This window comes from Primulina tabacum, chromosome 11 (genome assembly GCF_025594145.1).
Source record: "Primulina tabacum isolate GXHZ01 chromosome 11, ASM2559414v2, whole genome shotgun sequence".
Taxonomy (NCBI): domain Eukaryota; kingdom Viridiplantae; phylum Streptophyta; class Magnoliopsida; order Lamiales; family Gesneriaceae; genus Primulina; species Primulina tabacum.
This window is the reverse complement of record NC_134560.1, coordinates 8,150,927-8,223,015: the sequence shown is the minus strand read 5'-3', so window position 1 is coordinate 8,223,015 and position 72,089 is coordinate 8,150,927. Positions and strand designations below refer to the sequence as shown.

Below are 72,089 nucleotides of genomic sequence, written 5' to 3'. Positions count from 1 at the left end.
CACCATGTAGCTTCAACATTAACTTCCGTTGTATTTCACTTCTGCAACTATGAGATGTAATTTTATGTTATCGATGTAAAGACAATATTTATGTATGAAAGAGAATGATTTTAGCTATTTGTTTTGCTACGAGGCTAATTATTATCAAATAATGAACATGAATATTTATACGCTTTGATCTCGGAGCATGCCAATATTGATTATTACCCAACAAAAGATTTTTAGGGTACCCTAATATTATCGAATATAATGTTCTACATGGTATTTTAATGTAATATTTCTTATGTTTATATGATCAATTATATATTCTATGGATGTACATGAATACGTATATTTAATTCAGAGATTTGAAATAAGACGTTTCTACTTCCTTGTATCCTTGAAAGATATTGGTAAATGCATGAATGAATTTTTCCTTTAATAAAAATCCAATTTTAACAATATATCTCCTTGATGACCCTCTCAATGTAATGAATTATATTGGAGATGGTTAGTGTTTTTTAAAAAAAATTGATCAGAGTTAGTTTTTTTAACTATCCATATGTCTAAAATTTTGGCCCGTTATGTCATTAAAATTGAATTTTGGCTATGTATCTTCTTTTCTTTTTTGGCAATTTTATCTTTCTTTGGTTGTTTTAGCTACTTTTTTGTGTGTGGATGGGAAGTTTACTCGATGTCATTTGGAAAAATGATAAAATTGTCAAAAAGGAAAGATAACATAAAGTATTGAAATTTGACAATGTAAATAACCAAAATCATAAATAGACAAATGTAAAATAGCAAAATTAAATTCTCCCTTTATTTTACAACACATATGTATGTTTTCATGATTTTTTTTCACTTTGTCAATATATAATGTTGAAAAATTTCATTGTCCGTATATTATCTAATACAGTGATTGCCACTCGATATCTATATTTCTATATAATTTATAATATTTAAATTTCGTTTTTACTATCATTTATTCATTTTTAACATTTGATATAATTACAAATGTTCGATTATACACTTATTATACAGATACGCACTCGATGAGTGAACACAATCACGTTTAAAAATTATAGGTCCTTACTAAAACTGGATTATCGTTACAAGTAGAGTTGGAAAGGGAGCGGATGAAACGAGTGGAAAAAACTATCAATCCTTCCTTTAGAACTAGGGATTGTAAAATATATCTATATCTTCCATCCGCTTCCTGAAATAGGAGGCTTACTCAGGATAATAGGCAAAAACATGATAAAATATGACAACATGAAGTGTAAAATACCGTAAAAAAGCAAAAGAAGTGTAATTAAGCTGAAGATTTTTAGATAAAATTGTAAGTTAATTCTAAAATTTTATTTGAAATATTTTATAATGTAAAATTTTTAAACAAAAATATTCTAAAAGCACCAAAATTTCTAATGAATGTAGATAATCTTATGTCAAACGAGGCTATGTCACGCCCCGAGATCGGGGTTAGTCGACATCGACGTTGTTTATTAATCACACAATTAAAAACAATCAGCCTCGTAGCACAGTATAAACCGAAAACCAGTTTATTCCATAATTCTCAAACAAATACCAATGTCCTTACATCTGAAAAGAATAAAATGCGGAAACGTCTTACAACTGAAATTACGAAAATTCGAAATTTAAATACTACAATTCTCGAAATTTTAAGCAATTCACCAGCCCAGAATTGTTCAAATTCCTCCTCTTCGACCTGTTCTTCGGATTTATCTGGGAGGGTAGAGTAAGGGGTGAGTATTTTGAGAAATACTCAGCAAGCGGTGGCCGTTCGAGTACAAAATAACAATATGCATAATATTTCGAAAACACATAACTTGTACAATATTCACATCACATGCATAACATTTTCCAGACACTGAGATTCCTCAACTTTCTATGGTTTACTGATATCAATCCCTAATTTTTACTTCTCTAAGGGGACGAGGCCGAATCGGTTATATCCCCAACGTATGAGGGTCATATCATGGTTGGAATTCCTACTCATATCGGGTTGAATCCTCACAGTGTCAAAACATAACTCATGCCAAAACTCGTAACCAGAAGGTGGTAGAAGAAGGACTGTACTCGACCGAATCTTTTAAAAACCGAAAATACATGCACCAAAAATTCAAAATTTAAAAGAAGTCCACTTACCTTAGACGTTGTAGAAAAAGACGTGAGAAAGAGAGGTCCCCTTGCACTGAAATTTTCGAACCCTAGCTTCGGGTTTGGACTGCAGCAGCGCTTCGCTTCTTCGCACACTGAGAGAGCAAGCCCTCGAAAATCCTAAGAAAACTAGGAGAGAAACTCAAAAATTTGGAGTAGAGAATGGTGTGATTTTCGAGATACTAGGCCCTCCTATTTATAGGGGTTGGCTGCTATCCGATCGTGTATCATCCTGCGTTTGAATTCTGAATCAAATCTGAATCTAAGATACTTATAAATTTTTTATCCTTGATCCTGGATAATATTTCGGTAGACTTTTTATTTCCCAACATAATAAAATTATCTTTCTTAAATCCCAAAAACTTCCCTACCTAAATCCGAAATTTAGTGGTATTTTCCACAAATAAGATTTTGATTCCCCCCCTAAAATCCTGGTAGTTAAACTTTTACATTTTTCTCAAGCCTGTATTTTATATCGTGCAGACTCTTCCCTATATCTACTATTTTCGAAAATCCTATGATATATTCTTCAAGATTTTGAGATCCAAGATTAAGTTATCTTCTTGCTTAAATCTTTATCCAGGTATAATTTTGTATATCTCAAATATTCTGTATATCTCCAACCTTGATAAGAAAATATTTCATCTTAATTAATGGGATGAGCATCCAAGATGGTACAATCCTAGTACAATTTAAATCACTAACCTAGTACAATTTAAATCACTAAAATATGATCACGGTCATATAAAATTATGGGTTTTACATCCCTCCCTCCTTAAGGGAAGTTTCGTCCTCGAAACTCGGGTCGGCTTGGTCTATGAAGAGGTACGGGTACTGGTCCTCATCCTTTCTTCTAGCTCCCACGTGGCTTCTCTTTCCGTGTGGTTAGACCATTGCACCTTGACGTAGGGAATGACTCGTCGCCTTAGTACTTGGTCCTTGGTGTCCATGATTCTGATGGGAACTTATTCGTACTTCAGCTCTTCTCCCAAGTTACTCTCGATCATGAGCGGTTCTACTTCTAACACATGGCTTGGATCTGAGATGTATTTCCACAGTTGGGACACGTGGAAAACATTATGAATGCTAGACATGTTTGGCGGCAGTGCCAGTCTGTATGCCAGTGTGCCCACTTTTTCCAAAATTTCAAAGGGTCCCACGTAGCGGGGGTTTAGTTTCCCAGCTTTACTGAACCGAAAAAATCCTTTCATAGGCGAGACTTTTACGTAGGCTTTCTCGCCAATGTTGAATTATACTGGCCTTCTTTTCAGGTCTGTCCAACTCTTTTGTCGGTCTTGAGCTGCCTTGAGTTTCTCTCGGACAACGGTAACTTTGTCTACTGTTATCTGCACGAGCTCGGACCCTATTACTGCCTTTTCACCCACTTCATCCCAATATAAGGGTGACCGACATTTCCTTCCATACAGAGCTTCATATGGAGCCATCCCAATACTTCTGTGATAGCTGTTATTATAAGCGAACTCGATCAATGATAGATGATTGCTCCAATTGCTACTGAATTCTAGGGCGCATGCCCGCAGCATGTCTTCCAGGGTTTGAATTGTTCTCTCGTTTTGGCCATCGGTTTGAGGGTGATAGGCCGTGCTAAGAGTAAGTTTTGTTCCCATGACCCCTTGGAAGCTCTTCCAAAAACGTGAGACGAACCTTGGGTCTCTGTCGGACAGGATGCTCACTGGTACTCCATGAAGTCGTACGACATTGTCCATGTACAGTGTAGCCAACTTGTCCAGATTGTAATTCATACGAACGGGTAAGAAGTGTGCAGATTTGTAAGTCTATCCACAATTACCCATATTCCGTCCTGACCTTGTCTCGACTTCGGCAACCCTACCACAAAGTCCATGGAGATATATTTCCATTCAGGTATCTCCAAAGGTTGCAACAGTCCTCCAGGTCGCTGGTGCTCTGCTTTGACCTGCTGACAAACTTGGCATTTAGCGACAAATTCTGCCACGTCTCTTTTCATTCCGTTCCACCAAAAATTTCCCTTATGGTCCCTTGTCATCAACTTGTAGATCTTGAGACTTCCCGATTTCGACTTGCTCCTTAAGTTTCTTTAGCTCGGGATCTCGGTCCTGATTTAACTTGACGGTCTCTTGCAGACATGTCCGAGCGGAGAGTGAAGCTAGAGTGATCTTGCCTCCATTTTTACGACTCAGAGCATCGGCCACCTTGTTCGCTTTACCTGTATGGTAACTTATAGTCAAGTCGTAATCTTTCAGTAGTTCGATCCACCGCCTTTGCCTCATGTTTAGTTCTTTTTGGGTGAACAAGTACTTGAGGCTCTGGTGATCTGTGAAAATTTCACACTTGGCGCCATAGAGATAGTGCCTCCAAATTTTCAAAGCAAAGACAACTGCTGCTAGTTCAAGATCATGCGTAGGGTAGTTCTGCTCGTGCGGTTTCAACTGCCTTGATGCGTAGGCGATCACTCTTCCCTCTTGCATGAGTACGCATCCCAGACCTTCCTTAGAAGCGTCACTATAGATGGTGAATTCCTTATCTTCAGTGGGTAAGATTAGTACTGGAGTGGATGCGAGCTTTTCTTTTAATGTCCGAAAACTTTTCTCGCAACCTTCGTCCCAAATGAACTTGGAATTCTTCTGAGTGAGTTTAGTCAGTGGTATGGCAATTGAAGAAAAACCCTCGACGAACTTTCTGTAATAACCTGCCAGTCCAAGAAAGCTCCTGATGTCTGTGGCGTTCTTCGGCTATGGCCATTCTGTAATTGCCTCGACTTTCTTAGGGTCCACTGATACTCCTGCTTCGGAGATCACATGTCCTAAAAAGAATACACTCTTCAGCCAGAACTCACATTTCTTAAACTTAGCATAGAGTTCCTTTTCTCTCAGAGTCTGTAGTGTAAGGCGGAGGTGTTCTTCATGCTCTTTCTCGTTGGAAGAATAGACGAGGATGTCGTCAATAAACACTACTATGAATCGGTCCAGGAATGGTTTGAACACTCTGTTCATAAGGTCCATGAAGGCTGCAGGCGCATTGGTCAGCCCAAAAGGCATCACTGTGAACTCATAATGCCCATATCTTGTTCGAAAAGCTGTTTTGGGGATATCTTCAGCCCTGACCTTCAGTTGGTGGTATCCAGTCCTCAGATCCAGTTTAGAAAAGACCGCAGCTCCCTTAAGCTGATCAAATAGGTCGTCTATTCTCGGGAGAGGGTACCTGTTCTTGATAGTGATCTTGTTCAGTTCTCTATAGTCGATGCACAATCTCATACTCCCATCTTTCTTCTTTACAAAGAGTACTGGTGCTCCCCATTGGGACACACTTGGTCGAACTTGCTTTTTGTCCATCAATTCTTGGAGTTGTTCCTTTAACTCTTTGAGTTCAGCTGGCGCCATCCTGTAAGGTGCTTTCGAAATCGGTGCTGCACCAGGGACCAGATTAATTTCGAACTCAACTTCGCAGTCCGGGACTATCCCTGGGAGTTCTTCTGGAAAAACATCCGGGAACTCACATACTATTGGGATGTCTTCTATCTTCAGTTCTACTTCTCCTTGCACTTCGCTAACCATTGCTAGGTAGATATCTTCTCCGGACTTCATGGATTTCCATGCTTGGGAATCGGAAAGGAGTGATTTTCGTTTCTTGGATTTACCATGAAACACGACTTCTTCCTGACATGGGGTTCGGAGTTTGACTCCCTTTCCTTTACAATCTACTATCGCAATGTTTCTTGCTAACCAATCCATCCCTAGGATGATGTCAAAATCGACCATGATCAACTGTATCAAATCGGCGCAAAAAGGCTGATTGTTGATACTAATTTTACAATCTCTGTAAATTTCGTGGGTTTCAATGGCCCTATTTGTAGGTGTGTCTATTCGAAAGGGCTCATTTAGTTTCTCGGGCTTACATCCTAACTTCTTAGAAAATCTCTTAGACATAAAAGAATGCGTAGCACCACAGTCAAATAACACATAAGCAGGTACTTGCTGAATAAATATGGTACCTGACACGACGTCGCTTGCGTCGTCTGCCTCCTCTTGCGTGCAAACACCCTGGCATTGGGCTTATTCTCCTTTGGTTTGTTGGGGTTATCTCCTGCATTCGACCCAGTTCCTTTGTTGGGCCCTGCTGGTTGGTTGGCGGAAGTAGGACATTCAGAAATTCGGTGCCCTGGTTTCCCACATCCGAAGCACGCGCCACTGGCCCTTCGACATTCCCCGGTGTGTCTGAAACCGCATTTTGGGCACGGTTTGGGTCCTTGGTAGTTAGTGGCTGCTGAGGGTTGCCCTGAAGAAGGTCCGCCTGATTGGTTGGGTTTCCTGAACTTTTGACCACTCTGAGAAGACTGACCGATATGTGGACGCTTGTTCTTATTCTCTCCCTCTCTTCTACGGATATTTTCAGCTCGGATAGCTGCGCCCATAAGATCTGAAAAATTAGCGGGCTGATAAACTGCTAAGGCCGACTAGATTTGGCTGTTCAATCCCTTCTTGAAACGGTGCAGCTTCAAAACTTCGTCCGCCATGATTGCCGGAGCATACGATCTAAGGGCATTAAACTGAGATGTGTACTACAGTACTGACATGTCTGGAGTTTGAGTGAGATTTTCAAACTCACTTAACTTCTGCAATCTGACTTCTGTCGGATAGTACTGTTTTTGAAATGTTTCTCGGAAGTTTCGCCATGTGATTGGTCCAGCAGCGATCATAGCTGGCGAGACTGCTTCCCACCATTTAGCTGCTCTGTATTCCAGGAAAGGCACAATCACATCCACTTTGAGTGCCTCGGGAACTTCCAAAGCCTTAACTGAGTCTCGACACTCTTTAGCCAACTTTGGCCAACTTCGGGATCAGCGTCCCCTCTGAATATCGGACATTTGTTCTTTCGGAGGGACTCATAATGAAATTTGATTCCGTTCGGTGGTGGTGGTGGAGGTGGTTGATTGGCGTTCGGGTTTCCCAATCCTTGCAGTGTTGTGGCCACTATGGTGGCTATGGCCATAAGGTCAACTTGGCTTAAGCCCACTCTGGGAGGTGGATTTCCGCCAGTATTGGGATCTTCGTTATTGTTGTTGCGGTGGTTGGCGTACTGTGGGTTTCGATTGTTTCGTGGAGGTCTTTCGGCCATTTCCTACAAATGTAGAAGTTCTAAGAATTTGTTGTACGAGTAGGATTCATGCAGTAGATCGTGCAGAAGTAAATTGAAATCAATGGAACAAATAAAATATTTTATTGATTTCTCAAGCAGAAAAAATAAATGAACATGACCAATCTAAATGAAATAAATAACTGTACTGAAGAAAACGTAGCAACAATGGGAATAAATTACTAAGAATGGTTCACTAAAACGCTCTAATCCGCAATCTCTCCGTTCCCCACGGCCACGTCGGGTGGGGCTTCTTCCTCCTCGGGATCCTCCTCCGGCACCTCCGGGTCTAACAAGTCTGCAAGCTACAACTGGAGACTTTGATTATCTGATTTCAACTCAGCAATCTCTTCACGGTGGAACAAAATCTTTCCTATAGCGTCATTCAACTCGTTTCTTGCATGTATACATTTTGCTTTATTTTTCTCGATGAGCTCTTTCTTCTTCACTTTACCTTTGTCTACCTCCTTGGACAACCTTTGATTACCCTTAGACAACTGCATAATCATATTCCATGATTCTTCAATTTTCTTCTTGTCCTTTGGTCGTGCTTCAGACAATTCCCTGGTGCGTCGATCCATTTCCTCCGTAGCCCGCTTGGCTTGACCCACTGCTATGACTAACGAGTCTCGAAGCTCGGAATTATGCTCCTTAGTGAGCTCGAACATTTGAAAGATCTCGTCGAACCTCTTCTCTGTCGCCTCCAGTTTGGTAGTCAAGTTTTCCACTTGTTGCCTTCGCTCGAAATTATTAGCTCTCAGCCTTCTGATAGTCTTATCCTGGTTTTCTAGGGCCAATTCCTTTAAACGTATAGCCGCCTGAGTGCGCGTGCGAGGTCGGTGATTGTCCAACTGGATCATCTCCTATGAGTAATCGGGGCTACTTTCTTACGGGCAGTGACACGCATACCAGCCATTTCCTGGAAACAATAAAAAGGAAATGCTCAGAATATCATAAATAGGACATAATAAAAATATCAGGGTCATATAGAGTCAAGTATATAAAAATAATTAAAATTTTCGAAAATTTTCAAACATGGAAAGTTTTGAGATAGACATATGGATTCGAAACATATGTCGAGAGGATTCCAGAACAGTTGATAGAATCGAATTCGGAGTTTTCTTTGAAAAGTTATAGGGATTACGAAACTTTCCTAAAACGGCAAAAACGAGGTTTCGGAGGCCTAAACGAAGGATTTTCGCGATTTTGACCCCTACCTCACGACTTTAGGGTGGTGAGTATCGTTCGTTGGGCCGTTTTGGAGGGGATAGCGTCGGCCTCGAGTAAAAATTCCACAGAAGATTTTTTTTTTCGAAATTCGATTTTTCCCACTCGGATTATGAACCTGGCGGCTCTGATACCACTTAAATGTCACGCCCCGAGATCGGGGTTAGTCGACATCGACGTTGTTTATTAATCACACAATTAAAAACAACCAGCCTCGTAGCACAGTATAAACCGAAAACCAGCTTATTCCATAATTCTCAAACAAATACCAATGTCCTTACATCTGAAAAGAATAAAATGCGGAAACGTCTTACAACTGAAATTACGAAAATTCGAAATTTAAATACTACAATTCTCGAAATTTTAAGCAATTCACCAGCCCAGAATTGTTCAGATTCCTCCTCTTCGACCTGTTCTTCGGATTTATCTGGAAGGGTAGAGTAAGGGGTGAGTATTTTGAGAAATACTCAGCAAGCGGGGGCCGTTCGAGTACAAAATAACAATATGCATAATATTTCGAAAACACATAACTTGTACAACATTCACATCACATGCATAACATTTTCCAGACACTGAGATTCCTCAACTTTCTATGGTTTAATGATATCAGTCCCTAATTTTTACTTCTCTAAGGGGGCGAGGCCTCGGTTATATCCCCAACGTATGAGGGTCATATCATGGTTGGAATTCCTACCCATATCGGGTTGAATCCTCACAGTGTCAAAACATAACTCATGCCAAAACTCGTAACCAGAAGGTGGTAGAAGAAGGACTGTACTCGACCGAATCTTTTAAAAACCGAAAATACATGCACCGAAAATTCAAAATTTAAAAGAAGCCCACTTACCTTAGATGTTGTAGAAAAAGACGTGAGAAAGAGAGGTCCCCTTGCACTGAAATTTTCGAACCCTAGCTTCGGGTTTGGACTGCAGCAGCGCTTCGCTTCTTCGCACACTGAGAGAGCAAGCCCTCGAAAATCCTAAGAAAACTAGGAGAGAAACTCGAAAATTTGGAGTAGAGAATGGTGTGATTTTCGAGATACTAGGCCCTCCTATTTATAGGGGTTGGCTGCTATCCGATCGTGTATCATCCTGCGTTTGAATTCTGAATCAAATCTGAATCTACGATACTTATAAATCTTTTATCCTTGATAATATTTCGAAACCTAGATATCCCTCCCTTGGATAATTTCGAAATATGCCTTGTCCAGCCTGAAAAATTTCGACTTTTGTGTCTAATTTCCAATATTCGGTAGACTTTTTATTTCCCAATATAATAAAATTATCTTTCTTAAATCCCAAAAACTTCCCTACCTAATTCCGAAATTTAGTGGTATTTTCCAAAAATAAGATTTTCCAAAACTCGTAACCAGAAGGTGGTAGAAGAAGGACTGTACTCGACCGAATCTTTTAAAAACCGAAAATACATGCACCGAAAATTCAAAATTTAAAAGAAGCCCACTTACCTTAGATGTTGTAGAAAAAGACGTGAGAAAGAGAGGTCCCCTTGCACTGAAATTTTCGAACCCTAGCTTCGGGTTTGGAATGCAGCAGCGCTTCGCTTCTTCGCACACTGAGAGAGCAAGCCCTCGAAAATCCTAAGAAAACTAGGAGAGAAACTCGAAAATTTGGAGTAGAGAATGGTGTGATTTTCGAGATACTAGGCCCTCCTATTTATAGGGGTTGGCTGCTATCCGATCGTGTATCATCCTGCGTTTGAATTCTGAATCAAATCTGAATCTACGATACTTATAAATCTTTTATCCTTGATAATATTTCGAAACCTAGATATCCCTCCCTTGGATAATTTCGAAATATGCCTTGTCCAGCCTGAAAAATTTCGACTTTTGTGTCTAATTTCCAATATTCGGTAGACTTTTTATTTCCCAATATAATAAAATTATCTTTCTTAAATCCCAAAAACTTCCCTACCTAATTCCGAAATTTAGTGGTATTTTCCAAAAATAAGATTTTGATCCCCCCCCCCCCCCCAAAATCCTGGTAGTTAAACTTTTACATTTTTCCCAAGCTTGTATTTTATATCGTGCAGACTCTTTTCTATATCTACTATTTTCAATAATCCTATGATATATTCTTCAAGATTTTGAGATTCAAGATTAAGTTATCTTCTTGCTTAAATCTTTATCCAGGTATAATTTTGTATATCTCAAATATTCTGTATATCTCCAACCTTGATAAGAAAATATTTCATCTTAATTAATGGGATGAGCATCCAAGATGGTACAATCCTAGTACAATTTAAATCACTAATCTAGTACAATTTAAATCACTAAAATATGATCACGGTCATATAAAGTTATGGGTTTTACAGGCTATAGGGAAATCGTGAAAGTAATATTAAAAATAGGCAAAAATTTGTGTGAGACGGTCTCACAGGTCGTATTTTGTGAGACAGATCTCTTATTTGGATCATCCATGAAAAAGTATTACTCTATGCTAAGAGTATTATTTTTATTGTGAATATCGGTAGGGTTGACCCGTCTAACAGATAAAGATTCGTGAGACAGTCTCACAATAGACCTACTCTTAAAAATAATAATGATAAAGAGATAAACTTATAAGCCAAAAGTTAATCATTGTTATCATTTTGTTACTAAGTTAATTTAATTTAAAAACTTCCAGAATATTCTCAAATTATTTTGGATATAGTAAACGCCCTTTTGCGTTGAAATTCTTTCATTACCCCAACTACTAAACAAATCATTTGATTCTTCGGAGGGAATCATCGGAATAAAATAAATGACAAAACTTTTCGTTATCCGCGCGTGATTTTCTCACACATATTTTTATATCATTTTTGATGTTTGACTTAAAATCAGTTTAGCGTTTTGCGTTCATTTCAGCTTAATTTTATTGAAATTCGGTGGGATGTTAATTTTATTTATATAAAAATGATTTCGATAAAAAAAAATAGTAATAGATAGTTAACATTTAAGAAAATACTATTACTGTAAATGTCAATGTTAGAGCTGCCAGGCGGGTCGGACCACCCTGGTCAGACGTCAAACGAGGATCGACAAGCCCGCCCGCCCGCCAACTCGGCGTGTCGGGAAACCCCGAAATCAACCCGCCAAAAAATTGGTAAAAATTGGGAAAAAAAATAATAAATATACCATTATAAATAATATACAAATTAATTTAAAAATTCGTCAATTATATATAAATCATTATAATTAATGTAATTTTTTCAAAACTTATCAATCATATATATATATATTATTCAAATAATATAAATCTTTCAAAATTATTAACCATGCCTAAACTATAAGAAATAATAATTATAATATAATTTTAAAAAAATTGGCAGGCCGGCTTTCCTTGATCTGCGGTCCAAACGGGCCAGCCTATTTCGACCCGTCTCCAAACCGACCGCTGAAATCACAACCGAACCCGTTTTTTTAGCGACGGAGTGATTTGGTCCGACGGGTTAAACCTGAACTGATGACATCGTCGACACCTCCGATTTCATGTTTTAAATTACCTTAAAATAAATATTTTATAATAATTAAAATCATTCTTGTTTTTGTTATTTATTATTGTTTGCTGCGCCAACTCCAAAACAATTAAAAAAAATTTAAAGATTGATTAATAGAATAAGTTATGTGGTCGTAAAGTCATAACCGACAATCACAATAATGCATCTTTCTCGCAGTCCGAACAGTGACAAATTTGTCAACACTAAATGTTCCACAAACCAAAGGTTATATTAATCGTACAATTAATAAATGATTGACTAAATTTTAAATTGGCTGAATTGGAATCTTTATCCACCATTTGATTATTTTATATGCAAGGAAAAAAACATATGCAATAATGGACGTATACGACTTATTTTTAATCGTTTGATAGATAGGTGGTGATTAAAAATTGTTAGATATCCACGTTGGTCTTATTAAGTGTTTAAGAGTCGTATATATAAATTTGAACAATACTCTCTTCTTGAGCTAGATTTTAGGGTACGATCTTAACATGATCTGAGAGCCTAAATTCATCGTTATATGTTAGACTGTCTTTATGAGATATCCATTAATATCTTGGAAAATTAATATTCCAAATGTTTCGTTCCTGTAGTGAGGGGGTGTGTTTGTAGGGCCAAATACTTGTGTTTTACCAAAACCTATAACTGATAATAATAGTTTTGTAAGGTCCAAAAATACGATAACGTAACCTAACTGTATGCAAATCTAGGGAAAATGAAAAATGACTAATTAAATAGTTTTAATTGCATAAATTTAATGTGGTGTGCATGTTTAAAATGTACATTTCTACATGAATGCATAAAACTGTATTTTAAAGAATATTCGAGACCAGATCGAGGAACGGAGACCGTAGTCCATATGAGAGAAAATATTTTTTTAAAATAATTATTTTTAATTGTTTAATATGTGATGTATTTTAAATGGAATTTTCGAAAATGAGGTGTTTTACACGCCGAGTCATATTTTAAACCAGTATTTGATTCCCGACAAAAATATGAACTTTTCGAGAAATCGACTAATATTTTCACAAACTTTCCTAAAAAAATATTTTAATGATCCTTTAATGAGATTAAAGGACCAAATATACTAGGTTAATGGGCCTAAGCTTGCACCTTATGTTTTAATTAAAATAAAAACCCTAAAACCCTACCCTCAAACCCCATAACCCACAGTTTTTGAAGGAAATTCAGCATAGGGTTTTCTCTACATCGACGTCCTCGCATCGCAAGCCGTTTTTCGTGCGTAATAAAAACAAAGGCACGCCTTAATCTTCTTTTTTCTCATCTATCACATCATATTAAAAACCAAGGTACGGAGCCTTGGGTCGGGGATCATGTCCGGGATTTGGGAATGGTCGAGATGTGGTGTCCCGAGTCAGGGTGGAGAGCCCTGGGCTTATTAATAACCAAGGTATGGAGCCTTGGGCCTAAGATTATGTCCCGAAACTTGGGAATGGTCGAGGTGTGGTGCCCGAGCCAGGGTGGAGAGCCCTGGGCTTATTGTAGGACCGATTGCTTACCGCTTTACCAAAAGCTATAGCTTGTAGTAATGGTGCAACTCAAATATTTTAAACCGCACAGCAGCTCAAGCATCACGATTCGATCGCTCTACCAAGCAGAGATTATTATTGCACCCAACAATCTCCCTCCCAATAATTGCACTCCTTGCAATCAATGGGAATAGAACCCATGACCTTGGCTCTGATACCAATTGTAGGACCGAGTGCTTACCGCTTTACCAAAATCTATAATTAGTAGTAATGGTGCAACTCAAATCTTTTAAACCGCACAGCAGCTCAAGCACCACGATTCGATCGCTCTACCGAGCAGGGACAATTATTGCACCCAACACTTATAAATAACCAAGGTACGGAGCCTTGGGCATGGATTCATGTCCCGGGACTTGGGAATGGTCGATGTGTGGTATCCCGAGCCAGGGTGGAGAGCCCTGACCTTATTAATAACCAAGGTATGGAACATTGGGCTAGGGATCATGTCCCGGGACTTGGGAATGGTCGAGGTGTGGTGCCCCGAGCCAGGGTGGAGAGCCCTGTGCTTATTAATAACCAAGGTACGGAGCCTTGGGCCGGGGATCATGTGCTGGGACTTAGGAATGGTCGAGGTGTAGTGCCCTGAGCTAGGGTGGAGAGCCCTGAGCTTATTAATAACCAAGGTACGGGGCCTTGGGCTGAAAATCATGTCCCGGGACTTACAAATTAATAGGGGCTTTGTATCTCTCGGGTTTAGATATAATATTCCTACACTTTCTGAGAAGAAAAGAACTTTCATTATATCTTCAATCAATAAGTACATCTTTCAAACAAAATACTTCTTTAAATGAAATACATTCCATGGTCGCTTGAGAGAGCGTCATTGAGCATCCTCTAGATAAAAAGCTGAGCTAACTTTCCGAGTTATTTTAAAAGAACCTTCCCACCGAGCTTCCAATTTTACAACATCTCTGACTGGATTGACTTTTTTCATCACCAGATCCCCTATTTGAAAGTCTCGGATTCGGACTCGCTTGTTGTATGATTTCATAACCCGGCCTCGGTAAGCTTCCATTCGAATCAGAGCATGCTCTCTCTTATTTTCTACTAGATCCAATTTCATTGCCCGGCTTTGATCATTGTCATCTGAGTAAGATTCTACCTGGGGAGAAGATTGCCCGATTTCAACCGGAAGAACTGCTTCAGAACCATATATCAGATTAAAAGGAGTCTCTTGCGTAGGTGCTCGAGAAGTAGTTTTGTATGCCCAGAGAACACTAGGCAATTCTTCCACCCAGTCTTTTTCTTTGCCCTGTATCCTAGTTTTCAAGGCTTGAACAATAATTCTGTCACCACCTCTGTTTGACCATCTGCTTGAGGATAGGCAATTGAAGTGAAAGAATGAGGGACTTTTCATTTCCTGGCACCAGGCTGTGATCTCTTTTCCGTGGAACTGCCTCCCATCATCCGAAATTAGTCTCCTAGGAACTCCGAATTGGCATACAATATTCTTCCACAGAAACCTAAAAACTTCATGCCCAGTAATCCTTGCCAAGGGCTCGGCTTCTACCTACTTAGAAAAATAATCAACTGCTACCAAAAAAATTTCTTCTGGGCCCGGGCAACTGGAAAGGGACCAACAATATCTATACCCCACTGGTCAAAGGGGCAAGATGCCTAGATGGGCTTCATGATAGTTGTCGGACTGTGCTGAAAATTTGAATGATGTTGACAACCCTCACAAGCCCGGACCACTCGAGCGGAATCTTGGCTAATAGTTGGCCACAAAAATTCGGCAAGCATTGCGTTCCAGACTAATGCTATTCCTCCGAGATGATCTCCACAACACCCTTCACCACATATAAGCACTTTATTAGAGGTCCCTGAAATGATCTCATGTACAAGATATTATTTAAGAGAACAAACCTGGGAGCTTATCTCTTGATCTTCTGAGCTTGAACTTTATCTTCAGGTAATTCATTGTGTACAATGAACTTAATCAGGGGTGTCATCCACGAATGCTCTGGTGCTGGAAATGTCTCTTTTTCAGTGGAGAGTATTAACTTGCAAACGTGAAATACTTCTCGGGTATTAATTTCTGATAAATAGCGATGCGGTAAGTAAAAAGTCACCAACAGTGTACACGTTTCACGACGTTGGTCGCACACGTCAACTTAAGGTATTACCATATGGTGACAATGTCCGGGCATCACGAAATGTATTTTTCCGTTCGATTTTGAATATTACTGTAATTATTTGGCGGTTCCCATCTATGGCTTCTTATTTGGTGCATCTTTATTTTGCAAACCATAGAGTTTCTTCCGGTGCTGCCTCCTCATCTTACATCTTCATCCTAGATATGATTTCACAATTAGCCGCTCAAAATCAGCCTTCACCACACTCATATTTGGATATATAAATTTGTTCTTCCAAAAAAAAAAAAAAAAACAAACTCATTAATACAATGATTCTTATTATTATACAAATAAAATAACATAAGGTAACTTTCCAAACTTACATAAAGAGGATGAAAGATGAGTTGTTTTTCAACCAAAATGACATCGTCCCAAGCCGAAATATGAGGAGATATTGTATCTCGAACTATTTGAGCTATCAAGTTATTAAATCATTTTTCAGTTTCTCCAACACCCACCCTTGCATACTCCTCAAATTTAGCCTAAAATTTATCATATTTTCACTTTCTCAATGCCTTCTCGAGAACTTTACTACAAGACTGTCCTCTCCATGTTGTTTGTCTGCATCCTCCATCTCTTCTGAATCCACCTCTCCAATACCAAAACCAATAGCATTCAAACTAGACATCCTTTAAAAAAAATTAGTAATATGAATAAATGAATGACGTTATAAACCATGGAATAAATGGACTATAGCATAAAGAAAAGATAAAAGATTGCATTCAAACTAGCACATACCACTCTGCCTTAAAAGATTGCAATCTGGAATTTTTTAACAATGTCCATCCTGGAGTCTCACGTGCTACAATTTATTTGCATTAATAATTTCTCTTAGACTTAGAAAAATGAATTCAAATTTGCTCCTTAATCTTTTAGAATTTTCAAAAGCTGTCTATGCATAATTATAAAAAATTTCTTACAAGTTGATCAAATTTGAAAATTTTGTTTCTCATTCCAGCTAATGATGCTAAAAAATCTGTAGGTTTTAAAGTGATTTTGGTATGGTATTTGCTTAACATATTGCCTCTATTTATAGGCTACCCCATGTGAGTTGAAAGGGTGCCATAATGGCCCTCTTTCAATGGTCATTATACACATTTTTATGAGAAATGAAAAACTCTTAATTTCACTACAAGAAATTTTGCATTTGACGACACTGACCAGCGTCGCAATATGTAAGAAAAACATATCCCAGAATATTTCGTGACACAAGATGCTAATTGCTTCCAGGCAAATGTCAATCTTCCCTTAGGCGATGTGGTAAGTAAAACGTCACCAACGGTGTACACGTTTCCCGACGTTGGATGCACACATCAGCGTAAGTTATTACCATTTGGCGAAAATGTCGCGAAATGTATTTTTCGGTTCAATATTTTAATATTATTATAATTATTTGGTGTGCATCTTTATTTTGCAACCCATCGGTTGCTTCCAGTGCCTCCTCATCTTACATCTTCATCCTAGTATTGCTCTCACAGCGAGTTGCTCTACTTCTTCCTTCACCACACTCGTCTTGAATATATAAATTTGTTCTTCCAAAAAAAAAAACTCATTAATATATAGATTCTTATTATTATATAATTAAAATAACATAATGTAATTTTCCAAACTTACATCAAAACGACCAAAGATGAGTTGTTTTTCAATCAAAGAGACATCTTCCCAAGCCTTAATACGATGAGATATTGTATCTCGAACTATTTGAGCTATCAAGTTATTAAACAATTTTCCAGTTTCTCAAATACCACCCCATGTATATTCTTCAAACTCAACCTACAATTTATCATGTTTTTGTTTTCTCAATGCCTTTACTACAAAATTGTCCTCTCCATGTTGTTTTTATGCCTCTTCCATCCCTTTCGAATTCACCCACTCCAATAATAGAACCATTAGCATTCAAACTAGACATCCTGCAAAAAAAATAAGAAAAATTATTAATAATACGAATAAATGAATGACATTATAAATCATGGGATAAATGGACAATAACATAAATAATAGATAAACCGACATTAATATGAAAAATATATTTATTATTTTTTCAGATGTTGTGTCGTTATTTCATTTTCAATATTATCATCCTCATAAATTTCAACAGTACCATCATCGTTTTCATCATATTCTTCTAATGTGTTGTCTTCAAAATCGTCATCATCAACTAAGGCGCCTTCTGGCGGTTCTATGGCAACTGTAACTCGAATTTCTGGCGCTGAGGCGCCATGTCTGCTCAACTTAATACCAAAATAGGCGCTAAGGTGCCCGAATTTCTACCAACCAGAATATGGACGTCGTGGATCTGATGCAACTTCGATTTCATGCATCGAAATTGAGGTTTATGACATCGATGTTGTTTAAAAATCACACAATCGTAAACAACAAGTCTCAGAAATACAGAATTTTCAAAACAGTCTATTTTTCTCTCATAAAATGAAATATGTTGTCTTTACAAATAAAAAGTAACATAATAACATAATATTTTACTGCATGTGAATGTAAAACATAATATATGAAAACGAAACTAAACATTGAAATGAAACTATACATTGACAATTGTTATATTTTTCTTCACCATCCTCAAAGCTGGATTTGTTTTATATCCTCAAAATTTTCCTCATTCTTATCTGAGAGGTGTTTGGAGTGAGTGAGTGATATAGTCGTCACTCAATAATTGGCAGAGTAAATCATCACAGTTTCAAAATCAATACATACTTAATAGTATATTTGGACAGCAAACGAAATAATTTTTGGATAACATCAGTCTGAACTTCAGTGATAAGTAGTAACGGTACTCATATTTAACAAATACACTGAAATAACTATGATCTTCATGGCTAAATTGATAGCCTCTTATATGTTATATATTCTAAGGAGTGAGACTAGTAATCATTAGTAAATTGATGCGATCGTGGTTGATCAAGCTCCAAAGAAGTCATGGGATTCGCTAGAGTTGCCAGAAGGATCTATAACGAGGGGACGAAGTAAGAAGTTCAAGGACTCATGGTGAGCTACCAAGAAAGGCCTACAAACATGATGTCCCGATCAAAAGGGTTTGGGGAGTATGACAACAAAGTTGGAGGTTATTGCAACATCATTCAAGTGATAGAGAATCAAAAGGACAATAGCATCTGTGCACCCGTGCGCGCAACACAGAAAAGTGGCACGGGACAGAAATTGACGAGTGCCGATTCACGCGCACCAGCGCGCCCCAACGCCAAATCTGGTGCACATGCGCTCTCCTTTCTGGCCTAAGTGAAGAATTACAGTAGATCGCGCATACCTACGCAAACTTGGGTGTACCCACGCGCACTGCTGCGAGGAAAAAAATTTGTTTCCTAGTTTAGAGTTCAAATATTTAGGGAACTTGATTATTGATATCTTTTGTTTTGTAAACATATATAAACGAATTTTGAGCATTATCAAACACATTGTTGAGTTTATACAAAAGCTTTTGTGAGTTTTCTCTCAAATTTTTCAAAGCGTTATTTTGTTCAAATAAAATAAACTTATCAAAGATTTAATATTTGTGCCGTTTGTCAATTGTTTTCATAGGAATTGTCAAGGATGAGTTCTTCGAAGGTTCGTTTGAATAACAGTTGTTTCAATCGTGATTATTAGTTACTAAGCTTCTCATAGTTTAATGATGAATGTCACAAACCTGCTTATTTCAAAAGATCGGGACAACACAACATTATTTAGTTCATCGAATCGAGGACGTGACTCCGTTTTGATCGCGTTTGCTTTTCGTGTAGATGGTTTAGATGAATATTATATTAAGGCTAAATATGGTGTTACAATATGAAAATTTTCGAGTCATATATCTTAACAATGGATGCATATTTGAGTTTCATGTACTGCGCTTTATTACATTAATAATTTCTCTTAAACTTAGAAAAATGAATTTAGATTTGCTCTTTAATCTTATTGAATTTTCGAAACACGTCCCTGCATGTTTGTAAAATTTCCTTGCACGTTGATCAAATTTTTTGGGTCTTCACAGGCGGTGCTTTAAGCACTTCACATAAGACATATGCTCCCAACACAGTGAAGAGGAGTGAGATCGATTAGAATATATGATTCTCGAAGTGGAAATGATGGAAGTATGAGATTGAGAGGAGGTCTGGACCATGAGAAGAATGATAGTCCTTTATTTAAAAATACATGAGAAGACCATGAATTTATAAGCTGGAAGATATCTAAATTGGTATGAGATTTTTTGGGTAAAATCCAAAAACAAATATTTCATGAGACTTAATCCTCGAAGTAGACAATATCATTATAGAGACACGTAACTTACATTACAACAAACTCTAATCGTATAAATAATAACTCACATATATATTTCCATGTCCACGTACAACTGGCGCGATCGATGAGCTGGATTAATAATTAAGGGAGGTGAATATTTCATTTTCCTTACCACATGAAATCAAAGACCGTGGCCCCTCATTTATTCATTTATATTTACTTATAATAAATGGAGATTACATATAATTAAAAAAAGGATTTGTGGGGTTTTGATGTTAGAAACAATTATCACTGTGCCATGTCCACAATGCCGAGAGTGATAGTACAATTATTACAACTATCTCCAAATCACACCACACCCATTTCATCTAATAAGAGGATCGATGCATTTGATATATTAATTCATTCATCTAATTGTGCAACTCAATTTCACATTAATTGTGCTCATATATATATAACAACGAATGTTCAAGAAATCAAATATATATATATATAAACACACACAATCTGTTCCAATGATTATGTAATACTTGAATTAGCGCCATAAATTTTGGTGAATGCAACAAAGACTCGATCATCGTATTCTTCGACAAAATAGTAAACAAAATGTTTCTTTGTTTCCTTTTTGGATAAAGTGAATGTCGACCTAGCTAGGCTTCAGCCCTATTTTGGGAAAATACACACACAGATAGGGGTGAACAAGATTTCGGTTAAACCGAATCAACCGACCGAACCGAGCCAATTCGGAAATTCAGTTCGGTTATTTCGGATATTTGGTTTTCAAATAAAAAAAAATCGGTTATATCGGTTAATTCGGTTCGGTTACGGTTTTCAAAATTTTGAAATTGTTTAACCGAATTAACCGATATTAAAAATACTATTATTTAATAAATTTTTATCATTTATCAATTTATATATATATATTTAAATTTTTAATTTTAAAATCAACCCTAATTCTAATCTAATTCTAAACGCATTGGCTTTCTCGTTCTCACTTCTATATTCTCTACTCTTGACTTCATCCGCCGTCCACCCATCTCTCGTCAACGTTCGAGACGATGATCGCCCATGTTATGTTATTTATAAAAAAACATATATTAATTGTATTCAAACAAAACTTATACATTTGTGATGTATGTGATTTTATATATTTATGCATTTGTGTAGACTGTAGTGTTCAAGAAAAATTACACATATAATTAAAGTTAAATCACAATTTTTTTTAAAAGTTAATCGGCTAATTCGGTTAACGACCAAATTAACCGATTTTAATTCGGTTCGGTTTTCACCAGTTATGAAAATTATTCGGTCGATTCGGTTATGGATAAATATTTCGGTTCGGTTATGGCTAATTCGGTTCTTTCGGTAACTGAACCGACCGAATGCTCACCCCTACACACAGATGACAATTTGATGAAAAAAATCGGAAGTCTTATTGAGAGATGGGGCTATATATATGTGCTATGCTTCCGTGGGTAATAATCGATGGACAGCTTTAAAATATACGGTTTGACGTGAAATTTTATGAGATCCACATGATTTAACGATGATGGATACACCAGGGCGAAAAGTCCCCAATCAACCTACATTGGGGATGCATGGACGAAGTTGCAAGTAATTAATTTTTTAGCACCGACTGTAATATTGATGTCTTATTAGTTCCGTACGTACAATTATTATCCACAAATAAAAATGGCCCCCTGCTTATTGTTCTTGATTCATTATATATATATATATATATATATATATATATATATATATATATATATATATATTGGTAAAATTATAAATATTCAGTCCTACAACCGATATGAGAGAGTCAATGACGTGTTTGATTCTCGTATATTCCAAAGAATACGTACAGTTAAATGAGAAAGATTGTTTAAGGGCAATAATTGTTTCTGCTACGAGAGCAATCAAAATGTAACATTTCAGCTGTTGCACGGTTTGAAGTATTAGATTTCTGCAATTACCTTCGTCATTAACTTTTGGTAAAGCGACGAACGTTTAATCATATATAATCAGTTGCACAACTTACTATGAAATAATAATAATAATAATAATAATGGGATAAGTGGACAACTAATTGACAAGAAATGTTGATCCTTTTTTTTCCTCATCTCAAAATTCATTTAATTTAGTCTCAATTACAACTAATGAGATAAATGGACAACTAATTGACAAGAAAGAGCAATAATCCTTCAAATAATGTTTTACACCTAATGTCTAATCCTTATGAGGATAACTAGTCGTTTTAATTGGAGTATAGCTTTTGATAAAAAGGTTTTGCCAAAATGTATAAATGTGTAAAATTATACGGGTCGAGATTTTCGGGTTTTTTGCCAGCCCTAATTAATTTCACGTTTTCTCATAAATGAAAATGATATTTTTATTACATTATAATGCATTATATATAAAGCAAAAAGGGTAATAAAAATTTATGTTTAATAAAATGATATTATTTTTATTTGTTTTCATTTAATTTCTCATGCATTCTATATAAAATCTGATGTAATATTAGTTTATCATAATTTCAGACATTGACATAGAAAGATTTTTGGTCAAGGGTCTTCTTTGTTTTCAACTCTTGAGCATATATACCCTGAAAATATGTACGGACAAGAGTGTGTGCACTCAAAATTTCGAAACATAGGGATTTGTATGCTCAAGATATGAAAATACGAGGAATTAATATATCATTTTTATGTGGGCTTTTAACAATCTCGATATTTAATTGGGGTGATGTATGCAATTAACCCTAAATGATATTTTGACATTAAAAGAAAAAAATTATATAAATAAGCGATCTCAAAGTTTCAATTAGTAATATTTTTTTTCCTAAACAATGAAATATAATTAACTTGAGATGAAACAATGAAGTATTGTTTTGAAATGAGAATTAAGTATTTTGGACATAAATGAAACTCAAAATTAAAGAATCGAATATTCAGATAATATAATAGAATCTACCAAAAATATTGGCCTGCAAATTTGTCATTTGAAATGGTCCTTTCCTCCAAACAAAGCCCATGAACAACGTAGGCCAAATAAAAGGCCACAAAATTTGGAATTGAACTTTTTGTTGTATATTGTTTATTATAAAAACCGAGAGCCTATAAAATAAAATTTTCTATTGAAAATAACACTCGATCAGAATTTAGCCCATTTCTTCCATAAGATCTATGATTAACATAACATAAACAAGCTCTGATGTTCGAGTTGGTAGAATAGATGAAACCAATGATCATGAGATCCCCGTCAACACTTCGTTGATAAGCTTGTTGCACATAGTTATCCACACACTGAAAGCTAACGGATGTGGATTCCATCAACAAACAAATAAAAATAGCATGAACGATTAAATTAAATTCGAAGTTATTAATTCGATATGAAAATCTTTCGGAATAGCTAGTGGAATAGAAACAATCTGCAGCAAATATTTTTTTAAAAAATGTGTTACTTAATTGAGTTAAAATAGATTTAAACATTTCTATCAGTCAACGCATTAGTGTACATATATTGAAGTCCAAGATAAATTAGAATAGGATTTTTAAAAATAAATATTCTTTAAAACTTTATGATACAATAAAGTTATGGTGTATGTTTACTTCAAACGAATTATTACAATTTGAGGAATAATAATTAGTTGGAAAATTTGGACACATGAATGTATTCTCAAACTTCATACTAATTGGAAACCGTGAAAACTTAAATCGAATTATTATAAATAATTGTTGGGTTTGAATTAAAAATTATAGATGAAATCTTTCAAATTATGGATGAAACTTAAATTTAAACCGTGGAAGCATTAATGTCAAACAATCCATTAAAAAGAATATCACAAAAATTTTTGTGAAACCATCTCAAAGAAATTTTTTGAGACAGATCTCCTATCCGACTCGACCAATGAAAAATTATTATCTTTTATGCAAAAACATCAATTTTCGCTCTCAGTATGAACCAAGTCGACTTATCTCATGGATAAAGATCCATGATATTGTCTCACAAGAGACATGCCCAAAGAATATATAACAATGTGCTTGTAGAATATAAGTAAAAAAGAATAAAAAATGTCAATTTAGTATAGAGGCTCGACGATAAAATGTTTACGCCCCATCTTTATATTTATATTTTTGGTTAATTGAACATATATAATGTTAGATCAATTAAGTTTTAGTGGTTTAAAAAGAGACCGACTGAATTTAAGAGGATGACTGATTTACTAATTTATTTTAAAAAAAATTGGTTTGAGAAGCCTACCGAATCATAAATAAAATCATCAGGCTTCTCATACAAACACTCCATGGAATTTTTCAATTTTCTCTGAGTTAAGGATCAGAGACTAGCTGAATTATCGGATAAAATTTTCCGTATTTTAACAGTCTAATTCCATGACCGCTACTCTCAATATACTATTGCCAAAAAGGACAATGACGGGGAAAACTATATGACCAACGATTACTTTATTTGGAACGGATATCATGCTTGATTTTACCGATTGTTAGATCAAAGTCTATAAATAGAGGAAGATATCAGTCAGTCTAGCTCTCACATTTCTGAAAAATTTCAAGCATTCTCAAGCTTTCAAGAGCCCAACTGATAAAAGTTTTATCAGTTAGACAATGTGATAAGTCCCACTGAAGTGTAAAGTTGCGAAGTTTTTTAATTGTCAAAGTCTTTTAGTGAAATCTTTCCACAAAAAGAAGAGGTGAAGTAGGAGTATTGAAGTCTCCGAACATCCAGAAACAAACTTGTGTTACTTATATTTTATTTAGCATTTTCTTATTCAATATCTGATAGCCTAATTCTATTACCTTAAGCCATTCTTTCAGTGTCCAAACCGTATCAGTGAGTCTATTTTAACGCAATGATATATTGTTGGCTTATTGATACCTAAGTGACATTTCAGTGTTGCTAACCTAACAAAAATATTTTCAAAATTTGTTGATACTATTTATTTACCCCTTCTAAATAATCTTTGATCCTAACAAGTGGTATCAAAGAAGGTTAATTCTTGTCTCTGAACACTAAACTCTAATAGCCTCCTTCAGTAAAATTATCATGTTCTACAAAAATGACTTTGATGATTGGAAATCAGGATGCAAGATCATTTAACTATACAAGATGATGATATGTGGTATGTTATCACATATGGATCAATGAAGATCATGAAAGCAAAAAATGACATTGCCATTTCTGATAGTGCTCCTCATATGATTGGAAAACTAAGAATGTTGTGGACCGATGAATACAAAAGAAAGGAAAATCTGGATAATATTGACAAAAACATCTTGTATAAAACATTGGACATGAATAATTTTAGCGAAATCAAGATGTTCTCCACTGCCAAAAATATCTGGGAGAAACTGATGCAGATGTGTGAAAGAAACGATCAAACGAAAAAACAAACTATCTCTTCCGATCCAAAAATTTGACAGTATCAAGATGAAAGCCGGGGAGCCTATGTCAGACTTCGATTAAAGAGTGGGCAACATAATTATTGAGCTGAGTGCTCTTGACAAAGAGAATGGCAATCGTGAGATAGCTTTGAAAGTAATGAGGCACTTCCGAGAGAATGAGATGTCAAAAAATGGTCATCGTGAATCAAAAGACCTTAACAAGCATGAACTGTACGATTTTTTATCAGATCTTAAAGCATATGAATTTTAACTTAAGTCGAGAACTGATGGTGAATCGACTACCAAACATATGATGGCTCTGACATCTACATCCATTGATCAATCTGTCTCGAAAGAGAAGTTACCTGAGTAGTTAAGTAATGATAAAATGTCACTATTTGTGAAAAATTTAGAAAGTTCCTAAGGAAGAATCATGAAAATTTCTAAAGCCCAAACAGATCCAATCACTACACAGAAGGGTCAACTAATGAGGACAATGTGTATTTCAACAGTGGGAAAGTCGGGCATTTCATTGTCGACTAAGAAAGATGAGAGAAGACCAACTGATAAATAATTTTGATCTCATTACAAGAAAAAAGAGGTCGAAGGATGACAAGAGGTCATTTAGGAAGAGAAAAACTGGAAGGTACTGTGGCCGAGGAAGTAAGGCCCAGTAGGCAGAATCTGATTCCGACTCATCCGAGTCAGAAAGTTCCACTTGTGGAAGTGATTGAGATGCAATGCAATGCCTTATGGCTGATGCAGAGCTGAGATCTGTCAGTGAAGAGGTATTTGATTTTAGCTCAACTGATTTGACCAAATATGATATCATCACTGCACTTCATGACATGATAAATGAGTACAATAGACTTTCTCAATTATTCGAGGAATTCAAAGCAAAGCAAGCAAGAAAACCCAACTGAAAGCGATACAGAGTCTAACTGGGAACAGCCAGGTGAAGTGCTATGTCTTAACGCAGAAGTTGCAAAGCTTAAAACTATTGAAATATTATTGATTGAGCATCAACAACTTATGTCTAGAACATAAAATTAGATGAACTGGTTAATGTTTGGAACAAGTCTTCAGTCAGTCTTGAGAAAATTCAGGAGCTCCAGAAGCCATCTATAGACAAAATTGGTCTTGCCTTAAGTAGTATAGCAGCTTCACTGACAGCAGCACTCAATCAAAACTGAACATGTGCAAATGGAAATACATCACTTTGTTAAGTCTAATACGATAAATGAACATGAGGAGCCAAGTGTTTAAATTGAGAAATCTATTGAACAGATGAACAAGGGCGGAAAAGTTGGTATTAGTTATGAACCCGAGAGTTTTAATGCTAAGCCTAACTGGTCTGGTAACAGATTAAGTTCGGCAAGGCATAACTCAATGAGAGGTAAGCTCTACCAATACTACACCTGCAAGACTGTTCAAAAAAGATACAAGCAGACCAATGATGATAGAAAGGTAAGACAACATGTTTTCAATACACATAGAGCACCACACACATGTTTTTTTACAACCATTTCTGAAGAAACAAAGTGGTCGACCAGTCAGGTTGGTCAAAGTGTGGATTCCTAAGAGATTAAACCCATTTGGATCCAAATAAGATTTTGTACCGGTTGATTTAACTTGTGATTGAAGATCAATAAACAAGAAGGCTGAAGTATTCAGTTTGGTACTTGAACAATGGATGTTCGAGGCACATGACTAATCAAGCCCAAAAATTGACTAATCTAATCAAATTTGAAAGACCCGAAATCATTTTTGGTGACACTACGAAGGGCAATACTATGGATAAGAGTAAGATTATTCATTAAAAAATTGTGATTAATGTGTATTACTTGTTGAGAATTTATGTGAAAATATGATCAGTACCGGCCAGTTTTGTGATAATGGTTATTTGGATGTATTTCATAAGAGTGACTGCTTAATTAAAGATGTAGATAATTGAACTTTGTTAACTGTGTTAGAAATGATAATAATTATGAAATTGACTAGAATAGTGATTGTCTAGCCTCACCATCTTATTTTTTGTTATTAATAATGATAAACAATGGTTATAACATAAAAGATTGAATCATCTTAACTTCATATCAATAAATAACATGCATAAATTAAACCTTGCCGATGGATTACCTGTCATAGAATTTGTTAAAAATCATGTATGATAGCAAACTAAATAATAGATACTTAAAACTACTGCATATGGATCTATTCGGTCTATACATGTAATTAGTTTAGGGGGAATACGATATACACTTGTTATTGTTGATGATATTTATAGATTTATATGGGTGATTTTCTTAAGTGGAATATATCATATCAATATTCAATTGATTAAATTTCTTAAACGTACTCAAATGGAGAAATCAGTCTTAGCAATCAGGATCGGAAGTGTTAGCGGTACTTAGTTCACTAACAAAACTTTGGATGCTTATCTAGCAAAATAGAGAATATAGCATGAGTATTTTGCAACTAAAACACCTCAAGAGAATGAAGTAGCTGAAAGAAGGAACAAAACTATGAAGGAAGCTACAAGGACAATACTTAATAATCCTGGTGTTTTACAAAGATTTTGGCTAGAATAAATTAACACCGCGTGTTATACACATGACCGATCCATAATCAACAAGAAGGCTGGTAAAAATTCAAATGAATATAGAATTAGAGTAAGCCAAATCTTTCATATTTTCATGCATTTGGTTTTAAAAGATATATCCATAATAATGGTAGAACTCAACTGTGTGTATTTGATGCTAAATATGATGTTGATAATTTTCTTGGATAGCCAACAGTCAGCAAATCTTATCATGTATTTAATAATATATCATTATATTTTGAAGGGACAGATCATGTTGTTTTTGTTGCAATCGAATCGATTGAGGATCATACTAACCTAGTTGATCCGAGCAATCGGATGCAAATTATTGATTTCGTATATAACAACAAAGATGAAATCAATGTTAAAAAAAGATTCACCAATCACCTGAACCAGAGATCTCAGATCAATTAGTCAAACAAAGAAATGAAGAATATGATAACCAAACTGTTTTGAATCAAGCTGACTTGAACTAGACTAATGATATCCAAGTCAATGACAACCAAGCTGATGAGGATAATCTAACTAATCCTAATTCGAACAATGCTGATGTTAATTCACTTTGACCAAATTAAAAATGGAGATCCACCCTCACTGGTGATCAATAACCCTTCAGCATCCCTCAAAACTAGACAACAAATGATATATAAATTATTATAAAAGTTTTCAACAAGTTTCATAATCTTTATAAATTTATTTAATACAGGTCTTTAGGACTACAAGCTAGCCGCAAACACTTGTAATGCTAGTGAAAACTTAATCGATACATTTACCCTAAATTGGGTACATCGATTTCAGCCATTTTACGTGAAAATCTTGTAGATTGTGGAAGAAAATTCAAACATTTTGTTGGGAGCGATCATAATTTAATGGTGTAAAATAAATTTGATTGAAATTAATAATCATGTATATAAATTATTACACATTTAGTTTCTTATACCATTACAATAATGAAAATATAATTCTATTAATGCTAAATTGTCTATTTAACATGTCAGTATTATTGGATTATTTATATTTCACTCATACAAAAACGATACGAAAATCATATATATATTAGTGCTTTGACAAGTATGTTGTGTGTGTTAAATATAAATTTATATTAAGTAATTTTTGGTATGCTGTTGTTAAGCCACCAAACTTAAATCCCTACTCTTTAAGTAAAATAAGTGTAATAGTGAGTAGGATTGAATCCATGTGGAATGGGAGATTTATTTCTTTCCAGAAAAGACAATTAAAAAGGGGATTTGTTTGATAAAACTAAATAAAATACTAGAACTAATTTAGCATGCCAGAAGAAATAACTAATCAAAAGGAATAACTAATAAAATGTAAAATTTGATATTACCAAGCTTTGATTCAAGAGCTGTAACGCCCCGAAAATTTAAAGGTCCACGCGAACCACATGCATACGATTTATTAAATTCTCTTGTATTTTAATTAACTGTTTTAATTGCATTAATTAATTATGTTGTGCATATTTGCATGTTTAAAATATATTTTTCTACATTGTTGCATTAAAATGTATTTTTAAAAGGTTATTCGAGTTGCGATCGAGGAACGGAGACCAATTGCTGAAAATAGAAAATGTTTTTATTGGTTAATTGTTTTTAATTATTTAAATTAAGGGTGATGTTTTTTTTGATTTTTTGAAAATATGGGGTTTTGAGGTGATTTTATACGCAGGGACATAATTTTTATCGGTGTTGGTTTTTCAACAAAAATACAAATGTTTTGGCAACACGGCTAATAAATTCACAAATTTATTTAAACAAAACTATGATAATATTTTAATTAAACTTTAATCAAGCACTAATGTGCCTAATTACACTCTTAATGGGCCTAAGTTTGTTTAAGGGATTAATTAAGTATTTAAATTAAGTTAAACCCTCCCCAAACCATCACACCTACACGCCTCAATCTTTTACACAATTCAAACTCTCTCCAACAATTTTATACACGACACACACACTCAATAATTTGAAATAAAAAGTTTGAAGGCTTCAAGGAAATTTCCAGCCATGGATCTTCGTCGCCTGTTCTTCAATCGCCAACAGTTTTTCGTGCGTAAAATACGCAAAGGAACGCCATATTTCTTTCCTTCAAACATCTATCACATCATAATATTTATTTGAACACGTTTTGAAAGAAAAATAAGGCACACACTTTAATATTTTCGTATATGCATATTGTATGGTTTTAAAGACATGTATTTGGATCCAAAATTCAAGAAATTTATGTATCTAAGGTGCTGCCATGATTAGGAAGGGTTAGGTTTATGTTTTACACAAGTTTAAAGAGTCCTAATCACCCCAAAACGCTGCAAACAAGAGTAGAAGAAAGCTGGAACCGTAGAATAGAAAACAGCAAGTAGGGCCGTGAGTTCTGCAAAAAACATTCATGGGACGCGATCACTATGCATGGGGGCTTGGGGTTCGACCAGGTCTCGAGGGGGGCTGGAGCTGGACGTGGGTCAGGGTCAGGAAGGACCCCTGGCTCGCAGCTCTGGAGGAGTCCCATGCAGCAGGGACTCCTCGCGCGAGCAGTTTCTGGGGTTGCTGATAAAAGGGACTTGCGGCTGGCCTGGGGGCGAGCCAGGTGGGTCCTATAGGGTCCAAGGGAGTTGGTTAAGGTCTGGGCTAGGGGCTGGTGCGGCTGGGTTGCTACTGGCTCGAGGAGATAGAGGGAACCGTGAGGGAAGGCCATCAACCGCGCATGCTACTGTCATCTGGTTAAGTGCTTCGTGAGTGGGTTCTTTGGGCTGGGCTGGTTTCGGCGGGGTCTGGGCGGGGTCCAGGGATGGCTAGGGTCAGGTGGGGCTCGGTGGTTAAGGGCTGGTAGAGTCCTAGGCAGCTAGGAGTCCCAATAAATCAAGAACATCTCACGCACACAAATCACATGCAATTGGGTCGGTTTCAGGAGTGATGTGCGACTTAGAGGCTGGTTATATGGGCTGGGCTTGGCCAGGAGGGTTCATCGGCTAATATATTATTTATTTATGCAGTTACAAGCAATTAACCTTAGAAATATAGAGATAGTCGCTAAAATCCTTGTATTTTTCTAATTTAATTGACCAAACACAGGATCCAGTCAAAACTTTTCAATAATAAACTGGATATGATAGTGTTTTATATTAATTAAAAATAGTATTTTCGATTTGTGAATACAGTTAATCCTAAAATTTAACAATCGAAATAGCTACAACTGATAAATTTTGTTTCATCGATTTATTTAGACTAAATATGTTATGATTACTTAGGTACCAATCGTTCATGATAATTACGGATAATCCAATTCATAGATATGAGTAGAAAGTTATATGATAAATTAAATTTTCATATTAACCGACATACAACTTTCATATAATTAAATATAAATCAACAAATTTTTGACGAAACAAGAATATTAAATTAAAGCGCAAAAACATTACAGTGAGAAAATTGAAATAATATAAATATATCTTGAATTAGAAATAAAAAGCTTAGCCTAAGTTCTTGAGAAGAGATGAAAAAAATCCTACGCCTCGTTGTGTTTCACGTTGAAGAAAGTGAGGGAGAAGAGAAAATTCTCCTTAGTTTGTATGGCTTCTTCTCTTCTTCACGTATAGATGGTTAATTGGGTCAAAAGGAAAAGACCATTAACCAAAAGAAAATTTAATGTAGAAAATATCTCAAAAAACGAATATAGAGTTTTTATGGAATAAAACTCTATCTAGTATTCTTTATCCCAAAAACAACTTCTCTCGCTAAGAATTATTTTTAAGTCAAATACCATAGGACTCTAAATTTTGACATAATCTTAACAAACTTCGAGATTCAATCTTTGAAATTCTGTCAGCTTCAGTTTCACATACAGCAGAAGAACAGTTACAAGATACAGCAGAAGAACAGTCACAAGACGAGATCACGCCTTTTGGAAAATCCATTTCTATATTTTTTTTGCTTCAAGTCCTCCACAAAGTTCATATTGACAACTTTAATTGTGATATAAAATCACATTTTTAGCACATATTTATCCCAAGAGAAGAAAAATTCTTCCTACATCAAAAACACAAAAAAATTTGTATCAATTAAGCACGTCGAAAATGGCAATAATGAAAAATATGACAACAAAAATACAAATTATTACGAGCCTATCACTAATTTGAAAAATATATATTAGTAAATAAATAAGTATTAAAAAGAAATAAAAGAAGATTATAAACAATAAATAATTTAAAATAATTATAAAAATAAAATGTGGAGAAGTGCAACATGGTGGGCCCGAATTCTAAAAGGAAAGCAGCTACCCACCAGGGGTGAGCTGTAACCGATCCCCGCATCTGATTCCATCAAGCTGTGACTCAACACAGCTAAGAAAATACTCAAAATGTAATTGCTTTATCTATAGATTTTATTTTTTTTAAAAAATAATTAACTTTTGATGTATTGATAAATATATATATATATATATATTAAAAAAATATTCAATAAATATACCTCAATTCTATTTGTAAAATAGTCTCTATAGAAGAGAGATCAAAGCGAGAAAATCATAGAGAGCGAAGGTGATGAAAATTGAAAGTTACAGTGATATTTATTGAAGGCTTCACCAACTTAACGAAATAATTAATAGTGGAGGTTTCACTTTAGTATAGTACTAACATAATGTTGAACATCCTCACACATGTGGTATGTAGAAAAAAAATAAAGGAAAAAATATTTTTAAAATATTGAAATGAATGATTTTCTTATACATAATCCTTTTTTGAAATTGAAATGGTAGAATAAATTATATGATATATATATATATAGTTTTGTTATATTATTCATCTTCATGATCACCTCTGGCCACCAATAAGATGATATGCTGCAGATTCATCGTACACATTTATGTGAGTACCGATGAGATAACACTCACATATTAAACACAACTCACATAAGTGTGCACGATGGGCGTACAAAATGTCAATAATATATAGACTTTTGATATATTGAACACCCAATATATAAATTTACATGAATACTGCTGATGTGACGTCATATACATTCAATAGGTTTGCGATTTAGATGTTAGATATTTATTTATATATTTGTATTAGTTATATTATAATGTTAAATACCACATCTTATGAGTAACTACATTGTCCGTTTTAAGAAAAAATTTATGTGAGACGGTCTCACGGGTCGTATTTTGTGAGACGGATATCTTATTTGGGTCATCCATAAAAAATATTACTTTTTATGCTAAAAGTATTATTTTTTATTGTGAATATCGGTATGGTTGACCCGTCTCACATATAAAGATTCATAAAACCGTATTACAAGATACATACTCCCGTTTCAAATTGTTATCATACATCCGTTTCATAATCATAATAAAAATGAATATTACTTAATTCTTGTCTATATCTTGCATTTATAAAAAAAACGATGAGAATATATTTTATAAATTTAATATAATAATTCGATTAGGAAAAAATAAAGAAGTAACACGTGAATTAAACGTACACACAAAACGAACACCACACACCCGATCATCACCCGCAAAGTGGTATCCCTCCAGCCTCCTATAAACCCGTAGGCCGCCCCCATTTCACTTCTGCCCACACTTCCCTTCTCTTCAAGAAACATATCTCTCAGGCAAAAAAATGGCTGATGGAACCGCAACTTGCATCGACATTCTCGTCGCCATTCTCCTGCCTCCTCTGGGCGTCTTCCTCAAGTTCGGATGCGAGGTTTGATAAATTACTGCACCGATTGGGAACATTAATTTCATCGAATGTTTTGTTTTTGTTTTTTTTAAATGAGTGGAGTTAGTTTATTAACACGTGCGCAAAGTTGTTCGCAGGTTGAGTTCTGGCTGTGTTTAGTGCTCACCCTCTTCGGGTACATCCCCGGGATAATCTACGCTATATATGCCATCACCAAGTAGTCATCGTTTCGAGTTTCTATCCATCCATGGTAAACTAATTCCTTCATCTTCTATTCTCAAATATCAAACGAAATTTACATTTTGACTGCTAGCTCAACTATTATATCAATGTTATTTTTGTTTTTGACAGTTGAAGATGGCCAGGAATATCATCTGGAGTTTTCATTTGTGTTTTCCTATTGTTTTGCTAGTTCCTTCGTTGTTCTTCCTTAAATATTAGCAATGTTGTAATGTGACATTTGTTTATCTGGATTCAACCAATATTCGTCTTCACATCAACAATTTCTCGTGACACGTCGTCTAATTTTTTAAACCACAGCGTCACTCCAATGAAAAAGGAGTAAAATAAAATATATATAAATTTGTGAATTAAGACAGTAAATTGATCGATAATATGGTAAGAAACAAAAAATTTGCTAATTACAAGTCTGAAAATATATAAGATTGTGTAAGCTTTTTTTTTTTTTTTTTATATAGGAAGATATTTGTTTTAAAAAAAATTTACCAAGAAATTTCAGACTGCTTACAGTATCTTAAGCTAAGCTGTTTTTAATATTCTATGAACTCAGTTAAAAAGACTTTAAAAATCTTCTTAACAAATAATATAAAGACATCTTATAGCTAATTAAAATATTTTGTAAGTTTTTAAAAATCATAGAAAATTATTTCATCTCAACTCCTAAGACTCTGCAACATATACCCGAGCATTTTTCAGTCAATGCAAAGTGAGTTTGAATAAAATAATTTCACCGAAAGATTTTGAATCAATAATTTAAATTAATTTATTAATTTGGAGGGGTGATATACAGTAAGAAAATATATATCGATATCTTGTCGAAACTTTCGGTCTAACAAAGTTTTCGGTGTTAATAACCAGCTTATTGATTATACATTTATACCGAAATTTCGATAGTATATAGCTTTTTACACCAAAAAATTATATATTTTTTAATTTTATGACTTTATTATTTAAAAATATTATATATTTTAAATTTATATATATTGTTTCGATATTTTGGTATATTTCGAAATTTTTCAAATTTCATATGATTAACATATCGAAATATTCGGTATACCGAAAATTTTGATATTTGTTTCTCAACCCTAATTTGGATATGCCTCAAATTGAAATAGTTTAAAATTTAATTATCCACTGGTGTTCAAATCTTTTGATACATAGCATGCAACATAATAGAATGGAGTCCTTGATTCTATTCAGTTTGACTAAAAAGAAATGGAGCGGTTGATGACATTGCTGGAGAATCATTGACTGGATTCGCGGAGGAGGTTTTCTAAATATAGGTTAATTCTTGCCTATATATAATGAATAGGTTTCCTATTAAACAATGTTATTCGTCATGCGTATCAAACTGATACGTATTTACAATGAAAAATAATATTTTTGATATAAAAAACAAATTTTTTTTATGGATCGGACTGGATTGAAGATCAATTTTACAAAATTGATATGTCAGATAGTCTAATAAGAATTTTTTATGATAATTGTTATAAACTTTTCTTTAACAAAATTTTACAAATTTGTAAATGAAAATTACATAACCACTTTTTTAAGCATTTTGAAATAATACTATAATATAGGTAGATGCAAATGAAATATCAAAGGAAAAGTGTAATCGATTAGTTTATAATTTTTGTTATATTAGTATAAAGTTTAAAACTATCTCTATTAAAAAGTCAGTAGTATTCAAAATGTATCCCTAACATTCAGTTCATAATTACCGAGTGTACAACAATCAGTAATTGATAATCTTATTTTAAGAAAAACCATACGTTCAAAATACACATATAAATATATTTTATTTTGACATAAAATATGTATTGTAAAACTAAAGCCCAATTATAGAAAACAAGCATGTATGTGTGTGTGTATAGAAAATAAGAGTGCAAAATTTATAGATAGACGAAAGCAAAAACCACTCACATAAAGATGTTTCAAAAACACGAAGAACTTGCTTAATATTTCTCTAGTTGGCTGTCTAAACAGAAAGACTATGCTACTCGAATTGTACAACTAGACCTTGCCTTGATAATCTGACAGCACTCGAATAGAACTTCGACTTGGAAAAGTTTGAAGAATTTTGTTTCAACTTGAAGCTAGTGATGCTCGAAAAAAACTAGAGGTTTTAGAGTTATATTTCCTTAACACAGTGCCTCTATTTATATGATACCCAATGTGAGTTGAAAGGGTGCCATGATGGCCCTCCTTCAACGACCATTATACAAGTTTTTATTAGAAATCAATAACCCTTGATGTTGTGTATTCAAATAAGAAATAATGGTGCTTAAATGGCTTCAGTGGCTATTATATTGAGGCTGAAACATGATGTTGAAATATGCAAACTTTCGAGTTGTACATCTTTTCTGTTTCATGTGCTGCAATTTATTTGCATTAATTATTTCTCTTAAACTTAGACAAGTGAATCCAGATTTGATCTTTAATTTTTAGAATTTTCGAAACATGCCATATATTGATATAATTTTTCGTCTTCACATTTATTGTCATTACTAACTCTCATTTTCACGCATTGTTAGAGCTGTCAATATGAGTTGGGTTTTTGGGTTGCCCCAACCCGCCAACTAAATTAAGTGGGTTGGGTTCCTCCATAGGCTGGTCCATGCTAGTCGCGGGCTAGGCGGGTTGGGTTAGCCTACGGATTGGGAAATTATTTTTAAAAAAAATTATATATATATATAGATTTTTTTGTAGTGAAAGTTGTAAATTTTTTGTGATAATTATTTCAATTAATATATAGAAGTGTGAAATCAATAATTTAAAATTTTATTTATGAAATTTTTAAATTCAATTAATTTTATTTTTTTATTGGTGGCCAGTCTAACTCGCAACCCACATTGGGTTGGGTTGGGTTGGGTTGAGGAATTCTCGAATTGCCAAGAGGCGAGTCGGCCCTAAATGGCTCTATGTGTTGTGTTTGTCCAGACTAAAAAAAAAATAAGTATTTAAAAAAAAAAAATTGAAAATTTTTAAATAAAATTTTTTAAATAATTTTTTTACATAAGTTGATTTTTTCATGGAAAAAAATAAGGGGCTAAAAAAAGAAAGAGGGGTATTTTGCATATTTTGCACGGCGTTCAGGATGTCGCACTATTTAAAATACCAGAGTTACATTGTTACTATCAGTTATAGCTTTGATGAAGCGATAAACTTTCGATCTTACATAATTATTTTTAGTGAAAAGAAGACATGGCTCTACTCGACGAACCCGAAATGTATCTCGTTTGTTGGACACTAGATTTTTAGAAATCTAGTATTCAAATGGTTGCCCCTTCGAAAGAGGAAAAAGTTTTCTTAAAATTAAACTGACAAATGACTATAATAATTAACATAATCAAAGTCAGGTGAAGCTTTGACTGGTTTGATTACTTGATTAATATTATTATTAATCAAATCTCTTATTATTCTGATTGTTATAACAGGACTTACAAGTATCTGGAAAATATAATCCTTTCGCTTTTAAAACAAAAATATTTAGCTATATCAAGTAAAAAGTTAATCGTCAATCCTTCATAGGTTCAAGAATATAATACATTTGCCCCTAATGAATAACTGAGATGATAGGATATGACGGACATTTACCAAGAGATGTAGGTATGGGATAAAGAACTCAATGGACGAATCTTGGTCCTGTTGAAAATACTAGTGAAAGTGAAGATCCGAATAGAAAAGGCAGATGTTCAATTCATCTTTGTCTCTGTCTTCCTAATTTGAGACTGTCACACAAGATTTGTCCAATGTGATTTACCTGGTCAGCGTAATTTGTAGGCTACTGCGTTGGCCATTTGGGTTTACCCAGAACATACAAAAAAATAACATTTGCGGAAACCTAAAGTTTAAAAAAATATAATGCAGTTTCCACCTCTAAAGGATTGTCTTTCCATAAAAAAATGAAAAAGGCTTTACAATATAATATCTCTCTTCATAATATCACAACTATATGGGATACTTCTAAATTCATAATCGATTATATAACTTTTGATTAAATAACGTATTCGTCAATGAAATTTTGTTAATATCCTAATCGATAAATATAGATCAAAACAGGGTTGATCTTAATAATTTTTGGATCAAAGTTTAACTTTTAAAAAAGAATGCTAAATCATAATGTGTTCATATTCTTTTAGTTACATTTAAACTTTTTCGAATTAAATCAATACACTAAAGATAAAATAAAACACTAAATAATACATAATATTCAAAATATTTCTATTATAATTAAATATTTTTGTCCAAAATAATACCTACAAAACAACTTGTCTTATAGTTTTACAGCAAAAAATACTAATCAAGTTGTTTAGTCTGCGTGTTTATAAATAGTACAATTAAAAAAGATCCCAAAGAAAAAGTGGTAAGTTAGACGGTTACCATTGAAAATAGGGTAAGAGCTATTCACAAAAAGGAAAATGTAGGTAGCATCTTTGCTTCTGCTATAAGGCTCTTTGCATGCAACTGTGTCTCTGTATCTTATGTTATTTGAGCATCTTTGCTTCTGCTACAGGGCTTTTTGCATGCACTTTGTCTCTAGTATCTTATGTTATTTGAGGTCAATAGCTCCTAGGTTAAAGTGAGCAGCACAAACGAAAGAATACGAACTAAAAGGGGATCGATCTGATCTTGGTCAAGTTCCTTTCCCTTGGTTGGGGGTGGAGGAAAGTACAAAGCTCGTCAGGTGGTGATGATATGATGTATACCGGCGGGAAAACCATAATTTGTATTTGGTTAAGCTAAAGTAGATGAAAAAAATATATTTTTGTCCAAGAAGGGTGTTCGAATTGATGAAATAGGTAAACGTTTGACTAATTATCAAGAGTTCGATTATCTTTATTAACACTTTCTTGGATGCTTGTCTCACATAGTTTATTCAATTACATGGTTTTGCATACTATAGTATTAGGCCTGAAAATTTACCCACACAACTAAGGATAACGGCCTCTCGTCATAAAACGAACATATATTTTTTTGTATAACACAATTTTTTAATTGAAACAATGCGCCAAGATGTTTAAGAACTTTAACAATGATATCAATTAAGGTATAGTTTGGTACATGAGATAAGAGAGGGATTGATAAATAATCCTCTTATCCCACGTTTGGTACCTTTTTATAAAGCCAACGTGATAAATAATTTTATTAAGGGATAAAATATCTCTTTTATGAGATGAGATAATTTTAATCTAATGATAAAAACACCACAAATGACTTGATTGTCCTCAATATATAAAAATCATAAACTCCATTGTTCTCTTATTTCACTTGTAGGTAGAAATTAAAATCAAATAAATATTTTTATTTATTTTTATATATTATATAATATGATAATTATATAAATAAACTCGAGATAATGAAATAAACGATTTGTATAAATCTCAATAAAATTATTAGTATCACTCGATCAACCTTAAAAATTAATATTTGATTTGACTCAAAAAATTAAGGGTTCAATTATCATATTATATAATATATAAAATTAGGTTAAAAAAGTAAATCATGCAAGCATTGTCCGCGCACGAACATATAAGAAATATGAACTCAAGTAAAAACTTTGAAATTATAAAATTTATTATGATAAGGTTAATTTTGTCATTACAATCTAATATATAAATTTAATCAATCTTATTAAAATCATACCAAACATTAAATATAATATCTTACATCTTATTTATCATTAACTTATCATTATATTATATATCACATGTTTATCCTATCATGTGTACCAAACTATGCCTTAATATTCACCCGATACAATTTTAGACAAAACAGACCTTAAACTATTCTTTTAAATCAGCCCATTGAATAAACTGAAAAAATATTACGACTTAGACGTTAATTGAGATTCAAATAGATATACTGGAAATAAGAGCATTACATTAACACACCGATTTTAGTGACAAAACTCATTAATCACCATATATATCAAATATAACAAATATAACAAAAAAATTAGTTAAAAAATAATAAATATAATTGGAATTCAATTGGTTAAGTTATATAAAAAGAGAAATTACATCTTTTGTCTTTAATTTGTACATTTTTTTAATTTTTTTGAAAACTAAATCCAAAAACGTGAAATTAGTAGACTAAGAAGACCCTAAAATGACCAACAACATGAACAAAAATTTAAAATATGCAGTTACAGGATTAAAAAATATAATTTCCTCCTAGGAAAACCCAAAATTAGCTATTTTCCAAAAAAGTCACAATTTTAAACTTCAATTCTAATTCATAATAAAACACTAAAAGTTCAAATGATCTATCCACACCATATAATTAATGGAAGATAAAAAATATTTCCTAAATTATATGATTACATTTACTTAATTTGCATAAATTTACGATTTAAGTGTTTTTTTAATTTGAAACATTAATTTTATGTAATTTTATGTTTGTGGAGAAACGGGATATGATCATCTGTCGCACAAAGTCTTTCTTCGAGCTCGAATACTCTGTTAATATATATATATATATATATTAATATTAGCTCACAAGTTTGTTTAAGACTTTGATGCAATAAAATATAATAAAAATTGTAATCGCCAAATATTGAAACATCGTGTATACATTAAATCTTCAACTTATTTAATCTAAAGAACAAATTAAGACGTACAAATAATTAATTAGCTGCTGCTGATTTCTCCCATTTATCAGTAGTTAAAGAGATGTAAGCAGAAGCCTTGTTGTCAATCCCAGGCTCGGAAACCCACCGGCCTCTATCTTCATCACTAGGATACACTTTGTACGCCTTCACGTACCCGTCGCAAGTGTCGTCCCCTCCTCGTCTCACCCTCGAGTTCTTGCCTTTGAAGAAACCCAACAGACTGAATGAAGATTTCTTCTGCCTGTTGTTGCCTGCCATTTCTGGGATTTTTTTGCTTTGAATTTTTGTTTCTTTTTTCCCTTTTTGTTGCTAACGACAGGAAACCTTGGAAGGGTTTTTTAATTTTGTGTTTTTTGTTGCATTTTGTTGGATGTCAGGTTGTGTTGAATTTATACTACTTAGATTGGAGGTGGATCCGAGAGCGGGGAAACTAATTAAGCTCAATTATGAGTCTAATAATAAATAGAAAATTAGATCTAGCTAGATTCTCATGTATTTTAACGGGTAGGTCTCTTGAGAAATGATTTCACGAATCTTTATCTATGAGACGGGTCAACCCTACCGATATTAACAATAAAAAGTAATAATGTTAGCATAAAAAGTAATATTTTTTTCATGGATGCCCCAAATAAGAGATCCGTATCACAAAATACGATCCGTAAGACCGTCTCGCACAAGTTTTTGCCTATTTTAAATGATCTGATCATAACAAATGCAATGAAATTATAATACTTTCATTATAATAGTCAAGGTACCGTTTAGCACGAATGATGAGATATAAATTAATCATGTATATTAATTTTATTTAACGTCTGACTCCAGTTCTAGAAACAATTAAAGTTATAAGCTATGTTATCTTATTCTTATACATGCATGGATTTATCATCCATATATATTTTACATCATTATTTTAAGAATTCTCTAAAATAATTTTTCATTGAAACATATCTCAGTACTTCATATTTGGATTGATGAATTTGAACGAAGGTACTATTTTAATTCCAAGTACGAAACCCTTTGTCAAGTTAAATCCGTATGACTCGAATCAAATCAGTCCATCTAAATACAATATCGGACGATCATTTTGATATTTACAGATCGTTTATTTTCTATTTAATTTTGTGATACGAAAGTTTCAAGTATAACGACGCGATGCTCGATCTAGTAAAAGTGTAATGAGGCAAAAGAACATGCAACTTGGATCGTAGGTTCCAAATTAAAGTAGAGTCATGACTAAACAGTAAGCACACTTAATGGCATGTTTTCCATTACTTTATCGATTGAGGTCAGATGCGGCCACCTTTAATTTCTTCTCAAAGTCACTGACCCTTCTTTTCGAATTTTCTATACATACACAAGTGATTCTTCGTCAGAAGATGTCCGTGACTTGGCTTCAAATTCTAGCTTCTTGGAAAATATTGCTTGTTATTTCCCCTTTTTCTTACACGCATTTGCGTGACATCCCATATTATATATACTTGGAATCAGTCATTAGTACTACAAAAAGATGTTTGAATGAACGAAGTCGCAGAAATTTAGGCCGACAAAGGAAAACCAACTTCGGAGATTCTGAAATGAAATTTATTAAATTGTATTGGTGGTAAGTGGTAACTTACCAACCATTATATGTTTTTTTAAAAAAATTTAAAATGAACACATAAAATCAAAGTTCAAAAGAGAACAAAAAACATTACGTGTTTTTACTCGAAAGAAGTTAGAATATTTTAGGTTATTGAACTCAATGAAATGGTCTTTGCACGCATAAAATTGTTAATTAATTGCTACTTTAATTTGTTTGATATTAATTGTTGAAGGGCATATTCTAGGAAGGTATTAGAAATTTTAAAAGTTGCGCTCAATTAAAATTGATATTTTCAATTGATCTTGGTAATAATATATGCTCTTTTGGGGGCCATTTTTTTGTCATCAATTTATGATCTTAATCTACAGATTTATACTTTTTTCGATTTTAGTTCTTTTCGTCGGAGTGATGATGTAACACTGAATTTGCTGATGTGGTGAAGAATATTATTGGTGTATCTGATGCCACACCAATACTCCAGTTAATGGACTAAAATAGTTAATTGACCGATAACAATATCAAAAATTAAAAAAAAGTGTAATTTATAAGATTACAAATATAATTTCATAATGTCTATTATTAATTGTCCTACATTGGTTAAATAAAATCCATGTGAGTTGCATATATGGATTTGGACAATCCTCTCTTTTTGAGTTAGCTTTTGAGATTGAATTATGTCCAAGTTCCAATCTTAACATGGTATCAGAGCTCAAGTTCCACCGTTATGTGTTGGATTGATTGAGGCATCTGTTCTGGCCATATTTTGGTCATTTGTAAATTTCACGCTCCAAATGTTCATTCTTGGGCGTTGGGGGTGTTAGTTTTCCCACATCGGTTAAATAAAATCCCTGGAAGCTTGCATACACTACAAGAAAAATGTCATACGACAACGATCAGCGATGGTTTATTAATAATCGTCGCTACATGTATCGACGACATTCATGTGCAAAACCGTCGCTACTTAGCGACTGTTTATAAATGAATTCTGTCACTAATATTTTAGGTAAAATTAAAAAAAATTTAATAATTTAAAAAATCTGTGTTGTGAATTGGTACAATCGTGTAAGAGATAAAAAAATTTAAGTATCGTGAAGTGATAAAATCGTGTAAGAGATAAAAATTTTAATTGTTTTGAAGTAGTAAAATCGTGTAAGAGATAAAAATTTTAAGTGTTGTGGTAAAATCGTGTAAGAGATAAAAATTTTAAGTGTTGTGAAGTTGTAAATTCGTGTAAGTAAGAAAAATTTTAAGTGTTGTGAAGTGAAGTAGAAGAAAATGGAGCGAATTTGCAGGTATTTATAGAGAATGGTGGAAGAAAATGGAGGGAATTTTAGGCGGTATCGAATTTTTGAAATTAGCGACGATTCTCCTACAACCGTCGCTAATGTTAGCGACGGTTATAGCTAAATCGTCGCTAATTTCAAATTAGCGACAGTTTTACTTGATTCTGTTGCTAACGTTAGCGACGGTTAGCGACGGTTAAAATTAAACCGTCGCTAATTTGAAATTAGCGATGATTTAGCTATAACTGTCGCTAACATTAAAAACCGTCGCTAACATTAGCGACGTTTGTAGGAAAACTGTCGCTAAATACCGTTGTGTTTTATTCTAAACTCACGCCAACCGTTGTCGATTGTCCAAAAAAACACGCTAATAGACAACGGTTTTCTAAAACCGTTGTCGATTGTCCAAAAAAACACGCTAATAGACAACGGTTCACGTTCAAAGACAACGGTTCTTACAGAACCGTTGTCATTGACCTTAAAAACCGTTGTCTTTGACCCCTAAAAGACAACGGTTTTATAACCGTTGTCTTTTGCTTAAAAAATGATTTACGACAGCGGTTTTAACTAAATCCAATGTTAAAAGTTGTTTTAGTTAAAACCGTTGTCGTATGTGTGTTGTTGATTCTGAAATTTCTTGTAGTGATATATGGACTTGGACAATCTTCCCTCTTGCGTTAGCTTTTGAAGTTGAGTTAGGTTCAAGTTTTAATTTTAACATTTATAATAGTTTAATCACGCATAATTAATATCTTTAAATTTAACAATCCAGGGAAACTTGTATGCCCTCATTCATGAATGGAATCTCAGGCGACACGTATGACTTAAAGGGAAAATTTAATCGCTGATGAATTTTGAATGGTAGATGAATAACATAACTTAAAAATTAAATACATCATATATAATGCAAGAAATAAGATTTATTTTCTCCCATTGTTTTGCCTCACTCGTATCTTTCCAATAGTTGCCTAACCATGCACTACATCAAATTAAAAATCAAATTTTCACAATTCAAAAACTTGGAAAGGGTCAAAAGGGCACTATCCGAAATACTAAATTAATGCATTACTCCTAAAAAGGAAGTGTTTTGTTCATAAAAAATATAAAGTAAAAAAGGTAAAAGGTTGGAAATTTCTTTTAACTTTCACAGTGCCCCGCAAGCTGTCTAGCTTTTGGGATTCTTGAAAAATCTTAATACAAAAATAAGAGCCAGAGATTGTTATCTACTTTAATAATTTGTACTTGGAACTACGGAACTCATGCATATAATCTCCCCACTTGCTTTAATTAAGAATGTTGATATTTCCGTAATTGGGTTCAGGTGGGATTTAGGGATGGTTACTTTGCATCGAAACGTATAACTTTTCGGAAGTACGATTTTTGTCTTTCCGTCACAATTTACATGTTCAAAGTTTATAATATCGCAAAAAGAAAATCGTTAATCAATTAGATTGGAGGAAAATCGATGAAGTTGAATGTGTCCATGATTTGTTTAATTTCTAGCAAATTCTTGAGTGTTATGGATGTGTGAAACTTAAGCTAAGTTGAGTTAATGTGACACATACTGATGCGCAGAAGCGGTAGAGTAGATCAATTATGCTGCTAATGATGAAGCCGTGGAATAGCTTAGCATTACATGATCGGTTGAATGAGTTTCTCTAAAGCGGTCAAGTATCTGTAACACAGATCAAACGACAACTATATCTAATATAATAAATTATTGATTGTTTTCACCAAAACTAAAGAATCTAATACCTATATTATTTGCTAAAGTTAAACCTCATTATTACTAACTAATTTTGGTACGATGATGAATTTTTTTTTATAATAATTTTGAGAATAACATCTAACTATCCAACTACATATACCCTGTTTTCATTTATATTTTTATTTTCCTCTTACCATATCAACCTCAAAAATTAATAACTTTCATTTTTTTAAAAAAAAGAAGCTATTTCATTCTAATTTTTATTCGAAACACAAATATCCTTATGTCATAATCCGCTAGTATATTTAATTTTTGAGTATATTGTTTCATAAATAATTTCTTTAGATACATAATAATTGAAAAAAAAAAAAAATGATTTCAATTATGTTTCAATCCGGTAACGAACCGGTCAATTTAGTTCTCGTTTGAAATCTTACAAGTTTGGTATGATTCCACTGTCCAACCGATCCCAGAGCACCACTACTTTTGACCATCTAAACTCTTTCTTCTCACCGAAGTTAATTAATGACTGTGAAGTGTGAAACCTTAACTTTCATGCCATAAAAACGTGCAATCCAAGCGTCAAGTAGTGAGTCCATGAGTCGGGAAAAAAAAAATCAAAATTGAATTATATAAAAAGCAAGGTTCTAAAAAGCGTGAAGCGTCCTGAAGCGCGGATGGCGAGCTCCAAGCTTTTCAAGCTTAAAACTATTCGCGAAGAAATGTTTTGGTTTGTTTTAGATAGTAAAATTCCAAAATCTAACATTTTTTTGTGGTCGAATATTTTATTTCGACATCACAAGAAAACAAAAACTGGTCTGCCTGTCGTTGCGACAAAAAAAAATATATATCAGAGTAATTATTACAACCTCGTAAATATAAAATATTAATAATTAAATATCACAACTTCGTAAATGTATAGTACTGATGTTGAACAATGAGAAATCGAACATCAAGTTCGACTAACATCAATCGTTTCAAATATATATGTTTGTTTGTTCACGATCGAGCTGTTGCAGCTCATTCGTGAACAAAATATAGAATTATTTTCGTATTTAGAGTAGCAATGACATTAATATTTTCGAGATATTATTTAATATTTAGACTAAGCCTAGTTTTGGACGTAAGAATTAATGATGGATTATTATATTTGAACTCTCAACATTGGGAAATTAAAACCTGTGTGAGAACTCAGGGTCGTATTTGTGAGACGGATCTCTTATTTGGATCACCCATGAAAAAGTATTACTTTTTATGCTAAGAGTATTACTTTTTATTGTGAATATGAGTAGGGTTGATCCGTCTCACATATTATGATCCGTGAGATGGTCTCACATGAGACCGTCTCAAATAAAAATATGAGGCAGATTTTCAATCCGGCCCGATTCATTACAAAAATATTACATTTTATGCATATGTTTTAATGAAACAAGAGCATAAATAAATTGAACTTTAAAATAAAAAAAAAAATTGTTATTAAAATAAATCACGTGATATGCACGTGATGGAGGCCCAACGTCAACTGTCTCTTCCGGGCGGCAGTTGAGTTATCTTCCACTTTGCTTACTCAGTAATGATTTGCTTCCATGTCATCCACTTCCCCCCATTTCATACATCATAACCGCCGCCGCCGCCGCAGTCGGCTTCAATGGATTCTCTCCTCCCCAGAAGCGGCTCCACCACGCAAAATTCATTAAAATCAATAACCCCAGAGGAGATCCGCTCTGAATTCTCCCATCATGACCCCACAGTGGCCCGCATAAACAACGGAAGCTTCGGGTGCTGTCCAGCCACAATTATCGCTGCCCAACAGCGCCACCAGCTCCTCTTCCTCCGCCAGCCAGATTATTTCTATTTCAACACACTCAAGCCCTCCATCTTCGAAACCCGTCGCCTAATCCAGACCCTCATCAACGCGGACAATCCAGATGAAGTCTCCGGCGTGGATAACGCCACCACCGCCGCAGCTATCGTCCTACAGCATACCACCTGGTCTTCCTTCTTATCTCATTTTCATCCCGGTGACGCCGTTATCATGCTCCACTATGCCTACGGAGCCGTCAAGAAGTCCGTCCACGCGTACATTTCTCGCGCCGGTGGCCATGTCATTGAGGTTCACCTTCCTTTTCCTGTGAAATCTAGTTCTGATATTATATTTGAATTTCAAAAGGCTCTTCAAAAAGGGAAAGAAAATGGTAGAAAGATTAGATTGGCTGTCATTGATCATATAACTTCAATGCCCTGTGTAATAATCCCTGTGAAAGAGCTTGTGAGAATGTGTAGAGATGAGGGTGTTGATAGAATATTTATTGATGGGGCACACGCCATTGGCAATGTGGATTTAGACATGAAGGACATAGGCGCTGACTTTTACACTAGTAATTTGCACAAGTGGTTGTTTTGCCCGCCATCTGCAGCATTTTTGTATTGTAAGATGTCGGAAAAATCCTCTGACTTACACCACCCCGTAGTGTCTCATGAATACGGTAATGGGTTAGCAATGGAGAGTGCCTGGATCGGGACGAGGGACTATAGCTCTCAATTGGTTGTGCCAGAGGTTATGAAATTCTTGAATCGGTTTGAGGGTGGCATATATGGGATTATGCAGAGGAATCACGAGGCAGTGATAGAGATGGCAGAAATGTTAGTAGAAGCATGGGGGACAGAATTGGGGACTCCTCTGGATATGTGCTCGAGTATGGCTATGGTGGGAATGCCCACTTGTTTGGGGATTAAGAGTGATTCAGATGCATTGAAATTGAGGGCTAATTTGAGAACTGTTTTTAAGGTTGAGGTTCCGATTTACTATAGGGAGCCAGTTGAGGGAGAAGTTGATCCAATCACAGGGTTTGCTAGGATTTCTCATCAGGTGTACAATGTGGTTGAGGACTACAATAGGTTAAGGGATGCTGTCAACAAGTTGGTCAAAGCTGGTGTTACTTGCGCATCACTTTCCAACTGAAAAGGTGATACTTCATTTTGCATGTTTTTGTGGATTACAATATGGAGTTGTTACCTGTTAGAAATCGCAGTGCAAAAACCATCTGGTTTGTCTTCGTTTCAACCCCCAGCTTTAATAATGGTCGTTTTGCTTCGACTCTTGGCTTTGATAATGGTCAGAAGTGTTATCCTGTTCACTCAATGTTTCCCTTTTCTTCATGTTGTGGTGACAAATTAATATCATTATGAAAGATTAACCTTGGTGGTTATTGATGAGTTGTTATATACTCAGAGGTTTTCTATGATAGAAGCGTGCATTTAAAATATGGTATTGTGATGTCTCGCTTTGGAGGTTACGGCCATGCATTGCCTCAATGCTAAAGTGATTAAAGAACACCCAAATTATTGAATGACCCTGACTTTCTTATTGAAGGAAAACTTGTTCTTTGATGATAGAAGCATGCATTTGAAGAGCAAATCATTGTCAAGCCTTCCTCTGGAGACATTGGCATGGCTGTACCCCAAATGCCTAAAGAATTCAGGAACACGAAGCCTTGAATAGTACAAAACCCGTTAATATAATGAATCACTCTTTATCAACCAATATATTAGTGGGACCATCCTATAAATATAGTCAGATGATTAAAGATTGTATAAATTGTTAACTGTCATATTTATGATACAGTAGTTACTTACATTGAAAAATTAGTACAATTAAAGGTATGTGAGTAATGCATTTTGGATCTGTTTGTTATGAGATTTGGCATATGAAATTGCTGCAAATATTGGACATTCCTTAACAGAAAGAACTTCTGGTTTGAGAGCTAACTTTATTTATATATTTTTGCCTCATTAGAGTAATCTTTACTTTTAGCACACGATAAACAATCTTAACCTTTTAAATCCCTTGTGATCAGAAAAAGAATACTTGCAAAGTTGTAGACTTGATATTATCACGCACAAAAACACACGCATATGCACATAATCTGATTTTCGTCTGAATTCATTGTTTCCCCTTCTGCAGCTTACCCAGATGCGAGCACACGGTATCTTCTTTACTAGCTCGGTGACCCTGAAATCGAAGGTATCACTATTTACCAAGGTTCTAAAAAGCGTGAAGCGTCCCGAATCGCGGATGTCGAGCTCTAAGCTTTTCAAGCTTAAGCGAGATTAGCACAGACTTAAGCGTGAAAAAACGTTTTTTATTTTTAGTGTCATTATAATTATCTCAAACCAATAAATAAATAAAATAATACATAAATATGATAAATTTAAGTCTGATGCATTAATTCTTATATTTATAAAAGCATAAAAATCTCAAAATTGCAATCTTTATTTGTTTTTGCAACTAGACCACATTAAAAAATGCTAAATATTTGTCAAATCATTATCAGACTTGCTTAATCATAATTAAAATTGAAAAATAAACATCTAAATTATAAACATAATTTATTATTTTAAAATAAAAAGACATACATTCAAAATAAAAAATTTAAAACTAAATAGATGCGATTAATTAAGCTTAAACACACTTAATTAAATACCTTAATTACGCTTAATTCGGTCAAACTACAGTTTAACCGCTTTTTTCTGCTTTTCCCCGAAGCGGGACGGTTTTGTCGAGCTTCAAGCTTAAACGCGTTTAAGCGGAGTTTAAGCGGACTTTTTAGAACACTACTATTTACTCGGCCCGGATAATTTTTCGGGTACAAACTTCCTGGGAAAACAATAAAATTTTACTTCTAGTATCAAGCCTCAACACTAGTGCTGTGTTGTTTGTAATAGTAAAAAGTCAATGGTTATGTAACTTCATTGAGTTTCTCATGATCATCAATCATTAACCTCATTTTCTTCTCTGGTGTTTGCTGTTAAGTCATTCCTCCCCTATTTGACATTTTATTATTGATTCGATTTAATGATTTTTAAAGCTATATTTTTTAATAGCAAAATAATATTGGAAATATAAATATAAATATTTAAAAAAAAGCTTATTTTGAGAAGGGAAAATGCTTAATAATATATAGACCAAGAAATTATAATAATAATTCTAATATCTTCCTTATTTAAAAACTTAGAAAATACTTAAAATATTATTTTAAAATCACAAACTTTTTTAAATAAATGATTTATTGTTGAATTCTTCATATGACAGGTGAGTTGTCGTGCATCCTTTTAATCATTAAAAAAAATCAAGAAAGTTGACATTTACATTTGATCGATAGACTAGCCAATCTGAAGAATGTATGTGCAAACCTGGAAAGTCAATAAATAAAATTTCGAATTTAATCAAACTGAGGAATCAAATCATTTAATTCGGTTTGAGTCTGTTCCAAACTAAACAATCAAATCAAGGGGGATGAATTAAAAACCCTTTCTGGCATATATTTCGATAATTCTGAATCAAACTTGTTTTTCCCCCTTTTTTTGGGTGAGATTATTTTCTATTATTAATTCAATTATTGCAAAGAAAAAAAAAATATTATTTAATAGACAATTTTGATTGTTTGATTTGAACGACTAGATGTTATTGGCAGTCTAACAAAAGCAGGGAAGAATGCTCAGTTAATGCCGCCAAATATATATTTTTAAAAAGGTTTAATGGGCAATTCCATGCCGACTCGATTTATGATTTAAATTTGAAGAACAATTTGTGGGATGTGATCATTTCATATTTAACGTTAAAAATTCAAACGTCGAACTTTATTTTTTTAATGGCATGCATCGAAATCTTGAGTGACGCATGGCCTCACCTCATCGTGCTGCATTGTCTGAAAAAGGCATGAAACACAACATGAAGCCCACTATTTAATGTTCAGTAACATTGCAAAAAGGCTGGAACTTGGTTTGTTCAGCTGAGAATGGCGCAGTTGATTGGAGTGGATGAAATTGAATCATTCAGGAATGAGCTCTCGGAGATTGGGAGAAGCTTCAGAGCATCTTTGCGGCGTCATGCATCGAGTTTTCGGAGCTTGGGTTCGGATAGGAACTTTGATTTGGACGATGATGCTATGTTGCAATGGGAGGAAATCGACAGGCTGCCTACTTTTGAACGATTGAAATCTTCATTGTTCGATGAAGATGATGAACATGGCGATGGGATTAGAGGGAAAAGAGTGGTCGATGTTACTAAGCTTGGTGCCCAGGAAAGGCATGTGTTCATTGAGAAACTTATCAAACACATTGAGCATGATAATCTCGAATTGCTGCATAAAATTCGAAAAAGAATGGACAAGTAAGTTTTTTATTTCTGGAAATCTTGAATGCCAACTAGCAATGATTTAATGGGTTCGTTAGATAAGATTTGTTGGATTAATTCTTGCAGAGTTGGTGTAAAACTGCCCACCATTGAGGTGAGATACACGAATTTGAGTATCGAAGCCGAGTGTGAAGTTGTTTATGGAAAGCCCCTCCCTACTCTTTGGAATTCTTTCAAGAGCATGATATCGGTAGGCTTTGTTTAGTTTTGTTTTTAATTAATAGTTCATCAACATGTTGAAATTGGTGACACTGAACTGACTGAAGGCTTCATCTTTCGCTTACTCTTCGTACATTTGTTGCTGTATGTTGAACACAATTTACGTTTCTGTGACATATGTAACAACTGATAACCTAACATTGGTGCTCTCTTTGAGAGCCGGTATAGTGAAAGTAGACCTTCTTTGAGCTGGTGTCAATGTGAAGTCTGTTAACATCATAGCCTGAACTATAAAATTCACGAATTCTTTTAAGTGGGTACATGTAGTCCAGGAATGGGTACTCTTTCGGGTTGGATTGTCAAGGGTCGGGAGTATCATGATCCTACATTTGCTAATTATTAGCTTTTGAGGCATGCACACAAAAGAAGAATCTACATGGATACTAAGAATTTGAAGCAACCTAATAATTTGCATTTCCCTATGCTGAATACATGCTCTTTTTGTTTTACAGGATATCGCCAGGCTTCCTGGTTTGCAGTCACAAAAGGCACATATAAACATCATTAACAATGTCAGTGGTTTGATTAAGCCTGGAAGGTACAGTGTAGACGCTTTCCATGACCAGACTTAATGGGTTTTCTTTAACTTCATTTCATTCTCTATGCTAAACTGTTTTTTGTCTCTCCGTCCCTTACAAGAATTGAGTCATTATTTTCTTCTGTGCAATTTGTTCGATGAAATTACGCTTGTTACCTGGTATGTGAGAACACAAATGTACAGTAGTTCACAGCTTCCATTGTAAAAAGTTTATCTTGAAGTTGTGTTAAAACGACACCAAGTTAAAGCAGCTCCATTCTTCTTCGAAAATTTTAATGTTGTCTTTGTGTAAGGCACAGGAAGTGTCATTTGAATTCTAACTTCAATATCAATTCAGGGAGGGAATTGGAGCTCTATCCATCCAGTCTTTTATGTTCTGTTTGGTTTGGTTGTCCAGGATATATTATACATTTGACTCTGAATTTTGTGATTACATGATTACAGGTTGACGCTATTACTTGGTCCTCCAGGGTGTGGGAAGACTACACTATTGAAATCTTTATCAGGAAATTTGGACAAATCATTAAAGGTGCCTCTATTTTGCATAGTTATAAAGATCTGAATTGTATTCGAAGAACAAGCTCAAATCAGGAAGATAATTTTTACTGAGACCTCTGAGTAATGATCTAATTGTTTCTAAACAACAGGTTACCGGTGAGGTTTCATACAACGGATACACATTTGATGAGTTTGTAGCCCAGAAAACATCAGCTTATATAAGCCAATATGATCTGCATATCCCGGAAATGACCGTCAGGGAAACACTTGATTTTTCATCTCAATGTCAGGGTATTGGTAGCAGAGCAGGTGTGTGTATGTATTTATGTCATTTTACTTTTAGAAATTACAATTATTTTTTTGAAACTATTTTGTCATAACAATTGTGTGTATGATGTTCCATCTCATTAAAAAGAAATCATGACTGAGCTTACAAGAAGAGAGAAAGAAGCAAAAATCATACCAGATCCAGATATAGATACTTACATGAAGGTAATATTGAAGCCTCATATTCTGTCTTACTTAATTGTAATTGTATAGAATTATTAATAGATAATAAGAAATTGAAACGGCTTTCAAAAATTTCAGTGAATGAATCATCTTTCCAAAAATAACTTGTTTTCCATTCCTTAATGTCATTATATTGTAAACGTCGTTAACTGTGCAGGCAATCTCTTTGGAAGGTCAAAAGACAAATCTTCAAACAGACTACATGTTGAAAGTACTTTCTTGTCATATGTAACTACTTAATTTTAGTTATCTTGCAAAAGATTATTTGGTTGATTACAGATTCGAAACTCTTCCATTGTATTTCAGATTCTTGGTCTTGATATCTGTGCTGATACACTATTTGGAGATGCAATGAGGAGAGGTATTTCTGGTGGTCAGAAGAAGAGACTGACAACAGGTAACCACAATCTCGTCCCTTACGAGTATTTGACCAAACATTTGTGCTTCCAAACACGAGGAGATCTTGCAACTTTAAAGAAAAGTGATGGTACATATCTGACATTGGTTACAAGGAAGATTTTGATTAGGTTTTAAGGCTAAATAATTTAATTCCTGCACCATCTTGGATTAACAATTTCATTAAGCAAGAATGAATGTGAAACACCTGCTAGCATAATCAATCATGTGGAGTCTCATTTACTTAATGGGGTTGGCGCATGACATACTGAGGCTAAGACAATGTTATGTAGGTGAGATGATTGTTGGGCCGACAAAAGCTTTATTCATGGATGAAATTTCGAGTGGTTTGGATAGCTCGACCACATATCAGGTCGTCAGCTTCCTTCAACAACTGGCACACATCACAGATGCTACAATACTTGTTTCACTTCTTCAGCCGGCACCAGAAACCTTTGATCTCTTTGATGATGTTATCTTGATGGGAGAAGGGAATATTGCCTATCATGGACCCCGAAGTGATATTTTAGAATTCTTTTGGACTTGTGGGTTTCAATGTCCTGAAAGAAAAGGAGTGGCTGACTTTCTCCAGGAGGCATGTATATCGGACAGTATTTTTAACATCAATTTCTTGTTTTGTTAGCCAAAATATTTACTAGTTCTTTTATTTTCAGGTTATATCAAGAAAAGATCAAGAACAATACTGGCATGAAACTCAAAAACCTTACAGTTATGTTTCTATTGATACATTTTCAAGGAAATTTAAGGAGTCTCCGCAAGGAAAGAAGCTTAATGTAGAACTCTCCATTCCATTTGACAAGTCGAAGAGCCACAAGAATGCAATTAGTTTTAGTGGGTATTCTTTGCCGAAATGGACTCTCTTTAGATCTTGTATGTCAAGAGAACTTCTTCTCATGAAAAGAAATTCTTTTGTTTACATATTCAAAATTGTTCAGGTTAGCACAATTATATTTTAACTTCCTCAATCCTTTCGAGTTCAATATGCAATTTTTTCCCTTGAGAATTCTAACGTGTATGCTCAGTAACATACTTTTACAGCTTGTCATCATAGCATCTGTATCAATGACTGTATTCTTGAGGACACAGATGGGCATTGATCTCGTTCATGCAAATAACTACTTGGGAGCAATATTTTATTCTCTGATAGTTGTTCTTATTGATGGAATGCCGGAGCTCTCGATGACCGTTTCAAGGCTTGCAGTTTTCTACAAACAGAGAGATTTACGTTTCTACCCTGCTTGGGCATATGCAGTTCCAGCTACCATTCTCAAGATTCCTCTCTCATTGTTGTCAGCTTTAGCATGGACTTCTCTTACTTATTACGTCATTGGGTATAGCCCAGAGCCTGGGAGGTTGGTGGACCAAAGCATAGTGAATGCTTCATATGCTTCTTTTTAGTTTAATAGATTGCATTTCGTCCTATGTTCCAAAACATTAATAATTTCTTTTCCAGGTTTTTTAGCCACATGCTGATGATATGCGCTGTCCACATGGCCTCAATCTCTATGTTCCGCTTCTTGGCATCAATTTTTCGTACTATGGTCGCATCTACAACAGCTGGTAGTTTGGCGATAGTATTCGTGATGCTATTCAGTGGCTTTTTGATTCCAAGACGTCGGTAATTTTTTTTTAATTAGATTAGATTCCTTGTACTTTATGAAGGTGTACCTTACCTCCAGAACTAACCTTCTTTGCAGCATCCATGCCGTCTTGGTTAAAATGGGCATTTTGGATTTCTCCATTATCCTACGGAGAGATAGGCCTTTCGATAAATGAGTTTTTAGCACCAAGATGGCAAAAGGTTAGCACATAATAATCATGCATCTCTTTCACACAAATAATGATAGTGTTGACAGTGTCCTTTGTATTTGTTTTATTTTGCTATTTTTCTGATATTTAAAATGAATATTGATATGCCCGTTTTAAGGATCTGGAAATTTGCTAAGCTATGTTATAAAATAAAATGTGATATTTTTTATTTCACAACTCACAAGTTCTCACAAGCATTCAGTGACAGATCTATCTCAGTTGCTTTGGTTGATTCTTAGATAAGTTTTTTGGGACATTATTTTTGTATTTCTTATGATACACCATTTGTGTAAAGGAGCTATCAGGATATACCACATTGGGACATCAGACACTTGAAAACCGTGGGCTAAATTTCGGAGGATATTTTTTTTGGATATCAATAGGTGCCTTGTTTGGACTGACAGTGCTCTTCAACATTGGGTTCGTATTGGCCTTGAGTTTCTTAAAATGTAAGAACATCACTGTAGTTCCGTCCTTATGATTGTAAAAGAACAATCAAATAATTTTTGTTAAAATCGTATCAGCGTCTGGTTCTCGTGTCATCATTTCAAGTGAAACACTCACTCAATTACATGGAAGTAAAGAATCCAAGAACAAAATGCGAGAAGAAGAAAAACTGCGAGATCCTCCTCCAACAACTAGCACAAAATTGCATAAAGGTTATATCTTACATCTCTCTGTCCCAGAAACAATTTGACATTTGGTTCCATAATTGAATAGTATGTTACTTTTTTGTTGCAGAAAAAATGGTTTTACCTTTTGAACCCCTGTCTATATCTTTCCAAGACGTTCAATACTACATTGAAACACCAATGGTAAAGACACATTATCTATTTCTAAACCCAAAGATCAATTATTTGGTGTAGTTTGTTGAATACTTTCCTTTTCAGGCCATGAAGGACCATGGTTACAATCAGAAAAAGCGTCAACTTTTATGTGATATAACCGGGGCATTTAGACCTGGTATTCTTACTGCTCTCATGGGTGTAAGTGGTGCTGGGAAAACAACCCTTCTTGATGTACTTTCTGGTAGGAAAACTGTTGGCATTGTGGAAGGAGAAATAAGAATTGGGGGTTATCCAAAAAATCAAAGGACATTCGCTAGGATTTCAGGTTACTGTGAGCAAACTGACATACATTCTCCACAAATTACAGTGGAAGAATCAGTGGTTTTTTCAGCTTGGCTACGCCTTCAATCCAATGTCAATCCAAAGACAAAATATGTAAGATCCTATATACTCAATCATCAAATTTCTATCTAATTCTTATTCCAATTTGCAATAATATTATTCGTTTTTGTTTGGTATTCTTGTAGGAATTTGTTAAAGAAGTCCTTGAAACCATTGAGCTTGATGGAATAAAAGATGCATTAGTGGGTACTCCTGGTGTTACTGGTTTGTCAACTGAGCAACGGAAGCGGTTGACTATAGCTGTGGAACTTGTAGCGAACCCCTCAATAATCTTTATGGACGAGCCAACAACCGGACTCGATGCCAGATCAGCAGCAATCGTCATGCGGGCAGTAAAGAATGTGGCAAATACTGGGAGAACAATTGTCTGCACCATTCATCAACCAAGCATCAACATATTTGAAGCATTTGATGAGGTAAATTTGGCACTAAATTTCATTTTTTATAGCCTTAAATTACTTTTTGAATGACGGATGTTATCACTTTGTGCCTACAGTTGGTACTTCTGAAAGCTGGAGGTCGCATGATATATTGTGGACCCTTAGGCCAGCACTCCTGCAAAGTGATAGAGTATTTTGAGGTAGGATGACCTTTTTTTTGTTTCTCAAATATCTAGTATATATGTGCTTTCTATTGCAGGCTAGAGCTTATACTTTTTTCCGGATTTAAATATGTAGTGCATCTCTGGTGTCCCAAAAATAAGAGATAACTACAATCCGGCCACGTGGATGTTGGAGGTCACGTCAACTTCTTCAGAAGCTGAACTTGGAGTAGACTTTGCACAGATTTACGAGAGTTCTGCTTTGCACGAGTAAGTTAACAAGTTGGACAAAATACTTTTTCTGTGAACTTGATTCCTTACATGGCCAGCTGAAATGGACCATTTGATATATTCCATTGCTGTATCTAATGGAAGTGATTTTTAATTTAAAGGGAAAACAAAGAGCTTGTGAGAAAGCTTAGCTTGCCACCTTCGGGATCAAAAGATTTGCATTTCCCTACCACCTATTCCCAAAATGGTTGGCAACAATTCAAAGCTTGTCTGTGGAAGCAGCACTGGTCTTACTGGAGAAGCCCTTCCTACAATTTGATGCGCTCCTTGCATATGCTTTTTGCGTCTTTCCTTTTTGGTGTCCTTTTCTGGGGTCAAGGCAAGAAAATGTAAGAAAGCATCTTGAATTATATAATTCTCACTATTTCACCAGTTAATCCTTGGAGTACTCTTTATGTTCCAAACTCTTATGTATGTTTCTTTTGACCGGTTTTCAATAGACATAATCAGCAGAGTCTATTCACTCTGCTTGGTTCAATGTATAGCTCGACGCTCTTCTGTGGAATAAACAATTCTGCATCCGTCCTACCATATGTCAGCACAGAGCGAAATGTTCTCTACAGAGAAAGATTTGCAGGGATGTATGCTTCATGGGCTTATTCAGCAGCTCAGGTATGCCCCATTCTGCTGCATCACTTACTGTAATTTCTTGGTCATAAATGGAGAAGATTGAGAAAAAAAACTATCTTTTCCCGTATATGAAGAGTAATGATTATATGTCGATGGATGATCAAATATCTCTAGGCTCTCTCAAGAGCGGGCTTCTTGATTTTGCAGGTCATAATCGAGATTCCATATCTGTTTGCTCAAGCAATAGCATTCACTGCAATCACATATCCAATGATCGGATACTATCAGTCAGCATACAAGATCTTCTGGTATTTCTACTCCATGTTCTGTTCACTTTTGTACTTCACTTACCTCGGAATGCTGCTGATTTCGATAACTCCAAGCTTTCCAGTAGCTGCCATTTCACAGTCAGCCTTTTACACATTTCTAAATCTGTTCTCTGGATTCCTCATTCCCCGACCTGTAAGTATTACATATATAGAATATTTAAACCAATTCCTTTTGCTGGTGATATCTATATATTTAACTTTGATATATATTGATGAACTATGTTCTTGATTTCCAGCAAATTCCCAAGTGGTGGGTATGGTTTTATTATGTGGTTCCAACTTCTTGGACTTTAAATGGGATGCTGAATTCACAGTTCGGAGATATAGGGAAGCAAATTGTTGTGTTTGGTGAAAACAAAAGAATTGAAGATTTTTTGAGAGATTATTTTGGATATCACCATGATATGTTGCCTCTTGTTGGTGTTCTTCTGATGCTGTACCCCATTGCCTTTGCTTCTCTGTTCGCAGTTTGCATCGAAAACTTGAACTTTCAAAGGAGATAAGCACTTGTAAACATTTGAATTTCATTGTCCATTGATCTTGTTTTGGGTTTTGTTAAATGCGTTGCCGAATTATCAGATTATTTTCTCTCTTCTTTCTTGTTTGTTTTTTTTTTTTTTGGTGGTTGTTGTTTTGAACAATCCAATCTTGTGCATGTGTACTTTAGTATACATAGAATATTAGTAAGCAAAGTTTGATTTGAATAATTAAATATTTTTTTCTCCTTGGACTCAACTTCAATTCACTCCCTTTCGTTTTGTATTTATTTTACAGCGGCAGGTCACATTGAGTTTCTGTGCGAATGATGTTTTTTTAAGGAATTTAATTATCTTGCTTTCAGTTTTTTCAATATTCAATTGAACAAAACTAGGTAAAATAACTAAAATTTACCAAAGAATTTAAATTCATATATATCTTTGTAATTGTGTCTATTCATTGATTATCGAAATTAACTTTAGAAGATCTAACATTTATATCACTTTTATATATATATATATATATATATATATATATATATATATATATATATATATATATATATACCTATAAAAGTATGGATGAGTGGCAAAGCTTTTGCATTATAATTTTATTATATTGTCCAAATATTGTGTATTGTTTGTATTAATTGAATGGACATTGGTGGAAAAAGTATATAAAATTTAGGGACAACTTTGAAATATTAAATTTGTAATATATTGATTATTTATTTACATATGCATTATTTGTATTAATTGCATGGGCATTAGTGGAAAAATATATAAAATTTAGGGACAAGTATTTTTTGTATTAATTGCATGGGCATTAGAAATTTTGAGAAATAATATTTTCTTCATACATAATTCTTAGAAAAATATTAAAAAATAGATTTTTTAATAAAAAAAACATATTTTTCATTAAAAATATTAAAAGAATATATATATAACTATTATACTTATAAAAGTGTATACAGAATAACAAAGTTTTTCATCATAAATTTTCTATTATTCTCATAAATTGCGTGTTGTAAGATTAATTGCAAAGAATAACAAAGTTTTTCATTGTAAATTTTCTATTATTCCCATAAAATGCGTGTTGTTAAATTAATTGCATGAAAATTTTCTACACAATCATTAAATACATGATGATCATAAAATTGTTTTTATTTTTAATAGAAATTTGCAACATAAGAAATTTTGAAAATAATGTTACATCAAAATTGAATAGATATTTGATGATAAAAATACATTAGAGAAATAACATTTTCTTGATACATAATTCTTAGAAAAAATATTAAAAAAATAGATTTTTTAATTTAAAAAATGCATTAAAATATTAAAAGAATATATATTTAAATATTATACTTATAAAAATGTAAAAAGAATAATAAAGTTTTTCATTGTTAATTTTCTACTATCCCCTTAAATTGTGTGTTAGATTAATTGCATGGAAATTTTCTACACAATTTATGAGAAATCTATTCATTAAAAATGAATATATGTTTGATACTAAAAATATTTTTTTTTATTTATATATGTACAAAAATGTAGTTCATTGGCCATGTTTTTCAATTGTCAAAAGATAAAAATGGCATCATCATCAATACAAATCCAAAAATTCAATAAAAATATATGTGTAAATTTCTACTTTTTGTAAGTGTAAAAATGAAATATCAAATTTTTTTATTTATTCCACCTAATATATAATTAATTAGTAGCCTAATTATTCAACATAATATATAATTAATAGTTTAACAACTGCTAATGAATTATCACTATAATATACATTGATTGTAGTAATTTATATTACTTCAAGAATAAAATGTAACTTCTATATAGTTTTAATTAGTTTATTCGTCTAATAAACTCAGATAAATAAAAAAACTATTCAAATTATATTTTTTTAAAAAAAATATTTTTATTAATAATTAATATTTACATGCATCGCACGTGCTTATTGCTAGTATATAAAAAAGTATCGATTAATTAATTTGTTTATTTTGATATTTTCTCATTGTGATGATTCTTTGAATTACCACTATTATGAATTTATTGCAGCATAGATAGACGTGTGGAGTATTATAGATTATATGTTTTACGAATTATAGTTGCTAGCATTTGAAGATTAAAACCACACAAAAAATGAAATATGACAGATTATATGTATGTTAAAGACACATAATTAATAACAGTCTTAAATATTCATGAATAAAGTTCAATTTTCAAACAAAGCATAAGTTACTCAATATAACACTACAAGAAAAAATGCATATTGTGGGGGCCCGCACGCTAATCATGTTCTTAATCATTATTGGGACTAATTAATCAATTATAATAAACAGGATCTAAAATTTTTTTTTTAAAATAATGCGGAACGTAGTGACATAAAAACATATATACATCTCAGTATATAAAAGTACCAATTCTGTACCACATACATTTATTTAATTAAGGTTTAACAGCTAATATCAAGTGTCCAACCCTATCTCTAATCCAAGTCCGGAGCCGCCACTCTAATCACGATCTCTCTCTTTATCTCCGTGACCATGAACCTGTCCCACCTGTTGTCATGTACACATACAGACAAGACAACAGCCGGATAATTCCGGTGAGAATATAATCCCAGTATAAATCAACGAAACATGCAATCATATAAACAAATATAAAGCATGTAGCAGGTAACAGCAATATGTATCAAAATCTGAAACATAACTAATATCAAACTGTCGACAATACTCGTAGCTACACAATTTAGACTATACTCAATCCTAGTCTAGGGATCCCGGTTTCCAGAAGTTGGCATTCCTATATCGACCAACAGTAATAGAAAAGACTCCAGGTCTATCCACGTCGATAAGGTATCGATCACCAGAAATAGAAAAAGGTCTGATTCTATCCACACCGATATGGTATCGATAGCCAGTAATAGAAGAACTCTAATTCTATCAACACCGATATAATATCGATCACCAGTAATAGAAGAAGCTCCAATTCTATCCACACCGATACGACATCGATCAACAGTAATAGAAAAAACCCAAATTCTATCCACATCGATAGCCAATCATCTGGAAACAGACTTTGGCACTATCGTCCATACACTATCTTGTGACATCGTGCAATGTGCCCGTGGCGATCACGCCACTATCAGGCACTTCTGTCACAAGATTACTCGTCTAATACCTGCTATCTATAAATCAAGAGAACAAGTACATCAATCAAATCAATGCAAATATCAATGCAATAAAGTAAAGTATGTGATTTAGGGAAACTCAACTCTAAACCGACTTAAGTCGATCTTCCGATACCACATTGACTTATACCTTTCGTTTGTAGTCTCGGTCTGAAGCAATATCAATTCCGAACTCAAGACTGTCTCTGTAAATCTGAAACGACATATTGAGAATCATAATATCAATATTCCATTCTCAATTCAACACTGAATCTGATTAATCCGGATTTAATTCAAATAACAGCATAACGGCACAATCTCAGTATCCCCGTCAATACCATATCAACAGACATCAATTACAAATCATAACTCATATCCGATACAATTTGTAATCCATCCATAATCCAAATCTGTCCGATTTCAAATCAATCAGAAAATCATAACAATTCCATAATCAGTCTGTTTCTTAATATGACCTCGATTCTATGATGTCTAACATGTCAAGAACATCATATATGACGTGTATTCAATTCCAGCAACATCATAATTTCAAAACATGTCAAAACGTAGTAAAACTTACGTCCAGTTGTAGCCTACGTTGCTAGAAACTCGGTACCGAAGTCGGATTCAAAATCAGACGGACGGATTTTGCACAAAAGGCGTAAGGATTTTCTATAACTTCACAGAGACTTTTCTCGACTCTTTTCTCGGAAATAATGAAGGAGGAACGAAGCTTTGTTACATATATATATATTGCATTCACGCATGTAAAGCAAATGGCCAATCCTACATGCAACACGTCTCGCGCATATGCGCGACCTAAATCGGCGCATATGCGCGAGACCTTCTGGTCTTCGCACATTTCCTCTCGGCAGCTCGCGCATATGCGCGACACCTTCCGCGCATATGCGCGAGACTCTCTGGAGTTGTGATTGAACCTTCACACAGCTCGCGCATATGCGCGCCTTCCTGTCGCGCATATGCGCGAGACCTTCTGTCCAATTCGCGCATGTGCGCGTCTCATGTCGCGCATGTGCGCCGATGGTACTGTCCTCGCACATACATTTTCACACGTTACTTCAAATCGTGTCTCGGTTAATCCTTTCATAATCATATCAAATTATAAATCAATAATTACAGATTACTAGGATTAAATTTCCGGGCATTACACATATGGTGACATTCATAAATGTCATCATATTCAATATTTAGTGACATTTAAGTTTTAGTGACATCTCCAATAAATGTCATCTATTCCAATGTCGTCTTAAACTTCTTGACATTTTTTAATGTCATTATAAGATGTTAATGACAACTTCATATGTGTTACTAATTATTCATATAATGACAATTTTAAATCTCATGAAAACTCATGTTTTAAAGACATTTATACATGTCTTGTTATTATAGTAATAATGACAAATTTATATGTCAGTTAAAATAATTTATAATAACAACCAAAAGTGTCATGTATGTTATTTATAATGACAATAAAAAATGTCAATAATGATAGGTTATAAAGTTAATTTAAAATGTCTCATTATGTAATCTGTAGTGACACTTGCAAATGTCTTATATACTAGTATATAAAAACATTGAAAATTGTCATTAATAATTATTTATAATGACTTTTTGAAATGTCTTCATATGAGTTTTACAATGATATTTTTTGTGTACATGATTTAATGTTCTATTGTGACATAAAAAATGTCATATTTTATGAAATGTCATCGATTTTCAATATTTTCATGATATAATATTCAAGGATATAACAAATTAACATAAATACAAATACAAAATTTTAAAATAGAAATTAAATTGCTAATCAATAATTGTCATTAATTTTACAATAATTGATGTATAAGACTGACAAATTTTTTTAACTTGAAAAACATCTATACCCCAACAAATGTACCAAAGTATTTAGTTTAAGAACAAGTAAACAATTAAGTCTTGTAAAGCAAAACATAACCAAACTTGTGACGCATCTTCATTCTTCAACCATCTCATCTTAATCAAAATCCAATATTCTTGTCACCTACAATAAAAATTCATATATTTGTATGAATGAAATAAAATTAAAGAAGCTCAAAATAAAGAGATTAAAATTTAATTCAAACTAGTGAATATCATACCAAATGATAAACTGAAAAATTATTATTTATCCAAATGCATCTAGTAGAAATCTTCCTCATTAACTGTCAACTGCAAATATAATTGATATTGGTTTAAAAAGATACTAACATGACGGACATAACAATAAATACTACTTAATTGAAAAGTTGAATATCATACCAAATGACAAGACCAAGCTATCATTCCTCCAAGTGTATCCCCAACCTTTTGTAAAAGATCCTATGGCCTAATCAATCTCTCTTCTCGTTTTAGGACAACTAGAACTTGTATTTCACACAATATATAATAAAACATCGATTATACGTGTAATATATATTCTTAACCAAAATATATTATCTAAATCAATAAATGGCTAACTCGAGATAATTAAAAACTCACACAAAACATAGCTTACAAAAAAGCAAACTCCAACTCATTATGCCACATCAAATAATAAATAATATCAAAATAAACAAAAGAAAAACCATTTACCCATCTGACGTATATTCAAATAAAAAATGATTGTCTCCACCTCTACAAGTTCCATCGATGACTCATGGGCTGTTACCAAAGCTTTGAAATCCATGTCCATTTTCAGGAGGTCATTGTATTTTCCAGATTGAACAATCATCCGTCTCTCATGACCTGGATTGAAGATGTCATCGTTGAGTACACTTTATATCCGATTTGAAACTCGAAAATTGATGCAATTAAGATTTCGGAAATCAAAGGGTTTCATACATATCAAAATTTGATCAACATTATTCAAGAAGTCCAACTAGTGGGTCATAAGTATAATGGTCTTACCTCTAAGGGTTCCTCTCACACATTCCTGCGAAAGAACAATAAAATGTTTTGATTTCTTGTAATAAAAAACATTTCGATACATTATTCATTTGTGAAAGAAATTCCCAAAATATAGAGGAACAATAATCTAAAAATTGCATGACATTAAAAAATAATGAGTATAGTCGATTCTTCTCGATAAGATAAGCAATTTGCACCTTGAATATGTCTGATCCACTGTGAGCATCAACAGCACTAAACACATCATAAATTAAATAAATATCACAATCTTGATAAACAGCTCTTGCAAGTTGAATTCGTTGTTTCTGGCCACCACTAAAATTGATACCACGTTCTCCAATTTCAGTTTGGTCTCCAAACTCCATCATTTCCAAGTCTTTCTCCAAGCAGCACACCCTGATAGTTTCCTTTTATCTCTTTCCATTAATAGGTAAGCCAAATAATATGTTTTCTTGTACTGTCCCACTTTGGATCCATGATGTTTGAGCGACATAGGCTGTGGAACCACATACTCTGATCTGTGATGCAGAAAAACAAGTTAGATCAAGTTCATAAGAGTCTGATACATTCGATGAAATTGAGGTATAAGTTGAAAAATAGGATCCTCAAAAGATTGAAAATGGTATCCACTAAACATGAGATTTGAACATTGCACCTTTCCTAATAGTTTTTTCATCTCGCCAAGAATTGCCGCCAGAAGGGAAGACTTCCCTGATCCCACAGTACCAACAATTGCAGCAAGCTCCCCTTTTCTGATCTCAAAATTTAAGTTCTTAACTATCTCTTTCTCACTGTTATCCTCCCAGTTAAACAACCCGTTTTCGACCTCTACAGCAATCTCTCCTCCACAATCTACTTAAACTAGTTCAGCAAACAAATATATAATATGTGTATGTGGAGAGTAAAATATCGAACAAGATATATACCACAATGAACCAGATAAAATATCTTAACTATTGTTGAAAATACAAATACAATAATCCATAAATATCCCTAGTTTTTAGCAAGATTTTTCACAAAATATCCACAATAAAAAGCACACAAAACACAAAAGGTGGACATACAGAAAATTCAATATACAAATATTTAGTTCTGTTATTGCCTCTTTTAAAAGGATAATTTATTAACTGAATAATGTGCCGATGTCGATCTCTCCATGAACTTATGCTCTTGTGAAAACTCCTCGAAACCTTCCATTAGTCTGAGCAAGAGTCATACACAAAATCTAAACATCATAACGTCATAAAACGAAAAAAAAAACACTTACAAGCCAAAGAGAACCCAATGCTATGAGCAAGAGCACTGCTACCAATCCAACAGAGAACAACCGAGAACGCAGCCAAAGAACCTGCCTTTTTTTATCTAAACCAATATAATAAAAGGAAAAAATTACATGAACAGAAACCTGTAATTGAAAATAAGAAACCATGGTAATCTGAGAATATAGAAACAAAGGCCAAGGAAATTTGTACCAGAAAATTACATTATAAGTGGTCAGATTTGTAAATTGTTGAGTTGATGACTTAATCTTTTGACTAGGCTGAAGTAGGTGATAAAGGAAAGAAGGTTGAAGAGTTAGGTGGCAGTTAGTTGTTGGTTAAAAACAACAAGTATAAAAGAAAATAAAGACACATATTTTCTATGTATTCTTCATAAAAGGTCTTCACATTGTACAGAGCATTTTCTTCTGTGAATAAAAGTCTTCTTTCTCCCACAAACACTACAAGAAAAACGCCCAACGACAACGGTAAAAAACCATTGTCGTCTTTTGACCGCACCCTTTAACAATACAGCATTTCACAACAGTTTGAAAAGACCTACAAGGAATATCAACTTACAAGTAAAAACAGCAACAGCTCACGTCCATAACTGAATAGTAAAATGATAAGAAAATTACTTGAACAACTTTATACATAAATGCATAAACTCTTTACCTCTTGTTGAGCAGCTTTCTTCATGTTTGCCTTTGCTTGCAAATTAGCATTCCTTAAATCCACCCACAGACTAAATAAAAGACAACCAGTTAAAACAAAATACATACCATTATACTCCACATACCTACGTAATCACCTGATTGATTAAATGATAACTTAACACAATGTAGCTGGAGTGAAAAGAGAAATGTAATAGAAAATTCTATGTAATGACCGAGAAAGAGCAGATTTTATATCCCAAGATTCCATTTCTAACTGTATTGTCTTTCGGTTACTCTTCTTTTTGGTTGCCTTCTTCTAAAGAGGTCTCAGGAATCCCCAGAAAGAAATCTTCACCACCAAAGTCATAAAGTACTTCACAGACGTGCTTGATTGTGGAAAACATACACACAAAAGAATACAAATTTTTAGCAAGGAAACAACAAAACCTTGAGCTCTTGTAAGAATTATTTACCAACACTCTCATTCTAAAAAAATCCAAGGCATGCTTATGTAAATACATAGAACAGCTGCAACAAACGTCTTGTCTCCTATCTCCGATAACACGGTCATCGCGAGTGACTTCGTGAACCCCTATTAATTCCTCACAAAGACAAAATACGCAATAAACAAACAAAAAGTAGATGAATTTGAGAGAAAAAATTATCAGAAGCAACACCACAAGCACATAATCATAGTTGAACAATGGAGAAATCCATTTTCACCGAAGAAATGGTGAAAGCGAAACGAACCATGAATGCGGAGAGATGGAAGAGCGTGGAAAGATCCATTTTTGAAGCCCTTAAACCTAAGCAATATACCAAGAATCGACCAAAAACGAAGCCAAGAAACTCACCGAAGCCGGAAAGAATTCGCGCGCAGAAACATGTCACGAACAACACCTCCATTCGCGCGATTCAGGGTTCGATTTCTACGATTCAAAGCTTAATTGAAAGCTACACATCATGGTCTAGGTGAGGGACCCATTTCCGGTGGTGAACGATGGCGACAAGGAAGATTATGGAAGAAGGGGAGGAGGAAACGGGTTTGGGGATTTGGTTCTCTTTCTTTTTCCCTTTCTCCGTTAAAAGGTAAATGCATGTACGTGTGTATATATATTAGAACGTAAATCGATTACTAAAAAAATAATAAGGTAAATGTATGTACAAGGATATATAATGACATCAATTAAAAATATCACGATAACTAATCTAATATGTTTTTTTATTTTATATATTATTAATTTTTTACAAGTGTCATTATTAAGGATTTGTAACAACATTTAATTAAAAGTGTCTACAGAAAAGTGTCATAATAGCCATTTATTGTTGTAGTGTAACCTTTTAAAAACCAATTAAACATTTTAGAAATCATTTGAAAAGAATGTAAGTTGAAATAATAAAAAGTTTGGTTGAAGAATTTTATCAACACTTTCTATGTGACAGATATTGTGGTATTTTAGATAAACATAAAATGTTTCAACACTGTCTACCAAAACAGTAGAAATAATTAAATGTTATAAAATAAGTAGACACAAATTTGTTTATGAAAGTTGAAGGTCAAATTCTTCTAGAAGACTTGAATTATACAACCCATTGTGTAATCCCAATCCAAACAATGTCACTATCTTGACTAGAAAGTCCTAGCACGCTCTCAATATTCTTCACAAAAAATCAACAAATAATTACACATTCTTTAATGTCTTTATACAAAAACTCTTACTCAATTATTCTATGAAAGCTCATCTGTCTTTATGTGAGTGCATTTCTTCAAATGATGTATTTTTCGATATTTGAACAAGGAAAAGAATACCACAAACTCATTTTGGTGGGGAGGATTTGTCTCTCAAAGCTCATTTCTTGCATTGTTCTTCACATACTCTTCTTGTTGGGTTTGAATTTTTTTTTTCCTAATATGTAGAAGTGCTCTAAACCTTTTAAATATTTTTTTCTTTCTTTTTTTTTTTTGATATTCTAAGTGTTGTATTTACGACCTCACGTTAGAAACAAGAATGCAGGCATTTGGAAGAGTTCTGAACAATTGGATAACCGAGTTAATGATCCATTTCAATCTCAATCTATTCAAAAATTGAATAACCAAGTTAGTGAATTTTCTGAGCACTTATTTGAATGTATTCATTTAGTCAAAGCAAGTGCCGCCAAACAGGGGGAAGAATATGCAAGAAAAAGAACAGAAGCATAACCTGCACAAGATCAAACTGAAAGTGAAGATGAAGAAATCAATTATGAGGAGTTGATTGAAAGTCATCATTTTTTAAGCTCTTCTTTAATTTGGCTACAATTACTCTATCCATTGTTATGATATTGATGTTCTCAATTTGCTTATTTATGTTCTTATCTTATTTTTTATCTGCTTTATAATCTTCTGGATTTTGGCATCATCATAAAAAAGAAATTGTTAAGAAAATCTTAATTGTGGTGATGTAGTGATTAAGGAAATCCATAACCTTATTTTTAGTGATCTACTGCTTAAGAAAAACCAGAATTGTGGGGTTCTGCTAATTTTAAGGTTAAGAAAAACCAGAAAACTCATTTAAAAGAGAACTCTAGTAGGCCGTCAAAATCAGATATCAAAAAATATAGAATTCACTAATTCAAAAGCAGAAGCAATAGTCATCCTGCTAGTTTTTTTTTATATCATGTTGGACTAACATCAAATCATATAATCTTTAATAAGAGACTGATGTTATTCGTTTTGTTTGTACTATCTATCTAAAAATGTTCTTATTTAATATGGTTGTTCTGTACAATAGAACAATTCATTTAATGTCTTTAAATGAACTGTACAAGATCATTTATTAGGGCATCCGCATTCGTTACCGTTATAACACTCACCGCCTCATCAAAAATCGTAGGTCCACAAGTCACATACACATTATATTAACACATATATTCTACCACATCCATTTTAACATTAACACTAATTATTTGTAAGTCTCGTTGTCCACTTATTCATATTTTATATTACATAAATTTAATTTTAAATTATTTACAAAATTTAAATTATTATTATTTTTATAAATAATAATATGTTTTTATATATTTAGTACGTAAAATTATTTTATCTTATTTTATGAGTGTCATTTATTTAAAATTAAACTTTTATTATAAACTTAATGAAACAGTACAACATATAAAAATAAATACCACTTGCATAAAAATTAAAAAGAAAAACATATAAATTAAACGTAAGAGAAGATGTAAAATAATAATTCAAGGATTGTTGTTTTATTGTGATCAAATATGTTCAACTACGTATTTTTAGAAATATATTTTTCAAATAAAATTTTAATCCATTTCGGCACGAAGTAGGATTTTAGAATTAAATTTTTCAAATAAAATTGATATGATGAAAATAGAAGAGAGAAGATGTTTTTAGTGATTTATGATATTTAATAATATGTTTAGATGTTTGAAATAATTTGTGGAATGTGTGGGTATTTATAGATAAATATTTAATTTTTTATTAAAACAGTCGTTAATTAGCCATTAAAATAATTTTCTAATTTTTTAAATAAAACTAACCGTTACTATTTTAATATTTTTAAAAATAAATAATCTTTATTTAATTATTAAAATACATTACTAAATAAAATAGTATACATATATATAAAATAATAATAATAATATATGTAGTTAATGGGGTGGGCCAAGCAGCCCACCACTTTCACTCTTCTTTTAAAAAAAGAAATAATGTAGACGTTCCACGTTACGTGACACAAGTGAGTGGATGATTGGTATTAACATCACATTGGTGTTAAATCCATTGGTTTGAAAATCAATGTAGGTGCCTTTACTCACTATAAAAAAGTCTATTTCTAGATTCAAGTACTCTTAACGAATAAAAGAGTCGTTCTTATTTGAATATTGAAGATCAACTATATAAAGGCTTCTCATGATTCACAAAATATCTCTCCATTTCTTCAAATTCTCGAACTCTGAATTTACTGTGAATCGTTTTTCAAAAAGACTCAAGCCTTTTGAAGCCTCAGAAAAACCAGTACACGCTTTAAAGCATTATCAGATTCAGAAGATAAATTGTGCTATCTTCATTCTCACTCTTTCATTATTTTAACTACCGTAAAATGTGAAGGATTTGTAATATGCGGAAAGAGTCTTTTCCAAAATTAAATTTCTTAAATGATTGCATTGTAATACTAGGAGTTTCAGTAGGCAAATGTAAAACATGTTGAACTGAGTTTCTACAAGTGTGTACCAATCAAATTCTTCTAGTGATACCATCTGGAAATAGAAGAAAGAGAGACGTACAAAATTTTTGTCCTGAAACAAGTATCGTGTCTTACTTCCTTCTACTGCTTTTAGCTCATTAAAGTGTTGTCCACTGATTCCGCACTTCTTAAAGTAATATGCTACAATTTCAAAGAATGAGACCGACTTCTGACTTCTTAAAACATTTCATAAGCACACATTTCGGAAGTCGAAGAATTTTAAGTTTGAAATTATTATTCAATCCTTTATTCTAAATACTTCACCGATCATAACAAGCCGGTAACATATCTATACTATTAACTAAAGACAATCACAAAAATTCTCGTTAGACTGTCTCACGTCTCAATTTTGTGAGACATATATTCGACCTACCTAATTCATGAAAAAATATAAATCTTTATATCATAATTAATACTTTTCATAGTATATATCAATTGGATTGACCTGTATCATAATATAGACACGTGATATGTCTCACAAGATATTAACTCAAAGTGGAGTCCCCAATACTAACTAAATTTTAATTTATTTGGTGAAATCTTATTTAAAATTACAATTATACTCTCATTATATAACTCTATTGATATTTTTTTATTTTTCTAAAATAGCCTATTTTTAATATTTCATTCATATCTTTATCTATAATTTTAAATCATATCATATTTTTATCTATACTCTTAAAATTTTAGATTATTATATTATGCTTAATTAATATTTCACTCGTACGATACACATATTGTATGTTGTATATAATATGATAAAAAATTGAGACATTTAATCAATGTTGCTTGATATATTAAAATATTATTTTGTGTGGGTTTTGGATTATTGTCTTTGTGAGTAACATATTTAAAAATGGATTTTGAAAGTTATGCGTGAGTAATGAAAATATTTATTTTATACACATATATAAAATGACTATAATTCGGGAAAATTCGAAATAACTAGATTTATACATAAACGAGTTTAAAATTTGAGGGAAGCAATTACAAATGCATTGAATTCAAAAGCATTCAAACAAGAAATATGGATTTTAATCTTGAATATCCGGAATAAAATGAGCGGTTGGATCATATTACAATTTTGACAGAATTTTATAACTAGATCAAAGAAGGAGCACTTTCAATATTATATATATGAGTATTATATAAATAATTCGACATCAAATATAACTATTTATATTA

At 33.6% G+C, this 72,089-nt stretch overlaps 4 protein-coding genes across 51 annotated transcripts; 3 read left to right on the top strand and 1 right to left on the bottom strand.

The window, feature by feature from the left end:
• The first annotated feature begins 33,456 nt into the window (after nucleotides 1–33,456).
• Nucleotides 33,457–34,095, top strand: LOC142518668 (hydrophobic protein LTI6A-like). Its single transcript, XM_075621464.1, has 3 exons — nucleotides 33,457–33,662; nucleotides 33,776–33,888; nucleotides 33,990–34,095. Exons 1-2 carry the CDS (start codon nucleotides 33,576–33,578, stop codon nucleotides 33,857–33,859), a joined length of 171 nt encoding a protein of 56 aa, XP_075477579.1. The 5' UTR covers nucleotides 33,457–33,575; the 3' UTR covers nucleotides 33,860–33,888; nucleotides 33,990–34,095.
• Nucleotides 34,096–46,620: 12,525 nt separating this feature from the next.
• On the top strand, nucleotides 46,621–49,850 carry LOC142519183 (putative L-cysteine desulfhydrase, chloroplastic). Of its 5 annotated transcripts, XR_012813720.1 has the most exons (3): nucleotides 46,621–48,030; nucleotides 49,029–49,102; nucleotides 49,690–49,850. XR_012813720.1 is itself a non-coding variant. In XM_075622118.1 (2 exons), the coding sequence occupies exon 1, from the start codon at nucleotides 46,713–46,715 to the stop codon at nucleotides 48,024–48,026; it is 1,314 nt and encodes a 437-aa protein (XP_075478233.1). In that variant the 5' UTR covers nucleotides 46,621–46,712; the 3' UTR covers nucleotides 48,027–48,030; nucleotides 48,461–48,500. The 5 variants fall into 5 exon arrangements, 2 of the variants coding, with proteins under 2 accessions (XP_075478233.1, XP_075478234.1); XR_012813722.1 differs by lacking the exon at nucleotides 49,690–49,850 and having other exon boundaries at nucleotides 46,621–48,111; XR_012813721.1 differs by lacking the exon at nucleotides 49,690–49,850 and having other exon boundaries at nucleotides 46,621–48,179.
• Nucleotides 49,851–50,154: 304 nt separating this feature from the next.
• On the top strand, nucleotides 50,155–58,887 carry LOC142518983 (pleiotropic drug resistance protein 3-like). Its single transcript, XM_075621856.1, has 24 exons — nucleotides 50,155–51,236; nucleotides 51,327–51,450; nucleotides 51,932–52,017; nucleotides 52,462–52,546; nucleotides 52,665–52,824; nucleotides 52,931–53,007; nucleotides 53,183–53,236; nucleotides 53,332–53,422; nucleotides 53,715–54,016; nucleotides 54,096–54,377; nucleotides 54,481–54,794; nucleotides 54,896–55,056; nucleotides 55,140–55,243; nucleotides 55,547–55,700; nucleotides 55,776–55,910; nucleotides 55,993–56,066; nucleotides 56,142–56,474; nucleotides 56,567–56,857; nucleotides 56,938–57,021; nucleotides 57,119–57,252; nucleotides 57,375–57,602; nucleotides 57,714–57,885; nucleotides 58,051–58,305; nucleotides 58,409–58,887. The coding sequence occupies exons 1-24, from the start codon at nucleotides 50,863–50,865 to the stop codon at nucleotides 58,673–58,675; spliced, it is 4,341 nt and encodes a 1,446-aa protein (XP_075477971.1). The 5' UTR covers nucleotides 50,155–50,862; the 3' UTR covers nucleotides 58,676–58,887.
• A 4,732-nt stretch (nucleotides 58,888–63,619) lies between these two features.
• Nucleotides 63,620–67,738, bottom strand: LOC142518080 (putative non-intrinsic ABC protein 5). 44 transcript variants are annotated; one of them, XM_075620716.1, is made up of 11 exons: nucleotides 67,512–67,738; nucleotides 66,677–67,249; nucleotides 66,215–66,559; nucleotides 66,010–66,104; nucleotides 65,398–65,943; nucleotides 64,940–65,260; nucleotides 64,743–64,767; nucleotides 64,428–64,580; nucleotides 64,116–64,160; nucleotides 63,956–64,025; nucleotides 63,675–63,858 (listed from the first exon to the last, which is right to left on the bottom strand). In XM_075620716.1, the coding sequence occupies exons 6-10, from the start codon at nucleotides 65,108–65,110 to the stop codon at nucleotides 64,015–64,017; spliced, it is 405 nt and encodes a 134-aa protein (XP_075476831.1). In that variant the 5' UTR covers nucleotides 65,111–65,260; nucleotides 65,398–65,943; nucleotides 66,010–66,104; nucleotides 66,215–66,559; nucleotides 66,677–67,249; nucleotides 67,512–67,738; the 3' UTR covers nucleotides 63,675–63,858; nucleotides 63,956–64,014. The 44 variants fall into 44 exon arrangements, 39 of the variants coding, with proteins under 39 accessions (XP_075476851.1, XP_075476850.1, XP_075476857.1 ...); XM_075620724.1 differs by having other exon boundaries at nucleotides 65,398–65,603; XM_075620725.1 differs by having other exon boundaries at nucleotides 65,398–65,594.
• Between the last annotated feature and the right edge of the window lie 4,351 nt (nucleotides 67,739–72,089).

Excerpts from the sequence above, each read along its gene's own strand:
- LOC142518668 (XM_075621464.1), top strand. The coding sequence starts at position 33,576 with ATGGCTGATGGAACCGCAACTTGCATCGACATTCTCGTCGCCATTCTC. Across the intron at positions 33,663-33,775 it reads TCCTCAAGTTCGGATGCGAG|GTTGAGTTCTGGCTGTGTTT; the intron begins GTTTGATAAATT and ends AGTTGTTCGCAG.
- LOC142519183 (XM_075622118.1), top strand. The coding sequence starts at position 46,713 with ATGGATTCTCTCCTCCCCAGAAGCGGCTCCACCACGCAAAATTCATTA.
- LOC142518983 (XM_075621856.1), top strand. The coding sequence starts at position 50,863 with ATGGCGCAGTTGATTGGAGTGGATGAAATTGAATCATTCAGGAATGAG. Across the intron at positions 54,378-54,480 it reads ACATATTCAAAATTGTTCAG|CTTGTCATCATAGCATCTGT; the intron begins GTTAGCACAATT and ends ATACTTTTACAG. Across the intron at positions 56,475-56,566 it reads TCAATCCAAAGACAAAATAT|GAATTTGTTAAAGAAGTCCT; the intron begins GTAAGATCCTAT and ends GTATTCTTGTAG.
- LOC142518080 (XM_075620706.1), bottom strand. The coding sequence starts at position 67,563 with ATGGAGGTGTTGTTCGTGACATGTTTCTGCGCGCGAATTCTTTCCGGC. Across the intron at positions 67,250-67,511 it reads GCGAATTCTTTCCGGCTTCG|GGGTTCACGAAGTCACTCGC; the intron begins GTGAGTTTCTTG and ends AGGAATTAATAG. Across the intron at positions 66,747-67,104 it reads AATTCTTACAAGAGCTCAAG|TCTGTGGGTGGATTTAAGGA; the intron begins GTTTTGTTGTTT and ends TCTTTTATTTAG.